Source organism: Fistularia commersonii, chromosome 4 (genome assembly GCF_037954325.1).
Source record: "Fistularia commersonii isolate RoL2024-O1a breed Wild chromosome 4, RoL_Fcom_v1.0, whole genome shotgun sequence".
Lineage (NCBI taxonomy): Eukaryota > Metazoa > Chordata > Actinopteri > Syngnathiformes > Fistulariidae > Fistularia > Fistularia commersonii.
Genome location: NC_141287.1, coordinates 9,121,775 through 9,191,603, shown reverse-complemented (window position 1 = coordinate 9,191,603; position 69,829 = coordinate 9,121,775). Strand labels below are relative to the sequence as shown.

At 38.9% G+C, this 69,829-nt stretch overlaps 6 protein-coding genes and 1 long non-coding RNA gene across 13 annotated transcripts in view; 3 read left to right on the top strand and 4 right to left on the bottom strand.

The window, feature by feature from the left end:
* Positions 1-10,588, top strand: part of LOC147234598 (uncharacterized) — a 12,351-nt gene extending 1,763 nt beyond the window's left edge. Inside the window, exons 1-5 of one of the 3 annotated variants that reach the window (XR_015106029.1) lie at positions 1,767-1,930; positions 5,463-5,638; positions 7,623-7,712; positions 7,853-8,044; positions 8,179-10,588. This is a non-coding gene — a long non-coding RNA (uncharacterized LOC147234598). Of the gene's footprint in view, positions 1-1,766; positions 1,931-5,462; positions 5,639-7,622; positions 7,713-7,852; positions 8,045-8,178 lie in introns of those variants that run through there. The other 2 variants (XR_015106031.1, XR_015106030.1) reach the window with 2 other exon arrangements.
* LOC147234597 (immunoglobulin-like domain-containing receptor 2) lies at positions 3,555-17,469 on the bottom strand. 4 transcript variants are annotated; one of them, XM_086145151.1, is made up of 9 exons: positions 17,249-17,469; positions 14,218-14,547; positions 13,222-13,341; positions 8,818-8,874; positions 7,851-7,997; positions 7,613-7,771; positions 7,281-7,412; positions 6,362-6,557; positions 3,555-5,927 (listed from the first exon to the last, which is right to left on the bottom strand). In XM_086145151.1, exons 1-9 carry the CDS (start codon positions 17,298-17,300, stop codon positions 5,264-5,266), a joined length of 1,857 nt encoding a protein of 618 aa, XP_086001277.1. In that variant the 5' UTR covers positions 17,301-17,469; the 3' UTR covers positions 3,555-5,263. The 4 variants fall into 4 exon arrangements, with proteins under 4 accessions (XP_086001277.1, XP_086001278.1, XP_086001280.1 ...); XM_086145152.1 differs by having other exon boundaries at positions 7,281-7,394; XM_086145154.1 differs by lacking the exon at positions 7,281-7,412.
* A 3,115-nt stretch (positions 17,470-20,584) lies between these two features.
* On the bottom strand, positions 20,585-26,978 carry LOC147234596 (endothelial cell-selective adhesion molecule-like). The gene is made up of 7 exons (XM_086145150.1): positions 26,839-26,978; positions 26,415-26,581; positions 25,907-26,120; positions 25,579-25,743; positions 25,348-25,464; positions 21,475-21,598; positions 20,585-21,364 (listed from the first exon to the last, which is right to left on the bottom strand). Exons 1-7 carry the CDS (start codon positions 26,888-26,890, stop codon positions 20,635-20,637), a joined length of 1,569 nt encoding a protein of 522 aa, XP_086001276.1. The 5' UTR covers positions 26,891-26,978; the 3' UTR covers positions 20,585-20,634.
* A 3,137-nt stretch (positions 26,979-30,115) lies between these two features.
* On the top strand, positions 30,116-53,746 carry LOC147234595 (POU domain, class 2, transcription factor 1-like). Of its 2 annotated transcripts, XM_086145147.1 has the most exons (15): positions 30,116-30,161; positions 37,614-37,679; positions 38,237-38,328; positions 38,938-39,033; positions 40,198-40,377; positions 42,334-42,451; positions 42,573-42,664; positions 42,885-43,058; positions 44,627-44,768; positions 44,937-45,082; positions 45,308-45,496; positions 45,697-45,811; positions 45,943-46,279; positions 46,387-46,475; positions 47,128-53,746. In XM_086145147.1, exons 1-15 carry the CDS (start codon positions 30,116-30,118, stop codon positions 47,397-47,399), a joined length of 2,154 nt encoding a protein of 717 aa, XP_086001273.1. In that variant the 3' UTR covers positions 47,400-53,746. The 2 variants fall into 2 exon arrangements, with proteins under 2 accessions (XP_086001273.1, XP_086001274.1); XM_086145148.1 differs by lacking the exon at positions 38,938-39,033 and having other exon boundaries at positions 42,331-42,451.
* Positions 53,747-53,768: 22 nt separating this feature from the next.
* Positions 53,769-58,813, bottom strand: LOC147234594 (T-cell surface glycoprotein CD3 zeta chain-like). Its single transcript, XM_086145146.1, has 7 exons — positions 58,128-58,813; positions 55,651-55,748; positions 55,239-55,274; positions 55,100-55,123; positions 54,954-55,013; positions 54,831-54,860; positions 53,769-54,235 (listed from the first exon to the last, which is right to left on the bottom strand). The coding sequence occupies exons 1-7, from the start codon at positions 58,186-58,188 to the stop codon at positions 54,182-54,184; spliced, it is 363 nt and encodes a 120-aa protein (XP_086001272.1). The 5' UTR covers positions 58,189-58,813; the 3' UTR covers positions 53,769-54,181.
* A 470-nt stretch (positions 58,814-59,283) lies between these two features.
* lamp1b (lysosomal associated membrane protein 1b) lies at positions 59,284-65,412 on the top strand. Its single transcript, XM_086145145.1, has 6 exons — positions 59,284-59,639; positions 61,821-62,002; positions 62,084-62,212; positions 62,361-62,427; positions 62,902-63,069; positions 63,174-65,412. Exons 1-6 carry the CDS (start codon positions 59,579-59,581, stop codon positions 63,311-63,313), a joined length of 747 nt encoding a protein of 248 aa, XP_086001271.1. The 5' UTR covers positions 59,284-59,578; the 3' UTR covers positions 63,314-65,412.
* A 777-nt stretch (positions 65,413-66,189) lies between these two features.
* LOC147234592 (growth hormone-regulated TBC protein 1-A-like) lies at positions 66,190-69,554 on the bottom strand. Its single transcript, XM_086144504.1, has 6 exons — positions 69,545-69,554; positions 69,382-69,458; positions 68,352-68,448; positions 67,595-67,767; positions 67,335-67,520; positions 66,190-66,285 (listed from the first exon to the last, which is right to left on the bottom strand). Exons 1-6 carry the CDS (start codon positions 69,552-69,554, stop codon positions 66,190-66,192), a joined length of 639 nt encoding a protein of 212 aa, XP_086000630.1.
* Between the last annotated feature and the right edge of the window lie 275 nt (positions 69,555-69,829).

The following is a 69,829-nucleotide window of genomic DNA, read 5'->3' as shown; positions in this document are numbered from 1 at the left end:
CCAAAGTACCAGTAGTCAGAAGTCAGAAGTGACCACTCTACCAAATAGCCATCTCAAAACCATATACATACATACATTCATTTCTTTGTTTTGTTTTTTTTTTGTGGGGGGGGCTAGGTGCAATTAGTGGGGTAGTGCTTGGTGAAGAGTTATGTTTTCGGCTCACGGTGGAATATGGGCAGTGACCCCGCTGTTCTGACCTTTTTCAGGAGTTTGTTCCACCACTTAGGAGCCAAGACCAAGAAGAGCCGAGACCGGTTCGATCGGCAGCCAGGGGCTCTGAGTGATGTGGTGGACAGTTGCCCAGAGGTGGCAGATCGGAGGAGAAGGGTAGGCAAATGTGGCTTGACCATATCCTGATGATAAGATGAGGCTGTCCCATTCACTGCCCGGTAGGCGAGTGCCAGGGTCTTGAACTTGATGCGGGCGGCTACCGGGAGCCACTGAAGGGACATAAGAGGGGGAGTTGTGTGGGAGAATTTGGGACGATTGAACACCAGGCGGGCTGCCACGTTCTGAATAAGCTCCAGAGGTTTGAGGTCACCGCTGGGGCACCGGCGAGGAGAGAGTTGCAGTAGTCCAGACAAGAGATGACTAAAGCCTGGATGAGTATCTGCGCTGTATCCTCTGTGAGGAATCTATGTGGAGCTGGTTGGATTGTGAGAGATAGAGGATCTAAAGAAGTTTGCGAAATCATCAGGAAGAAGAGGTGGAAGGGGGAGGAGGGGGGTTGGAGAAGTGTAGTGAAGGTTTCAAAGAGTTTCTCGGTATTAGATGCAGAGGATTGAATTTTGGAGCGATAGAAGGTGGCTTTCGTCTTTGAGAGAATGGACGAGAAGGTTGATAGGAGCAATTGGAAGGTTTGGAGGTCATCAGGAAGTAGGGACTTGCGTTCAGCCGCTCTGAGGGTCTGACTGTCACTACGCAGTGTCAGATAGCCATGGAGCTGGTGGGGTTGAGTGAACAGGTCTGTAGGTGAGGGGGCAGAGTTGTTCTATTGAGGAGGAGAGGGTGGAAATCAGTATGTCAGTAGCTTTGTCAGCAGGGAGGAGGGAAATTAATTGATTTAGGGGAGAGACACAGTAGTGGATGAGGCAAGATCCATGGGGTTCAGTGAACGGAGGTGTCTGCGTATAGAAACCAAGTGGGTAGTGGGGGGAGTTGAGGGAGATGGGGAGAGGGCTAGGGTGCAGGTGATGAAATGGTGATCTGAGAGTTGTTTCTTATCAACAGCTTGACCAAGATGTTAGTTGGAGGGCAGTTTCTGGTGAAGATTAGGTCAAGCTGACAACCGGCTGCATGGGAGGGAGGGGAGGGAGAGAGGTGAACGTCAGAGGAGGAGAGGAGAGAAACTAGCAGTTCCAGCTTGTCCTTTTCCCCACCAAGATGAGTAAGAGCAGAATCATCAATTGAGAAGTGTGAGAAGGGTATTGGCTCAGTTTTAGTTTAACTGTTAATCTTGGTGCAAGTGAGCCAGAGTTTGGAAACACAGCACCCATTTGAAAAGAAAATCCAAATGAATGAAAAAGGCTTCCTCATTATGCTCCTGATGAAAAGGAAACAGTTTTTGTTAGTTGTTTTTTTTTTAACATAAACGGTAATCGAAATATAAATGATGCGAAACTCCAGCAAAGCTCAAAGTTGACTCATTTGTGAGTCTGAGTCAAACAACGGGAGTTTAAAGTTCACTCTCTGGATGAGTCATGTTGAACAAGTGTCAGAGCTTTTTGTATGGGGATGTTTACATCTCTTACTGAGGGCACAGGCCCAAGAAACATTAAACAAGCCACCAGGGTTAAGTGCTGCTCTCAGTTCATTGGAGTGTGTTTACAGGTCTCTATGAAGAGCTGCATGGATTAAAACAAAACAAAACAAACGACAAAAAAAAAACTGACATGAACACCAAATCTTCACTCTGAACCTTCAGCAGGCAAGTTTGAAAGCTCTTTTACATTACCTGTGCTTCTGGAGGAAAAACATCCTTTTTACTATTTTTATAACTAAACTAATCTCAAGTTTTTCCACTATTTATTGTAATAATCTAGGTTTCCTGTAATAATCATACACACTCAACTCCTTTACTGCACCAAAATATATTATCTGAACATTGCAACTAGAAACTCTGATGGTAAACTCTGCTTGCAATATGTCTTTCATCAAAAAGTGCACATATAACATAAAGATTACAAGAAAAACGCACTTGATTTACAAGAAAACACAGTATCCAAAGTATGCAGTGCTTTCAATAAGTTGTAAAGCTTGAAAGGTATATGCTCCCTTAGCTGACTGTTTAAAGATGAAGATTAAATTGTGTGTTTTTGATTAGCAGTGATAAGAAATAAAGGCGTTGTCAAAATTACACATGTTATCACAAACATTATCTGACTCATTCAAAAGATCAGATTCTGTAGTGTATTTTTTATCGAAAAATATCACATAGGAATGTAAATCTATACAAACAAATACAGCAGACTTCTTTTTGATCAGCAGATTGATGGCTAATGACAATATCAAAAAATTTAATAACTGAAATTCATCAATTTCCACTTCATTTTCTCAATGAAAATGTCATGCCTGCTCCTTCAGATTACCTGCCTTGCCTTGAAGAGTAAATTGGAGATGCAAAACTATCTTAGCTCGATATGGTGGATAAGCTGAAGTCTGTAATTTGCAAGTATAGTCCACATTGTGTCATAGGATCAACCATCACCAGCATCTTCCAGGAACAGGTCTGGGAAGACCTGTTCTGGGAATTTTCAAGAAAATTATCTGATCCCAATCTACTGTTTGACATCAGGTCAGAGATTATTATAATGAACAGATGATGTAGAGGAACAGAAAGAATATTTAAACCTGTAAGACCTACTAAACTAAAGTAATTGCAAAAATGCTGAACTATTGATTATACTGTATCACTACTTTATCTTTTTTAATTCAGTGAGACATGTTTTTGTAGGTTTTTGCAACATTCCTCGACATCCTTGACATTAGACCATATACTGTAACTTTAACCAGTGGATACATCGGTGCTTAACTGATGTAATACAGAGCATAGTCTGTGGCCTGAGCAGTTGAGATGAAGAGGAGACTGGAAGTATAGTGCGGTTTTCCGGGTGTTTTATTTATAAGAAGGTACCAGTGAGTCATTCGACATGAGTGAGGGGATAGCTAATGTGGAAGAGAATACAGGTAAGAATGCTGAGCATCGAATGAGGTTCTGGTGACGATGGCAGCATGATTAATGACATCAAGTTAATGGAGGAGAGTGTTGGAAATAAGTCTGTAAATGACACCATCGTAGCCAAGCAGTGGGATTATTGTTGTTATGACCAGAAGTTGTTTAGTGGAATAAGTGAAAGATTGGTTGTTCAGGTAAAGACATCCGATACGTGATCTGACCTTAAAAATTAGTATATTCATATTTACATGGATATGTAAGGGTTTGCTGTCAAGACAGATTCTGGGGCTTTTTGGCGCTGTCGATGTAATCCATTGGAGAGCCATATGCAGAGAGAATTGTTGAATTGTTTCCTTTATTTGAGCTCAAAATGTTCTCCTGGCATTACAGCCCAAACTACCTGCCATTTTTTCTGTGCACAGAATTTGCAATATCATCATTGGACTGAATAATTGCAGTGCATTGGTGTAATGCATATGCAGGGTTATGGTCACCTGCTAAGGATAAAATAAACTGGACCTAAATTATGGGGGAAATCCCATTATAGATTCCTGTGCTCATAAATGTTTTCTTCTTCATGTCTACATAACTAAAATTTTATGAGTTATATACAAACTGTTGAGTTGTCATATGTTACTTTATTGGAAACAGTGCAAATGAATCTTCAAAAACACTTAAGGAATAGTAATCAATGGCAATAAAACTATCAGGAAAATACAGTACAACATACAATAAGACATGAAAATATAATGTGAACCTGAGTTGCTGTGTACTGAGAGAGAGACATATAAAATAGTAAGACTGGCATCAGTATTAAACACAGATAGTAAGATATTGGCACTGAACGTAAAATTCCATTTACTCAACTCATCGAACCCATAAAAATAGATATACAGTAGGCACCACATACATTTGTAAGCCTTACCTATATTATTACACAGGTAAACATAATGCACATGAATAAAAGTCCACACACAACCACAACAAACTGCCTGGTATGGAGAGGAACAACTGCCTGATTTGAGCATGCATACTCAAACTCAGGATTTCCCAGTCACTGTTGTTTTCTGGTGCAATCATTTTAATAAAATAGGTCAGGCTTTGAAAACAGATCATAGCAGTAAGATGGTTATAATGGCAGTGATGTGAAAGCTGAATCTGAGAAACATTGTCATACAATGAAAGAGTCCCTGCTCAGTGCTCTACTCTGTAAATGAAATACACCATGAGCCATACATTAGTTACGTGGCGGTCATGCAAACACAACAACTGTCCAGTGAGGTGCCTGAGGCATCAGTCACAGTTGACAGTAATCATGCAGCTCAAGCTGTGTAAGTAAAATCCTTTTGATTCAGTAGAAATAAATCAGCCAATGAATAAGTGAGCAGCTCCTACATCTTGATGGTAAGCTTGCATTTATACTAAACGCCTTTAAAATGTTACATCTATTTAAGATATTGAAAAACTAAAAAAGAATGACTGAGTGTAAGAACATAAATGTTGTGCATTTCAAGAAGACATATCAAAGTATTTATAATTGCTCTTTAAACCTTTGCAGATACAAGAGTATGTTGTTCTATGATGCTTATTGTCGATAAATCTCATGATAACTCCAATGTTCCCAACTGAAGGTCTGAAAATATGGTTTCATTTGGGGCCCATGTTTTTCCTTCATTGATTTGAATTCAATAGAATGCTTAAGAAAAAGAGCAAGATGGCAAGGCTAAAAAAAATCTAGTCCCAGCTGAAAAAAAAACAGCGATACTGTCACCTCTTGAGTGCCAGGCAACTGTTGTGCTTTAATAAAGAGTCTGACACTGTTTTTTTTCTCCAAAAGCAACAAATAGCTTTCTGGGACTTTCCTTCAGTTGCAGACTAATACACTTGCTGTTCTGGTCAGTACCCACAGAATAAAAAGTTTTGGCTGAAACAAATTCTTGTTCATAGGTTTGGGTGAGTTGGTTCATGGGATTTATTGACAGGAAGAGGAAATAAAGAACATCACTACCTTTTTACTTGAATCATTGCCAGGATGTACAGGCACATTCCTGATGTGCAGAGAAGAGAGGAGCTCCCTTTTTCCTGCTACAAATAACTCACCAGGTTTTTGCTCCTTTCGCTCCCCTGTCTGCCTCCTTGTAGGGTGTGCGATGTCCCCTGTTGACTGAAAGACTTCATTGTTGTTTCAGTGGTCCTATATCGCTCCGATCTCGTAGGTTCTACAGTGTGGTACCGGTCAATGGATGGGCTAGCCCTGCGATAACGCTCCAATTCATTCTCACAGTATGGAGGCAAAGGATCTTCATCTTCTGGACGGTTGCTGGGTGACCGGCTATAGTAACTGCTGCTGCCCTTGCCTCTGGAGCTGCCTTTAGAGGGAGTGTCACTGTCTTCATCCACCCTGCAGGCACCTCTGTCCTCTCCCTGTCTCCTGGCTTTACTCTCCAGAATACTGTTGAGGTAGGCGTTGTCATAGCCTCTGTGCTGGGGCAGTCGAGGGGGGCGATCACTGTCCCACGTGTCCCTTCTCTTTTGTGGTAAAGGTGAGGGGCTTCGACGACCCCAGCTATCATCCTCACCTCGACAGAAATGGCGAGGAGGGATATGATCTCTGTGAGGGGGGTGGTCTGGAAGCCGACGACCACGAGATCCGTGAGACCGGGCAAACTCCTCCAACTCATCCAGGGACCCTGTGCGCCCTCTTCTGTTCAGTGTCATTTTCTGCATGTACTCTGAATTGTGTTTCCATCTGTAGCCAGACATAAAACAAAAAACAAGACAACACATAATGAACTCATCCTCTATTTTATACTACAACTAAATTATTTCATCTAATAACCATTCGTCAAGCCCTGTCTATTACTGCTGTGCTTGAGAAACTTTAAATTCACACTAAAGTCACAAAACATGACCTTGTTAGCAATGTCTTGACCTGGGGCCCCTTGATTTCAAACAGAAGCAAACACACGCCAGCTTCTAATTTTACATATTGTATTGTTGATTTTACATAACAGATTCTAAATGTGGTAGGAAAAAATGTAAGATGAGACCTTCCTGATTCTATAGTAACCCCATTTGTTTAATTTACCAGATAGTTTTGAGATAAACTGCATCACTACAGATTTTAAAATGTGAAGGCTGACACCAGAAACTCAATTTGAAATCAGTCAGAACAGGTACTACCTTCTGTCAGTTTCATCATCCGAGTGGTTTTCTCTGGCTCGCCTAGGCCTGCGATACTGAGGAGATACTCTCAGCGTTGTCGGCTCTTCGGTGTCTGTAATGGGTGGCAGGGCCTTCATCTGGACGGTCTGATAGGTGTGTCGGAAATCTATGTTCCCTCCATCGTGAAGAGAGCTCAGCTCTGAAAGGCTACTTGCTGTTTGGATACAAACAAGATTAGAGACTGATGCAATTTCTTTAAAAAAGTCAGAAATATATTTCACAGTTTTTAGGTTGGGTTTCTGAATTTACCTTCCAAATTACTATGAAAGTTTCCAGGGGGAAAAACATTACACTACAAAGATAAATTGCATTAAACAAAATACAATGACTGGATTAAAATCACATCAATAACAGTTAACAATAAGCTAACAATCTGCAGTTTCCTCAACTTGTATTGAGTATGACTTGTATGATAGAAAATTATACAAACTCATCAGTCATAACGGATCTTTTTTCATCATTATATAATGCTCTCACACTAAAATTTAAAATATCTTAAGACTCCAGAAAAGAAAATGAACTGCTGTGAAGCTTCTGAATAATGTCCAGCTAAATCTTCTGTTACACTGATAATCCAATCTAAAAGCCGTGATTAAACAGATGACCGTTTTCCACTTTAACTCTAGAACAAGTTCCCTCCACTTCCTCCTGAAAACAAACATTTCCATCATAACCTTCTGTTTGAAAGTGAGAATCACATCAAAATGGTGCCAGTTAGATGTTATGTAATGAATAATGGGGATTAGATGAAAAAGATCGATAACTGATTTCCACAAAGACTTCACATACAGCATGCAAATCAAAAAGGACACAAACACATAGACCCTGAGACACTGCTACACAGATTATAGAGCTGCCCTAATCTGTGCAGGCTTACGTTGGACTGCAGCCATCTTGGTAGAGGGAAACTGAGCCAGCTCCTTCTCCATGTAGTACAGAACTTTCATTGAATCCTGGTCTTGACTAGGTTTCAGTCGATAACCACTGCGCACTGTGGATATGGACACAGCTACTCACAGGGACATGATCATGCAAGGATTGGGCGCATATTGACACAAAGTCATGCAAATTTAACTAATTTTAAGGAAAACAAGCATATTTCCTTCTATGTAGCTTTGTAACAGAACCAGAAGTGAGAGATGACATGAGGGTTAGTGGGGTCAGGAAATATAGCAGACTGCGAATTCTGGCTCTTAAGTGTTCACTCACCTCCTGCCAGGTTATTCTCCAGTGAGGAGATAGAGACAGTCTTTGGGTCCAGTTGGGAAGAAGAGGGAAGAGGCACTGCAGACGGCACCCAAGGGATGTAGTAAGGATACACAGCCTGGGGAGGCTGTCCACTCTTTGCCATCTTCCCTGCTTCATACACTGCACAAAAAAACAACAATTAAACCTTCCCCACAACTGACTGGTAGTTGATACCCACAGGCTGTAACGTTTTACTCACAGTGACGTGGACAGCAGCAGGTATCAGGACAGCAGCAACAGCTGACGTAGCAGCAGCATGAATGTGGACAACACTGGCACCAACAAATCCCCAGCAGTAAAAGGACCAAAATACTGCCCAGGACAACAGAGCCGACAAACGCCCACTCTGCAACACAGACAGACACGAATACAGCTCAAGATTCACATTGACAGGTGAGTGCAGTCTGTCCTGTCTCCTGTTAGACCCTGGGAATGTCAGAATGGTTGCTGTTAGAAATACAACAAATGTGCAAACAATCCCCATGACATCCCAGAAACAAGATTACACTGTTTATTATCATTCTCAGGGCAGTGGGCAGCCACGGCATCAACAGATTACCACTGGTGCAGGCAAGAGAAAAATCCTTGAAATCTTTGAACAGTGAGTTCCCAAAGACAACATCCCGGTTCAACATCAACCCAGCAAAGTTGCTATAGTTATAGCACACTCATATTTTGTGCAGTAAGGCTTTATTACAGACAAATAGGATTTATTTCTAAATAAAGTAGTTTAGTATGCTTGATGTCCTCGTCCCTTCTGAAGATGCATCTGGAAAAAAAACAAACAAACACTAAACAGGCCACTTCGGACAATCTCCAGGGAACCCCTATCCAACATTACATCACTAGAACTTCCAAACCCTAACACCATACTTCCTCAGGATGTACCCAAAAGCAAACCTCATTCAAAGTCCCTAATCACTCACCATACGTGGTATGTAAACTAATCATCTGATTTTTGCAGGAAAAAACACTGATTGTGTCTGTGTTCTTTTTGGTTGGCCTGATTCACTGGCGGACAGCTATTTTTCTTATCCTGTTTTTTGTTAATTTATTAGTCAAGAAGATTTTGATTGGTCAATGAGATTAAAACATTAGGAAGAATTAAGGGAGCGTGCGGTTGCCGGGCAATTAAGTCAAATTTGCGTGAAGGTGAGTTGCCCTACCTGGCATAATCTCCACATCAAACTCAGGTAGGATATCGTCCTGCTGACCTGTTCTGCCTGCAGAGAGACAGAAAGCAAAGATGAAGGCCAGCAGAGGAAGCAGGAAGCAGAAGAAAAAAAGGAAATATTGTCAGCAGGAAGGTTGATTGGCGGTCATGCACTATTTTAGGGACAAAAGTGACAAAACTTGTGTTGCCTCTGAAAGAGACAACATGCCAGCTCTACCAGAGTTGACTAACATGCAATTTAAATCAGTTATCATCTCAATTACAATGTTCCTGTTTCCCTAATCCATCTGATCAAAGTTTAAAGTTTATAGAGAACAGCTTTAAGTTTAATTTGTCACATAGCCTGGAGCCTGTCCATTAAAACAAGTGTGGTGTGAAAAACAAGAGTAGAGAAAGTGAGCGATGTGATATTTAAAGCAAACTATTGTGAGCAAATTCTCAGCTGAAAAACGCTGGCACTTTTTTATCTAATCATAGTTCCCCAAGTTTTTTATACATCATCGACTCTAGCAGACCCACTGTCAATGTCGCTGACTCCAGACCAAAACTGAGGATATGGATTGCGGTCATCCTTTCAACTAGCAATAGCAAAAGGTATAATGACGATTTAAGTCTTTGGGTCAACCCTAAATTCCGCCAGTAGTCTCAGTTTACTACATCATCATTTTACTGTATTAACATATTATTTTCTTACCATTAAAGTTTGCATTGACATTCAACAACTTGTTAAACAAATGTTTGTGTTATTGTGTTTCCTCGTCGAACATTTTTACTTTTTCTATTGATCCATTGGATTTTAGAAATCTCCTTTTTATAAGAACATTTTATACTTCTGACAGTGAAGTGAAGCACTGCTTCAGTGGGGAGCGAGGAGGGTGAACACTTTAACATGCCACATTCAGCAGATCTCCCGGGCAACTGACATTATGTAACCATCACAAGAATCACTGGCATATTTTGAAGCTCCTAATAGAGGTTTATGCTATTTCCCAGTAGTTTATTCAGGAACACTGCCCTATGAACATCAGCAAGAAAGTCTGGGCTCAGAGTTCACGAGCCAAATCAGGTTTCTGTGAATCTATTTTTATCAGCAGGCCAGTCATGTGGCTTTACTGCAAATTCAGATGTGCCCCTCAATCATGATAGATTTATGCACAAGAGAACAAATGCAGATTTCAATCTATATATTCTACAGACACATAAAACATAGACATGTACCAAGATGTCTTTGTGAAAATTGACTCTATAAAATCTTACAGGATGTAGCAGTACACCACCTCAGTGAGTCTCACCTATTATTTTGCTTGATTAGACAGGCATCCAACATGAGATTGGCTTATCTGATATATGTCAGCCCAATGCTCAGAATGTATTCATGGTGTGTATAAGGAATTTTATACATATGGAAATGAAGGAACATTGTCAACTTGTAAGACTGTTGGATGCACTAGACATTTCGACAATAATATTTTGACATGTCAAAATAAAAAAAGTGGTTTTAATAAATAAAGATACTTGAATTGATTTTTTTCCCCAAAATTGAGACAGCAAGGTAAAGATACTTTGTATATTTTTAGTGAATTCTAACCATGCTCGTTGGTGCTCTAGCATTATAACAAGCCTCTGTGTTTATTCTGAGGATTAAGGCGGAAAAAATGTGGGTAACAAACTATTTAGATTACGCTATAGTCACAATACAACCAACTTGCAGGCTGATGAGAATGTTCATCAGGCGCACAACACAGTGTGATGCAGAAGATCCCAATGTGAAAAGACAAAGAGGGGGTTTTGTAAACTGGGGCACATAATTAAGGGACCACAAGTCCCTCTGAGTTGTGTCCCGCTGAAACAATGATGTATTTGTGCAACTAAAAGCTGTCAAGATAGACAAACCCCAATTTAAATACAATCAGTTCTTTACTATATTATAGATATAAATATATTAATAAATACATTAATTATTATGAACTGACAAACAAACGTTTGCGACTTTATATTTAGTTCTGAGGAAGAAAGAGACTGGTGACAATATGGTCCTATCAATGTTCTTGGCCTCCTTGACAACAGATAGACTGTTCACATTCCCTACTGAAAAAAGGTAATAGTTGCTATTTCAATTTTGCACACTCATTTACTGTACATACCGTGAGGCCCTGTTATACTGAGTAACCCGAGAAAGACAAAAAGCTGTGCAATACTCTGAGGGAGAGCCATTGATAGATGAAGGGAGACCATGAAGGGGCGGAAAGTAAGAGACAGGGTAGCACAGGAATTCATAAGCAAAAGATTGAGCAAAGGGAGTGAAAGAAAAATGAACCCCACATGAATTTGTTGAATACATAAGTAGTTCCACATTTTGGCCTACACTCATGCCAATGGAAAGAGAGGGAATAAATAGCAACCTAACACATTGTATTGCTTCACAGGTGGCAAGGTGCAACAGTGATTCTTTTTCCAGAACATTATATGCAAAATATTATTAGACTGAAAAACAAAAAGAGTTGGCCATGGATTTAATATCATGACATTAACACTTGATATGAAGATGACATTCCTTCATTCTCACAAATATCTAAAACCAAAAATCCTTTTCTGGCTCAATGGTTTGCATCCATGTACAATCTGCATTTAATGAGCTTTTGCGTATCCCTCGCATTGTCAGTAAACATAACTTTAGTAAACCTTCACAATTAGCTTCAAAAGATGCTGAAAAAATATTTGAAATATTTCAAATAAAATCTTGTCATTGTGTAAAGAATGATGGACTTTGTTGATACTGGGATGTACTGTATCCTTTCAACAGCTTGTAGTCCCACACTTTTGTGTTGGATTAACACTGCCACTTGGAGATATTAGCAAAATACTATCTGCTCTAATGTAATGAACACATGATCAAAACCACGCATGCAGATCATTTTAATTACAACAAGTTCAAATCAGATTTGACATGTATTTTCTACTATAAAAAAATGAACTACACTGGTAAAACCATGAGCGTGATTTGTGTCGAACACACAGACAAAAGCACTTCACAAACACCACATTACCTGGATTGTTAGCTAGACATCTGATTATGAGAAAGGATTTGAATAAGTTCTTTGGTTCAGATCATTTAAACTCAACCTATTTCGTAAGTCCATATTTACAAATATAAAAAAGCCATAAATTGTATTCATAATAGACTGAAAGGTTTAAGTCGCTTGTTAAAATGAAACCGGTCGATAAACTCTGACGAGCCTCTTATAGCAAACCACAACAGTATCCTTCTCTCTATTCTTGTACTGAATTTGTTTTATTCAGTTTGCATTTTAGCTTCTATATCATTTTGACAATACAGTAGTGTCTAACAATCGGCCTCTGTTGACAATGTAAATATATCATTAATGCAGATAAGTTGGTGGAAGACAGAAGAACTTGTTGGAAGCAAAACCTAGAGTAAAAGAAAATTGTCTAAACGTGAACAGTGTCATAGTTCCACACCCCCTTCATTGTGATGTTAACTTCTAATTTTTGAAACATTATTTGAAACACAACTTAGCATGCAGTGTAAGATTTGATTTACTCTTCTCATTTTGTGCTCAGCAAGGATGTGAAAAACAATACCCTGTTTACAAAATGAGCATGAAATTAATGAATTTCTCAAGTGTTCTCATAAGTGCAACAAGTCCACCTCATGCAAATGTGTAGTTGCAAAGTGGTCATCAAAAGCCTACAACCAAAAACCCAGCCTATCTTATTATTCTCACAAGATTAGGCACCCTCTTCTTCTCCTGTGAGCTGATTATAATCCGATTATGGCTCACAGTGGGAAGCCTGTATGTATCAGCACACTTTAATACTTTATGTTCAAGCAAAGTAGCCTTTGGGCTAAATGACTTTATGTTTAGGATCCAGCAGTTAGTCTGGTTTAAACCCATCTGTGCATCTCTCTTCATGTCAACACTAGCTTCCCTTAACAGGGATTATGTTCATCCGAAAAGTGTGTTGCCATGGCAATGGCTTAAGGAGCAAAAACACTTTGGCAACAAAACTTGCAACCAAGTCTTCCTATGAATCTTCAGTTTCATCAAATTTCACACAGATACAGACACACACACACACACACACATGCAGTTGCAAACTGCTGATGACTGCAAATAAAAACCCATTTACTGTACATTTAGGAGGTACATAAACCTGACATCATAGACTTAGGATGTACCAGGTGGCTATGTCAGCCACCTGAATAGAACAGTTAGTTGAATAAAAGTGCCAGTCTTGGAGGTCAAGAGTCAAAAACAACAGCATAGATGCTGTCACAGAAGACTCTTGCTTGAGCCAAACAAAAATATAAACATAAACAGTGTAGCCAGTAACTGAATTTCATTATTTTGACTTAAATGAAATCTATTCATACCGAGCACCAGTAACTCCACCTGGGCTTCATTCTTCCCCTCCAGATCATCAGAGATGATGACTTTACAAAAATATACTCCGCTGTCGCCCCACTGCAGCTCCCCGATCCGCAGTTCCGCCTCTGTGTGGAGACAAAAAAAGAGGTTATACGGAGACTCTGTTGGAAGCAAAAGCCGACGTAATCTTTAACAGATCAGGGTGGTAAGGGTTTCACTCATGAATTTAGAGCCATAGTAATATGTAAAGGACAACTGTATTCAATCATTTATCATTCCACAGTAAATATAATATTCATGGGTTATCCATTGGGATAATCCGTTCTTTCTCGTAAAATATATTCATCTCTTGTTATTACAGCTCAATTTGATAAATGTAATCAAAGATATTCCAGTTAAAGTTATCAATAAATGTTGCACAAATTGGACATGTATTAACCTGTTTGTAATGAATTTGTGGTGCTTACGAATTTTCACTCATTGAAATGGTTATAAATTACTTATGTAATGTGCAAGGTTTGACACAAAGTAATGCATTAAATTATTTTATGAAGGAAACATTGATTCCTTCACTCATGATGTTATATTTTATGGAAATTTCTGTGGTTTGCATGCTGAAGTGGTAAAACACACTTGCAAGAAGTATCTATTATGTTTTGGGGCAAATCTATTCAACAGATCTCTGCTCTTCATTGCACCCTTCTAAAGTTGTAACTGTATTTAATGAGGAGCCCATTGTTGACTGTGTTGAATTAAGGACAGGTGCTTTCCCTTGATAAGGCTTGGGGTTTACAAGGGGTCCTTTGATAAATAGAAATGAGAGAAGGGGGTTTGACTTGCACGTATTTAACTTTCTGCATAGTAAGACAAAGACAAAAGAGGTGTATTTAAAGAATTGAAAAACAAAGTGCAGCTCTAATTCCTGCTTGGTGATGAATATCAGGAACCACTGCAGAGACTTTCTTTTCGGCTTTTGAAAAAGAAAAAATATGGTGCATTACTGTTTACGATGGAAATGTCTCTGCCTTTGTAGTGCTCAGCAAGCGTCAGGGACGATCCTTGTGCCGAGGCCACAATTCGAACTGTACGACTGCTATCTGAGCAGTCCAGGTGGGATTTAGTGCCGAGCTCAGAAGCCTGGATGCCCAGACTCTCTGGCAGGCTGAAGGAGTCCCGAGTGCGGTCATGACAGTAGGATTTGTACCACCACTGCACCACTGGAGTCTGGATGGATGCCGTCTGGAAGTTACAGGGGAGGACGATGGACTGGAAGAGCATCGCGAACCTCTGCTTCTCCCGCACTGTGACATGCACACTGTCACATGCACAGACTGACAAACACATTCATACAGAAACATGGAGAACATGAGAAGGGATTTTTTTTTTTTGGCAAGTTTCACATTCTTGAAACATAATGTGGTTACGCCTCCTCACGGCAATTAGATCAATATGAGCAAGGCACAATTCAATTAGTCATAACATTATTGATTCCTGTGCACATCCCCTGACCCTCCTAAAGTGGACTCAGAGGACTTAAAGGTGATGAACTGAATGGGGAGGTCTGTTCCCCTGTGGGTGAGTGAGGGTGTCATGATGAGTGAGGGAGATTACACCTGTTTGATCATTTTTCATCAAAACAGAACACAGACAGGAACAGAGATCAGCTCTGTGTGTGTGTGTAAGTGTGTATGCATGCGTGTGAGTGTTTGTGTGTGTTTCGATGAGTTTTGGGGGAGGGGAACCAGGGTCAGCGGGGTTAAATTCCAGTGTGTGTGGGGGTGCTGCTGAGGCCTGTGATGAGGCCGGGGGTTGTCCTCACCAAGGTAGGGTATACTGTAGATAAGTCAGATACTTGTGGATGTTCTCTGTTGTACAGTTTGCGATACTGAGGTGGGGCAGGAATTCCCTCTAAACATTTTTCAGAGGACAGGAAATCCAAACAAAAGAAGGGCTGCCGTGCCTTCAAATAGGTTTAGGAGAGCACATCCTTCATTCATTGGATTTATCTCAATGATGTAGCTGCAGCTCTCTGTAGGGCCAAGGTTCCATCAGCAGGAAATTTCAACAACAATACTGATGATTTATGAGCTGAAACAATATGACTCTATTTTTTTGATTTGTTTTGATATAGCTGTCATCAGATTTCATCTGTCATTGTCACTGTTGCTAATTTCAGAATTATATGATGGAGGTTCAACCTGATGATTCTAACACAGGGGTGGGCAAACTTTTTGGCTCAGGGGCCGCATTGACTTAAAATTTGACAGACGGGCCGGGTCACCATAAGATACGATACATATAAAAAAAACGCATTTGTTAACAGTACATATCAGACTCGTCTGACATTAGCGTTGAAAATAAAACCAGCTTTGTTTCGAAAGCTCTGACGTTTGCTTGTATTTCATGCTCAAACCGTTTTTTCTCTTGTAACTTCATGTCCAGCTCATTCATGTGTGTCAGTATGTCCACAGTGAAAGCTAAATCACAAAGCCAATCTGTGTCATTCGGCTCAGGAAAATTCTCAAGTATTCTCAAGTAGCTCTAAAAATGAAATAATCTCCTGTTTGAGCTCCCACATCCATTGATCCGATCATTCAATCATTCACATCAAGTATGAATAATGTACTAATCTTTAGCGGGCCGGATGTGGCCCGCGGGCCGTAGTTTGTCCACCCCTGTTCTAACAGTTTGAGAACTCAGGAGGAGGGGTGACTGGGTGCATACATTGTTTCCAAAAAAGAAGTGCGGTCGAGTCTTTGTTTCTTTTTTTTCACAGATCAACCCATTGTTGGTGTTGTGCAGCAAATCTCCCCCCTCTGTCCCACTTGAGGGTCTGTTGGAGGGGAGGAGACTTGTCAATCCTGGCCAATAGGCATATCTGTCTTTACCCTGCTGAGTGTGAACAAACCAATGATCTGCTAGCGATTTAAACCAAACAGTCTCACCATGAATACAATCGAGTTGAGCCGAGAGGAGTTTCTAATACATTCATGGAAACCTGTGGTCGCATTTCAAAGTGATGGTTAACTACTGTTTACATCAGGTGTGATTCACCACGGGCTAGTGAACCCATTGGAGGGCCTGTAGACTGCAGACAGCCACCAGCTTAAGGCCTCACAGGAAGACTAGATTTGATTTTAACTAGTACGTGACTACACATGTATTCGAGGTCATAGCTTGCTGTTGGATGCAGCACATTTCCTGAATATGGTCAGTCTTTTCCTCCCTGAAGTCGACACATTTCCTGCAGTTACTGTGTTCTGCATTCCTTCACATTGACTCATTGACTCAAAAAATAACACAGATAAAACTCAATGTCTGATAAGTAAAGATATTGCATCTATTTCATGAAAAAGCCGATAAAAAGAATATTTCTCACATGTTCAAGTTTAAAGCTATGAACACATGCTTTCTACATCTGTATTTTATTACACCTTTATGAATCTCATTAATGAACCAGGCAATATTTATGAGGTGATAATTGATTCCTTTTTTCACATCTCTATATCAAGGTTGAAATAACGATTTCCATCAACCCTTCATTTTAGTTTCATTTCATAACATTAAAATTATAACAAATTGAATTGAGAAGATTTTATGAACAGAAAATTTAAGGAACAAAATGAATCCCTCTGTAATATTCAGCATTTTTCCTTGAAAACTAAGGAATTAATAATGAGACAAGTGAAAACGGATTGTTTACAGCCATAAATTGTGGACAAGTTCGGTCGCACTAAAGGTTTCTTAAATAGGTCGTTTAGACAGTGATGTTGTAGAGGCCATTTACAGCCACACTGTACAGCTTACTAGCTTTCCTGGAGAGTAATATAATTAAATCTGTTTTAATAAACATCTAGGGTAAAAATCACAGCGTAAACTCAAGACACTGGACATTCCGGACGGATTATTGGGTCGCTGCGACCGTAAATCACCCACAGCGTTACTTCAGTGACTCCGGGAAAAATACGGTCAACCTGTTGCGCCTCCACGACAAGACAAGTGTTTCCAGTAAAGACGGTCGCACTTACTTACCTAAAGCCCCTGCTAAAACTGCTAGCCGGTAAACAGTCATCATATAATCCATTTTAAAGTCCTCTGAGATTCGCCCGTTTGTCTTTCATTCTGCTTTGACCGTCGACTAGCGTCTCCGACCTGGATTGAGACACGGCGGGCTAACGGGACTGTACCACTACACTCAGAGGTGAGTCTCCGCTCCGGAGCACCGAGCGATCGCCTGTCCGTCCGTCTGTAAACGCCGCAGTGTGTGTGTGTGTGTGTGTGTGTGTGTGTGTGTGTGTGTGTGTGTGTGTGTGTGTGTGTGTGTGTGTGTGTGTGTGTGTGTGTGTGTGTGTGTGTGTGTGTGTGTGTGTGTGTGTGTGTGTGTGTGCCAGGGCGGTGGAGGGAGGGGGCAAGTTTGTTTTAGATAAAAATCAGGTCAGACTTGGCAGTGAGTTCTTATAAAATTTGCAACACACAAAGGAGAACGTTTAACCAACTTTTCTTTATTAAAACCAAATTTGAAATTTCAAGCACGTACACATCTGATTTGTGTCATCACACATAAAAAGTTAACACTTCTATGCAAAATGTTGCAATGTTGTCATGTTGAAAAAAATGGCAGTACAAAAATATGTAAAGAAATAGCAAATATATCCCGAATTAAGCTAACCTTTAAGACACAAACATAAAAATCAAAAGTAATCTAAAAATCTCACAACAATTATTGAAGTACTTCATTCAGTAAATCACATGATTTTAAAAAAAACATCTATTGTCTTCAATATTATATAGGAGTACCCGCTTTATTTACAAGTAGATAAGTGGAATTTGTTCTTTTTGCTGTTGTTGTTTGATTTTTGTTTTTGTTTTTGTTTAAAGTAAAATACTCATCAGTGATGAACTAATTTAAAATAGTATTGAGAATTTAATTTCATCGTGGAAGTTGAAACATTTTCTATACCGCAATTTAATGGCCTCTCATTCTTAGCATTGGATTAATTATTTTCAAGTCATGACTGAGTTGTAAGTTGAACTTTTTCCTTTGAATATATTTACTTTATTTGATTAAAAGTTTGGTAGAAATTGTAAATAAAGAGTTTGGCAGATTGACATCTGGTGGTCAAGGTGTAAATTGTCACCCCTTTCTTACACAGTATTCTCCTTTACATGGATCTATAGTGACCTGTTGAGCATACCAGCAGGTTTGAAATTAATTCTGCAGGTTACTTTTTTTTCCCTCAAATTAGAAAAGCAGATAAATTACATATGGGCATGATGATGCATAAAGTATCTTCCATATCTACGCTTCCATATTTACAAAAAATAACCATACTCCTGATGTGGGATGCACCTAGACAAGTGCTGCGTCTTTGAATTTCATCAAATTAATTAAATCATTTATCACAAAATGCAAACATTTATAAAAAATTGTACAAAATGCTTAGTTGAAAATCCTACAAAGTTTTCCAATGAATTTGATTAGCAAGACGAATGCCCACAGCATTGCATGTCTCCTGCATTACAAAACTTCTCGCCATCCTAGAAATCATCACAATGAAATTGAATCCGTGTTGAAAATAACCTTAGCTAGGGCTAAGTTTTGCTTTAAGAATGTACGGGCAACAAAACACTAATCCTTTGTCTTCACCACCCCCACATTATCATTAATTCCAGAAGTAAAAGTCTACATCAATTTTTCAGTGGAATTTTGTGCATTACTTTCACTAGGATGGGATAGAAATAAATTGTAAAACAAATAAATTCATGCCTTTCAGCTCAGTCACGCACAACAGAAAACACTTTCTGAAATATTTGTTTTTCACTAGGATCTGGTGCATGACAGGATATTGACCGGAGCAACTTGCAAATATCTGGCTAAAGTGATGCTGTCCATAATGTCCACTGTTCAGTGGCCTCACACTCGCATTGATGATTTTTCTGGACTTAGCTCTCTTCCATTGTTGTCATTGTTTTCTTTTGCATCATCTAGCATTATAACAATCATGTACATTACTGGGATCGCTTCAGTAATAGGCTGATTGTGGGTGTGTACAGTAAAAAAAAAAAAAAAAAAAGTGGAATTTCTTTGTAAATTAATATGCACACTCTACTGGCTTCTACATAAAGGTTGCAGTTTAATATGAGCAGCTATTGTTAAAATTTAAGTTTGACAAAAGAATTAAGGAAATGAGAAGAGTGACACTAAAGCATGAAGTGCTGGCTGTCCAAACCAGGCTGTGGAGGAAGCAAGGGAGGAGCCTGCTCAGGTGTGAACACTAACATGTCATTTAGGTATATAGGTATGAGGAAATGCAATGACAATAACTTCAGTTTTAGATGGCTATACACTACTGTTTAGATATAAATTCTATATTCCACATATGCCCAATAATCCCTTTCCAACCTACAGACTTCAATGCATTATGTCCTCTCATGTAGATAAAAAATAAGCAATGAAATGCTGGCTCTCTTTTCTAGTTATGAGAGCGTTTATTTCACAGTAGCCACTTAAGTCGTTTAATATTGAACAATTAAAGGTATAGTTTGTAGTTTGTGTGGCCTGGGTAGTGCTTTTCTTCCTCTAAGAAAGGAGTTTTGTCACATCCCTCCTTTTTTTATTACTGATGATGATGATAGTAATTACTTAAGGGACATCAATGAAACAAGTAAATGAAATTTACAGTGGGTGGTATGGGCCAGGGTTTTATCATTCATTCATTCATTCATTCATTCATTCATTCATGCATTCATTCACTATCTATTCCAGTTAATCTGTGCACAGTCTTGTGTGGCTGAGGCCTATATCCAGCTTACATTGGGTCAGAGACGGTGTTTAACCTTGACTTGTCTCCAGTTTATCACAGGGCCTCAAAGAGAACCATCCAAGCAGTCACTTTCTTATTCACACCAACAGACAATCTGGAGTCTTCAATAAGCACTGCATCTTTTGGCAATATAAGAAGAAGCTGAAGAACCTGCAGATAATCCGTTATGGTACTAGGAGGAGACGAATATTTTACAGACAAGCTCAATTAAGGTCTGGCTTTGAGGTGACACCACCAGCATGCAGCCTTTTGTGCCACAGTGAGGTATTATTGCCTATGAAGAAACATGGTAGCATTATGAGGGAAAACAAACTTGTGCTAAATTCTGGTCTTTTGCAGATCCATTAATAACTGATGAAGGATTTTATTGACGCATCAAAGCCACGATCTTTGTCTCAACCCCATTACCAGCCATAAATAAAGCATCCAAGATGAAAATTATTAGATAGTGAGAAAATATTCAGTAACTCTATATTAATTCACTAATATCATGATCATCATTTTTCACTGGCAGCTTGTTTCAAACCGGTATTCCAGGGTTTGGTCATAATAATCAGGAAGCTCACCAAGTCTATCACAACAGCCGCCATAATATTAACGCTGATTATCAAGCCTGTCACGACTACCTCCATAACGGTCACGATGATTGTCGAGTCTGTCGCGACTGCCTCCGTAACGGTCACGTTGATCATCCAGTCTGTCACGACTACCCCCATAACGGTCACGGTGATCGTCGAGTCTGTCACGACTGCCTCCATAACGGTCACGATGATCGTCAAGTCTGTCACGACTGCCTCCATAACGGTCACGATGATCATCGAGTCTGTCACGACTGCCTCCATAACGGTCACGATGATCGTCGAGTCTGTCACGACTGCCTCCATAGCGGTCACGAGGATCATCGAGTCTGTCACGACTGCCTCCATAACGGTCATGATTGTTATCGAGTCTGTCACCACTACCTCCGTAACGATCACGACGATTGTTGATTCTGTCATGACTGTCACCATACTGATCATGCTTCTCCTCTGGCCTGTCACGACTTCCTTTATAATCGCTCCGTTCTTCAGGATGACCACTGCTTTCGCTATAGTAATCCTGTGGGTTGACCCAGTTACTGTCAGTATCTCTACCCTCATCATCATGCCATTCCTTATCACTGCCATGCTGACGATCCTCAAATGTTTGTCCTGCAACTCCTTGACTCTTACTGTTCTGTGGAACATTATCGTCTTTACTCCTGCCCTTTGTTTTACTGTTGATTGTGTCGTCCCAGTAAACATCTTCAGGTTCATGGTTGTCTTTGTCATAAAACTGCATTTCTCTGGGGGAATTGAGAGACGAACATGTACAAAACTATTTGTTTGGATGATCATCGTCTGACAGACAAAATTCCTTGGTGGCAGAAATATCCCCAGGGCAAAGAATACATACCTTGGGACGGGCTTGTCTTTTTTGCTCTTTTTTCTGCAGCAACAGAAGATGAGAATTCCCAGAACCACCAAACCTGCAATGACTCCTCCAATTATACCTGCAGTGGCGCCAATATTCATACTACCTGTGGGAAAATGTAGAGAGGTGTTATTTTTTCCTCTCATTTTTACATTTGCAAGACTGACATTCATATTTTTATCATTCTGAACATGAATGACTCCTAATAATCATTCTTCTGTGTGATTATATCAACTAGTATAGCATGTCTTGGTGAGGATGATTCATAACCCTCCCCTCCATATCAGAGTTCTGTTTCTGCTATTTGCAGACCTTTAAATTCGGCTTTGTTGATATTATATGACTGAACACCTTGCAACTATTTATAATTTTAATATTGATAATTATAAACTCCTTTTACAAGCTGTTCACTTGATGCTTTGCAGAGAAGCCAAGAATAACACTGGAAGGCTGAAATAATCATCACCATATTATGATTTCATGAATAGGATTTTTAAAGTGCAATTCAATGACAGCTAAGTTGGAAGCCATTGCCACTAAGACTCAGTTCCTCGAGATGGTTGTAGAATCAGTGGGTTGTCTGCACCCTCAGAAAATGATAGGACCCTTAGCCCTTAGCATTGTAATTTTAGCAAGTTCCTTAGTTATCCCAAGACTTTCTACAGCTATATTCAGTGATTTTTCATCTACGAGTGGACACAAATTACTATAATGTAAGTCTGAATATCATCCATGTTTTAGAACTGAGTCGAATTGTAGATTTTACAGTATATGAATTACACTGCAAACTGGAAAGTGTCTGTACCCTCTGACTGTAGATTACCAACATGCTGACTCTAAAATCTGCAATCGATGCATCTTTTTAATCATGAAGGGCAAAATATACATACTTTCTGACTCTGCCCACCATTACTATGACTAAACCATTGTTGACCAACTATGTGCAATTTACTATTAGAAATCCAGTGGGCCTCACTTATGCCTTAATCTGCAATAAAAAACACACCCATATGACCCTAAAGTATTAGTATTAGTCTTAGTGTTAGTATTAGTATTAGTATTAGTATTAGTATTAGTATTAGAAAATAACAATAAAGAAGAGAAAAATATTGGGTTTTAAAATTAAAATTAAAAATGACCATAGCCCCACCAACATAATAGTTGATTTAGGTTAAAAATACATTTTACAAATTAAGTATTTCATATGTTTTTAAATTATGTATTTTACAATTAATGTTGAATTTGATTAAATCTTATTCTAGTTAATTTCACAGAACAGTATGACAATTTTTCAATTTTATAGTATGTGAACCAGTCAGCCACTTACTCACTATCCCTACTATTGCTTGTTGACTGCTAGTATCCCCCTGTATTCTAACAGGGGAGTCAAGCATTTGCTGTCACTGTCAGGATAAAGGTAGGTGGGGTTTATGTATTATCTGAACCCTAAAGCATACAAATGAGTTATTTGTTCTGTAGTGACAGTAAAGATAAATGCCAATTCTGTCCACATACTGCAGTAGCTTGTGAGGATAACTGACTGATGTCATCTCATGTGGTATACTTCCAAGAACCAGTTCTATAAGAGGACACTTTTTCCCATGTTACCATTTCAAATGTGAAAATCCCACAGGGACTTGTGTCATGTTGTTACTGTTTTGACAAACATTCATGCATCATAGCAACCCCCAGCATACCATACACATTGTGAATGACACACCATACCCTGGTTAATCTGTCATATTATATCTTAATTTTTGCCTGCCTCTCCATTTGTAAAATAGAAATCTTGGAGTTGGCAGTGATGTCTGGCTTCAAAATTATTTGTAAGGAATGGATAAAGACAGTCCATACAGAGACCGTGCCCCATTCCTTCTCATTCCCTGCTGAGGTAGACAGTGGAAACCAACAAGCTTCCAACATGAAAAACACTGAAAACTTGGATTTTCAGTGTTGTATGTGACATCACATATTTAAAAAGTATATCTTCACCAAGTATTACATATGTCTATGGATGTGAAAAGGGTTTTATGTGGTTTGTACACCAACAAGATGAGGTTCCTTTAAGCAAGCTGCTCCACCTTTCAATTTCCCAAAAGCTTGAAACACTTCAGGTTAAACAGTAGAATACTTTCAAATGACAAAAGAAAGTATTAAGCATGCGGAATTTATGATTCTGTCTGCTTTCTGTCCAAGACCATAATTTAGAGCCAAAGTAATGACTAAAGTAGGCAACCCAGGGTCATGTGGAGCCTGAGCAGTGCTCTTTGTTAGTGGTCTCTAAATCTTAGAAAAAATAGATTCAACCTCAGTGGTTCATGAGGTCCTTAATTCTGTAGTTTCCTTGTATGTTGTATGGGATACTTGAACAAATGTGGATCACTCAGGAATTATTTTGCTCTACCACGATACAATGCACAGGGAAATTTGCAGGCAGGATTTGTGTCATTGCTGTAGATGTATTGAACCATGCAACTGCCTTGTGAATTCCTTGTTTTGATGTGATGTGGGCCAAGAAATCCACTTTTCCATGTTCAGTTCAAGTTTCAAGTTGTTTGGGATTTGTATTAGATGTGGTAGATTTGCATGATTCTGCAGGCAAGCACCACTGAATATTATGTCAGCCTGTGAGTCTGGCAGAGCAGCCTGTATTGTTGTCTTCATTTTTTGAAATGGATCTGAGTGAAGACCAAACAGAATTCTGCATAGAGTAGTATGTTGAGATGTGTAAATGCAGTTATAATATTCCCGTGTTCTAATAGGCAAAGTCAAAGTTGATGGTCTATGTGTGGTATGGGATGAGAGTTGGCGGCAATCTATTTGTTTGCCACCTGTGTGTATTGTTAATTACAACTATGGGAGAAACCTAAATGGGGGTTTATGAATGTGCACAGTTCCTGAAGGTTTTAGATTTCTTCAGTCACTGCCTGCTTACAGGAAATGGAAGCCTTGATTTCTTTGACCAGTTTAGTCTGTAGTTGGTTCATACATCCTTTCTTATCCCTTATCTCCCATACCAGGGTGCAGTTTGCGGAACTACAGTGTTCCGCAAACTGCCATTAGGCCAGTAGGAGGGTCCTTTGGTATTTTAACAGTGATGACTATGTCACCCCAAAAAACACATATGCAATGGAAAAACAAGGTCAATCCCTAGTGTGGCATGCACGCTAGCATATATACTGTGAGTAGAATTCATGTTGATTCAGCAAGGTCACTTATAAGAAAGATGGCCAAGAATAATAGAAACTGATTACCTGCATCTACTACTTGCTCAGCATTGTGATAGGGTTCTTTTTGGAAGACTTTTTCATGCATGGCACCAGCATCAATGAAATAAAGTGCACTCATTTCATTTATCATTGTCTGGTATATCTCCGTTTGACCGCATGACAAACTAGTGTATCTTATGATACATTTTGCAGTATCACTCTAGCTGTTAAATACCCACCCAAGTTTTGTATGTTTTTTGTGCTGCTTCCTGTAATTTGAATTGTTCAATGAAATAACTTTTAGCCTTTTTATTCCACTGATGACTGACATGTAGACAGTACCTACATTCAAAGGGGTATAAAACACATTTTGCCCATCATACCAAATAAATCAAGCCAGATAGCATCATTAGCTTGATAACTAATTTGTAGTTAGAAAAAAAAATCAAGTATGGGGAAGTTCTTAGTTTGCTCTGTCAAGGAATGAATAATAAAAGTTAAGGACTCAAAGTTTCTAACCTCTATATCAAAATATTTTTCAAATACCCAGATGAGGTGGATCATGTAATAGATGAAGCGATGAAGCTCGGTAATTCTCTATGGGCTCATGAACAGGTAAACAGGTAATTCACATGGTAGCACTCACCAGGCATCACAGCCAAGGTTAAGTTGCAGCTTTCAGCACCAACTCGATTTGTTGATGTGCAAATGTAGAACCCAGATGTCTCTCTTGAAATGTTAAATAGAGATAGAAGTCCATTCTCTGTAACATAATTACATGACTTAATAAAAACATAAGGTCATCATAAACCTTCAGGTATGATTGTAAAACAAAAAAAAACACATTTTGTGCTACAGGAGTGGTTGAAATCCGTACTTTCTGTTGCCTTTGGTGGAAGGTTTCTGGGTATGTTTTCAACACTGTAGGTGCTCCATTCATAAACTGGCTTTGGGGAACCTTCTTCAGATTCACAGGTAAGGGTGATGTTATGCCAATATTCTGCTGTACCCTGGATACTGCAGAGAGGCTTAGAGGGAGGAACTGGAAAATGATAAAACCATTTGATATAGAAAATTAGAATTTGTATATAACAGCAATACTATCCCAAAAAATATAATTTAACCTTAATTTTACTTATTCATGAATACATCAATATATATTACACACAACTGCTACAATACAACACAATAATTTCAGTTCTCACCCAGGACCAAAAGAGAAGTTGAGGCGGTTGTTGTTCCCTCGTCGTCATTAGGGATTATAACATTGCATTGGAAGCTACGGCTATCCTTTGCAGTCAATTGTGTTAAGCGTAGTGTGCTAACTTGTTTAGCGATGTCAACCTCCAAAAAGGCTCTGCCTTCATAGGCAGGTGAAATGTCAACTGGGTTGTTTAGTACGAAGGAGCCCACAGTTTTCTGAAAAAATACACACCCAATTTCATAGGTAATCACTTAATAAAGATATAATATTTGAGTAATGATTTGACTAATAAAGGATCAAATCCTGGATCGGTACTGTATTGATGGGAGTTTTATAAACTTCGGTGAAATCGTCAATATTCATCCTCTTTAAATACACATATACTACGGTTCTATGTGTCCAAAATGTAAGAGGTTTATTAATCTTACAGTCATTTTAGAAATGTCAAGATTTGCAGGTCAATACTGATTTTTGCTGAGACAATGTTCTGTGGCTTCTTTTCTTCTCACCGTTGGTTCATTAGGATTTTCAGGATCAACCGCCCAGGTGAGAATAAGAATACTGATGTCTGCGTTTGCAGGGATGAAGGAACAAGTGAGGGTAATTTCACCTCCACTTGAAGCCGTATATTCTTTCTGTGGAATAGAGACCTGCAAACTCCTGCAGCTGGGAAGCACTACAATTAAAGGGATTACATGAAATGAAGTACATTACGTACAAGTGATCATTTTCAAATTCATTGTACTGTCAAACTGTTAAACCAAAAAAAGCTTCTTTTTTTTGACAAATGTAACAAGTGTATTTAACCGCCAATATCTAGAGAACAATGTAATCTGTTTCCATATTACAGTGGAACTGCAGTTTTAATGATTAACACTAGTGACATGGGTGTGGTAGAGAATCTAAGAGAGAGCACATGAATAATAAACTTACCTGTGAGTATAAGAAAGAGTTGTTTCCATTCAAACAATGTTTTTGTCGCCATTGCTGATTAAAATCAAATACAAATCTGAATCAAATTGAAGGAACTGATTAAAATCTGATGCTTTCGGTTAAGGAACACTAGCCCGCCTAACCTTCACAGTAAGCTCCTAGGTGTGAAGCAGGTCACTCTTCCAGGTAATAAGTCAACTGATACAGGTCACATGTCAGCAAAGGGCCTATTGCTGCTTTACTTGCCAGAACAGAAACAATAAGGAAGACATTTTCATCCAGCAGGATTTAGATGACATAGACAGATTTATAAACACTTTTATTTTTCTCTATAACTATCTTCTTTAAAATACTATATATTTGATGATTGTATGCTAAATACCCTCAAAGAAATTAATTTAGTGTACAGAAAGGGGTCCAGAGACGGTGCTGTGCTCTCTTTGGCCTGCAGGCTGTAGTATTGAACTGCATGCTATGTCGCATTCATTCTCCACGGAGGGCTGTCTACTGGAGTCTTCTTATTTCACATAAAAAGATCATAAATGCAAGGGAGTTTGTTTGAGGTTCCCCTTGTTGCCGCTTTTTTCTGTTGCGACCTCTCTCACTTCGGTGGGAAACAGACATTATGAAATGAAACCCGTTTAGACTATGAAAAATGACAGTATTTGAAAACATGTAACCTCGGCAACAAGGCAATAGCGTGGTCACTGAGCAACTTTGAGATGGTGAAGACAATAAACTACGTCTACCTTTACAAAATAAAAATGACACTGTCAGTTCAGGTTCATAGATGGTTCACTGAACTCATTTTAAACTTCGTGATGGGCAATTTAAAATCTTGTTGAAGTTGATAAGAGGACAGCTTTCTGAATAACCTCACAGTGATCCTATACTGAACTACATTGCAAATGAAATTAAAGGGATACATCATCAGTCAAAACACTGAAAGCACTGACAAAATGAGTCATTTGTACAATAAATCAGTCTCCTTGAAACCCTCCCCTCCTTTTTTTGCAGTTATTAAATATAGCGGATAGAGAGGTGAAGACTTATTTGAATCTCAGAGGCTGTGATTTGTTATAACAATTGACTTTATTGTACCATGAAATAATTCAATGAATCGTATCACAAAAAGAGATGTTCCAAATATTTCGACAAAATAGAAAATACCGGGACTTAGAAAATTGGAAACGCTGTAAGGCTCACAGGGATATGATTTGGTGTAATGCCTCTATATAAAACTGCGCGGCCCAAGGTGTCTTTTTATAAGAGCACTTGTATTAAAAAGACAAATACAGAGACATTGGCAAAAATCCATTAAATTGTTATTAGCATGACAGTTTGAATCTTTCACTTTAAATATGTGGGAGGAAGTGAAAACTCACAGTGGATTTCATGTGATTTAGAAATGATACACAAACTGGAGCAAAAACAATAGATCCTCATCACATACCAGTGCAAAATAGTTTCGCAGGATGAAAGATTAATTAGTCTTCATCTGTTTGGATGCTACTGGTGTAAATAAATGACATCCCTGTTTCCTATTCATAGGTCTTTGCTGTAATATTTTACAACATATTTTCTATTTATAATGAGGCCCCGAATTTATCAAGAGATTGTAAGGACGGGAATAACATCCTGAAGACTTTTGAGTCTCTTTTCTGGAAATTACACATAACCAGTATGGAATTCAACTCAGATTTAGCTGGGGGGATGTTTTTAAGTAACTAGTTTGTTTTGGAACAGAACTGTGTTGGGGTTTTCACTTCCATTTTTTTCAGCCATGTTGATCATTCCAAGAGAAACACACCTCATTGTATTCCAGGGAGGACAGACTTTTCACAGACATAAACATCCCAAATTTGGATACCATAAATAGACCCATATCGATAGATAGCGTCATGACCAGTAGAAATAATATTTTTCTACAAATAATGGTTTTCCTTATAGTGCAACGGTTTACAGTGTCTTGTGCAGAGGCAGACTAACTGTTGTTTGGCCTTCATGGCCAATCACCTCGGCATCATCAACACTCACCTTTGTATTTTCAAATGGCTGCTTTCAAGTTCCCCTCAATTTCGGCAGAATACACAATCACACCCAGCAACACACACCCAACAAAACAATAAACCCTTCCTCTTGATTCAAACATACTAAATCAATCAAGTAAAATTGTTGATTGCTTTTATCTTGATAAATAGCTCTTTACTGTGCAAGCCTGAAAGAAAAATACAGATTTAAACAATAATCAGTTAATGTAAATGACTTCAGCAAAACAAACAATTATCGATTGAAAATTTCATAAAGAGCATTCATGATGAGATTTAGGTCATCTTGTTGGATAAAAATGAAAAGGAACTGAGAGAAGCATTTGGGACTGCAGGATCCATTTTAGCTGACATTGAGATAATAACTTTCTCAATGAAATAACTGATCAATCAATATGAAGAAGAGACTTTTGGATTTTTATCAACTGTGGAATTTTAAGTTCCCGGACTTTCAGACTGACTGACCACTTTATCACGACGAAAGTAAATATGCGATGAATATATGTTTACTGTGTAAACTCCACAATGGTGGTAACATGCTTTAGACTTAATGACCGGTGTTATACATTTCATTAACTCTTCTTGTAGAGACAGTTGAAAACGGCAAACACTCTGTAAGATGGGATGCACTTGAAAAATCCAACTGATCTTTAATTTTAGTTGATCAGCTATTGTAATCCAATTCATTTACGACTTATTTGCAAAAAGACCAACAAAGTCACTGAGTCATTGAGGAATTGAATATAAGGGGAGGGTTATGATCAAAGTAAGCACGTGGCCACTTCTGAAAAATAGTTTTATTTTTAAATCGAGGAGAAGGGATCTACTTTCTCCTCTGTCAAGAAGAAGTCAGAATTATCTGTTAATTCAGTTAAAAAGACTATTTCCTCAGGATTAACGTGGAAGGTGAAAGATTGGTTTTAACCATATCTCTGTTAGTTACCCTTGCCTTCCCGGTCCAAATTCATATTATTATTTAAGTATGTAAATAAGATACAGCCCCCCCAACACAGACACAGACACAGACACACACACACACACACACACACACACACACACACACACACACACACACACACACACGCACACACACACTTCAATCTCAACAGTTTTGATTCATGCGCGCTCTCGTGTATTGGTGTGTACGCGCGTGTGCGTGCGTGTGCGCGTGTTTCTGTCTGTGTAACACAGGCAGGCTCAGGGATGGGATTTCGGGTTAAATATTCAAAATGGCGGACGGAGGAGCAGCGAGTCAAGATGAGAGTTCAGGACCAGGTAATGATTACAGCATTTTACATATTCATACTCATATTCAAACCGTGGTACAATTTATCATAAACGAAATACAGATGAAGCGCAGATTGACTAACAGAATAGAATTGGTAACCGGCCCTGTTTTAGTTATTCATTGCTAGTCAACTGTAATTTGACATAGCAGGAAACGAGCTATTGCAGTACGACGACAAATTACATGGAAACATGCCTCCCCCCTTTGTGTGATTAGACGGCTGAACGCCGCTACATATTCATACGTCTGCCGACAAATACAATTTAGCATATTTTGTTAATAATCACCGACGTTACCCTGATTCATCTATGACATATTTAGATATTTGACACAAGACAGTTTGATTGAAATGAAAATGCTAGCAAGCTAGCGTTAGCTTCGCTGCTAGCGCTGGGCTTTGTGTTGATGCACAGTGGTGCGAAGCTTTTGAAAGAGGTTTGCATATTCATTTTAGTGAGTCGAGCTGAGGCTGCGCTAGCATCTATTTTAAGTGATTTTACCCTGGGGAAAATATAGTAAAACGTCGCAAAGTGGTATTTTGTGCACTATCGTGTTGGCTCGGCTTGCCTCTGCTCGATGTGATAATATAGCGGAGCTTTTTTTCCCTTCAGCCTTTTGTGCTCGGCGCAGTGGAGCTACAGTAGCCTGTTGTGTTATTCATGCGGGCCTGAACCAGAGTGCGGAGTTCAGCATATTCCATAAACCGACGAGGAGCTGAGGTTCATCTGGCACAGTCAGTGCTTGTAAACACAACACTGTGTGAGCGAAGGACGCGCGGAAAACCGAGCATCGTCGTTCGAACTTTAGTCTGGTCCATCAGACTCAAACTGGCTTCATTTCTCGAAACTTGGTCCAGTCGTGTGGAGGCCAACTTCACACTGGCATTTAGTTAACGGTGGCTCAAGCGAAGGTGTGGTTTCTCTCCCACCGGCTAACTTTATGCCGTGAAATGTTTGTTTGAGGTGGGGCCCGGCACTTATTGACTTGGAAGAAGTGGGTGCAGTCTACTGTGGTGCTGATCCTCGGAACTAAAACCGCTCTTCCACCTCATTATAATATCAAATGTATTTGTGTAATGTTTTGTTGCACTTGTCACCGCGGGGTTTAATCTTTCTCACCATCAGCTGCTACAGTAGTGATCACCTCGGCTGTAAACTTAGGTACAAAGACGGTATACAAAGATCATACCTGTGTTCCCCCTACGGGGGTGTGAGTGGGAGGGGTGGTGAGGCCCACTTCCGGAAGGCACATTAATAACAGGCATTCTTACTTTCTTACGATTCTCTCTGCAGGTTTCATGACTGGGCAAGACACAGCTTGATAGGACCGTTTCAGTCTTCTCTATTTGGTTCAGTTTACCATATAGTCAAATTTAAGGAAATTGTGTGATCTGTTGCTGTGCCATATAGGCTTTGCTTTGCTGAACAGTTTGGTAAAGTTTGACCTTGCAGTAAACTGGTTCTTGCACAGAAACAGAGAATCCATGCATGGTTACTATATATTAAAAATAGACGTCTGCAACTGGCTCAGACCATGATGAGTTAAGGTGCAGTGGCAAGAAAGACATCTCTCCTTGAAGAAGACTTTGAAACTTGTGGTTGACTTGTTTTGATTAAATTTATCAACATGTGTATTAGGAATCCTAAATTTAGTTTCAGCTTACACAATGCTAGTCAAAAATACCAAAAAGTTAATCAACAATTGTATACACTTTTGTTTTATTGCAAGTTAAAAGAAAAAAGTCTTACATTTCTAAAGGTAAAAAAAATGATTTTATATAATTCAGTGTTAAATCAATGTTCCTACATTGTCTCTTTTTTTTGTCCTACTGCATTGCTCTATTTTCACTTTCAATAAAGTCTCACATAAAAATGTACTTAAGTTAAGTATTTAACTTAAAGAACAGATGAGAAATAAATTTGCATCCTCACACACTTCTTTTTCACATTTAATCAGTTTTACAGTTCCACCCTCATTCTAGCCTTGTAGTTCCATCATGAATATTCATTGATGTAAACACAGTTGTTATGAATAATGCATTATTGGCAGTAATAAATTCAGGACATGCCATCTCGGAGTACTGACGGGGCCTGCATGAAGGCTTCAGTAAGACAAGCTTTTCTATAGTGGATGAGAAAAAAAAATCATAACTAATTATAGATGTATGTTGTGTGCCAAACAGATAACCACTTGTCTCTGCTGATCTGTGGCAGATTGAGTCATTTGTGACCCAACCATGCAAACCCTTAAGCGCTCACACCAAAATATAGTAGATAGTTGGATAAAAGACAAGAAGGAACTGATTAATTCTTTCGGAAATACTTACTTTCCACACATTCACAATTTATACTTTGGGGAAACATTGATAGATACAACTAGAGATTTAAGATTTCGATATCATGGAGGATTTGGAATTTAGAGGTACAAAATTTAGAGAGGCAAAATACAGCATTTATTAATGTGCAAGATGTTTTTGTTCACAGAGACCTGTTTAAGTCAGGGGCTCAGTCAGTGTTCTACTTTCTAACTACTGTGTCACACACTGTAAATTGTTGGAGTTCATTGTTGGAGCTACCAAATGCAATTTTGTTAGGAGATAGATCGTCAGTAGAGATGAGTGACTGTTTTAATAACTGACGTGGTGTCTTTCACATGTCTATCACTATCAATAACAAATGTAAACATGCAGTTGTTTTTTGTTTTTGTTTTTTTTAACCACACCACTGTTTACAGTGGGTAGCCTGAAAAGTGACACGCTTTGAATCAAATATTCACATTAAAAATGTCCAAGTCATTGCTGTGCGGCTGCATTAATGTGCTAATATTTTAAGACGAGAAAAAAAATCCCTTTATCCCATTTCAGCACATCAGCAAAATTTGTCCTCTGCATTATGGCTGAACCATGAACAGTGGGCTGCCACTAAGCAGTGCCTAGGGAGTAGTTAGGGGATCAGTGTTTGCTCAGCGACAGCTCAACTACACTAACAGGTTAAAAGTAGCTCAGGAATCAAACCGGCCATTTTCGCTTCCAAGTAGACTGCTATAAGCACCTGAGCCACTCCACCCCATGACTGCATAAAAGGGGCATTAAAAACAAAGCTCGATATTGATTTGAGTGAATTTGGTTGTCTGCACCACTGTTGTGTGGTTAGACTCATGTCTGACCTGCTTTGGCTGATTGAATGGAATGGAATTCCTCCTACCTCTGGAAACTTCACTCAAGTTAAATATTTTCACCTACCTGTTAGGCAGTTGTTAATGACTGCCCCAGAGATTCTACAGTCGCTTACATTAGTGCTGTCTCCTGCGTCCTGTATTTAGCTGCTGACCTGATTTAATTTAATGACTACAGCATAATTTTGGGTGAAATGGGGGAAAAACTATCACCATATTCAAAAGTCAGTTTAATTGAAGAGCAGGATATGCCATGTTATACTGTCAGGCATTCATTGTGGACAGCAAAGAAAGACTTTAATTGTACACGGTAGCATGTTTCCTTACTGCGCATAAGGCAATAAAAACTTTAAGTCCTTGAATCATCTGAGATGTAAATTAAAAAGTCCTTCCATAAAAATGATTTAAATTCCATGTTTATTCACATTTTTCTGATAGGCTGAAACTATATTGCCTTTGACAAAAATGTAGCAATATGATGTAGCAACCTTGCTCTGACTGTCCCAATAACTAAGATATTGTAAAACAAAGTTGGTTTTCTTCAATTCTGAAGCTTTCTGTCATTTTGGTAATTTTACTATTCTGTCTCTTGATTTCTTTTTTGTTGTTGTTGTCATTTTCAGGCTGATGTGGGATAATTTTGTGTGTTTTCTTGGCAACTTGCAATTTTTTTAATGTAATTTTCTTTTAACTTTTTGACATTTGTTTGTATGTTACCTGTTAGTTTATTTCATCATTGTGTCTTCATAGAAGCTCAAGTATTTATTTATAGAAATTACATTTTCAATATTTCCAGGGTGGATAGAAACAGATTTTTGTGTATTGTACATCATGGAATTAACCAATAATTCACAATATATCAAAAATGTATTGAAAAAAAATCACCTGTATGATTTTCATGTCTTAGACTCCAAAAAAATCAGAATACATTCATCACTTTTTTTTTATTTCAAAGTGATTGGTTAACTTATCAAGAAAAGGCACACTGGATTTAACTTTTGAAATATAAAGCATCTCCTTGCAGCTTGTAGATGTTATTGACAATAGAACCGTTACCTCATATTAGTGTCTCAGCCCAGACAGGTTGAAATATGTCATCGTGGACTTAAATGTACCTCTGCAGTAAAAATCAGAGTATAAACTCAACTGTCCATAAAGCCCAGATGTCTTTACCTGACCTCAAATGGACTATGAGCCAATGCACAGTCGAGTACCACATAGCTATTACTGTACTTTAACCCACTACATTATTATACATGTTTAGTTTGTTCCACATGAAATGGTGACTATTATTATTCTATAAATTAGTCTTGTGTAAATTTGATTTTATCAGTGTTTCTGTTAGACCGCTGACAGGCTGGTGCTGCATGTGCAATTCTAGCACCCTCCATCCCAGAATAAGATGCACATCTTAACTGATATATAGGATATTTGTCATATGTTTTTCCAAAAATTTTTTTGTGTTTGTATACGTATATCTGTATTTCTCAAGATTATTTTAGCTGCAAATGCAAATTTTTTATCAAGAAAGGTTTAATGTACTTTTAAAAGTACAGTACATCATGTGCGCTATTCCAAAGTGTTTTGATATTTTTAATGTGCTTGCAATGGGCAAGGACATTTCATAGTGCTTTGTTGTTCATTTCCTAAACTTTCAAGGTTATCTAGTGTGATCACACATCCTGCGTATTCTGAGTCGGCTCAGTGATTGGACTTGCTTGGGCTGGTCCAGAGCAAGACAAGTTGTCTTGATGTATTCTGTGTGTATCACAGAGAGTCTAGGTAGTTGAGAATGTGGATGTGCTAATTAAGTTTTCCTCTGTCTCATGTTGAATCTCCTTACTCACATTAACTGCTCTCCAGTATTCAGCCAGCCATCCCATATAACACTGCTAATGAGATACCTATTTAAAATTCTCCATGCATGATAAGTGTCTAATGCATTGTTCCACTGCTGGGTTTTCAAACCATTCAACCAAGTAACTCTAGATGTTTGAGGTGCACTATTGATGACTACTGCTGCATTCATGTCTTCTTTGTTTTCCTGCTTGGCTATATGATGTGATTACTGAAGAGATCAGAGCCAGCTAATTTTTTGAACCCTAGTTCAAGCTGATTTGAATGTTCTTTTTTTTTTTTTACACACAAGTGTGTATGCTCTGCAGATGTCATTTAAACAAAAGGCCGTTGTCCAGCTTAACCTTGTGCAGTTTGCAAAACAGCAAGGGGTGGAATTAAATGTAATGCCCGTTACTGTTGTCTTTGGCAGTAACTAAAGGTCACTGGAGTTTTTTTTAGAACAGGTAGATGATCAAGATCATTGAAGTTTAAAGGGCCTGTTAAACTCACCAGATAACATTTTGGAAAGGGAGATGAATGACTGGTTTAGGCTCACTTTCTGACCGATTGCGACTAACATTGGTTGCTGACTGAAGATGCGTGTCCTGTTTTGACAGAATGCTGTGTCTGATGGGGGTCTGTGTTTTTTCAGCATATCCTGATAATGCTTCCATGTCTGCTTGATATTGTTTAATTTTGGTCAAATGCCATGCAAATGCTATTTGGCAGACAGAGATTTAATTGAAGATGTTGATTAGAGAAAGGCATGAGAAGTTGTAGTGGTATTAGTAGCTAAGCCCCATCCCCTGTGGACCACAATGGAGACATGCATTCCATTCGGATTCACTGGACACATGTGCTGCACTATAGTCAGGCTCTTTCCCCACTGTGTAAACTCTCAGAAACTTTGTGAAAGAGAATTTTAAAAGGGCTTGAAAATGAAATACTAATGGAATGTAAAGCTAATCTAAATATGCTAATCCCCAAATACTTCATAAACACAGACAGCAACCTGCTCGCCACCCACTCGCTGTAGTTTCTCACTTTGGAATGCTTTAGCCACAGGGGGTCTCGCTGTAATGACAGGCTTGTGATGGATTAATGTGGAGTTATTTATTTCCGATTGAGCGAGTCCCCCTCCCACTCACACCCCACCATCCTGCACTTTTAGGAGCTAGTCCTTGTCCCTGTGACGTCTGGAGATGCTGCGAATGAGCAATCATGGCCTTTTTTTTTATTAATGCAGTATGCCCCACTAATATGACTAAAGCATTGCCTACAGGCCTCACACTGCATTCTGGGATAGCTTTAGCCCTTTACCTGCTCTTAGCTAATTAATTTTTAGCAATGCGCTTGCACAATAATTGGTCGTGTGCTGCGGCCTCCCCTCCCACTGCTGCTCTGAGTGATGGTTTGAGCGCTTTCTCCGTCGTTCTTATTCCCCTGTTTTTTATCGTCTTCCAAAAGCCATCCAATTAATATGCTAATGAGCTGATAAATATTTATAGGGGTTTAAATTATGCAGAAAGCTTTCATTTCATCCCGGTGTGAAATGCGTCGCTCGCAGGACTTCAAAGGCTTGCATTGCTAACAAGGAAGAGGAGGATTTGCATACGGCTTTAATCAGCTGAATACTGATTATGCTTCATTATAGAGTTGGAGGGGGAGCAGAGTTGGAGGAGGCTGCCAGCTGCACTTGTCGTTTGTTTCATTCCAGTAAGAGAGGGAGAGACCGAACTTTTTCAGAAGTAGTGACAATCTTGGCACACAAGAGAGAGAGAGGGAGAGGACAAGGGAGAGCAATTGCACCATAGCAGAGAGGGGGGCAGAGCTATAAGAAAAGAAATGAGAAAGAGTGCAGAGTTAGAGAGCTGTTTGCCTAAACCCTGTTGGCTATCCCAGTGTGCTTATCCCAGTCTTATTCAGTGAACCGTGTGGTGGACAGTACTACTGTGTTCGTGCTCCTCTGGTCGTGTTGAACTCTGAACACTGACCAGTGGAGAGTGAAGACGGGGAAGAGTGGGAGGAGGAACAAAGTGCTGGACACCCTGTCAGTGGGTTTGCCCTGCAGAAGCAATTTTATTGATAGGCTCTGAAACCATGCTAGAAAACACAGGTGGAGCAAAAGCGGGTGAGTTTTTGATGAGGTTGGAATGGAGCTTAGCTGGGACCTATTTTTGCTTTGTTACCCCTTTTGAAGTATGTTTTTGTGCTTGTGTGACGTCAGTTTTGCCAGTGTGATGTTTATGCTGGTGATCAAGTCTGTTGTTTATAATGTTGTACATGCAATGGGTTTTGATGTATAATTGTGGAGTTAACAGTGTTTCTGGATATGTTTTTAGGCATTAGAGAGAAGAGTGCTCGAATGTAGCTTCAACTGGTTGTCAATGTGAGGATGTCATTCTGTCTCTTTCTGCCTCTTCCAGATGCAAAAGTGAATAATCAGACTGAACCTACTAAATGTGCAATGGAGACTGGTGACAGAAACACCGGTGAGTGGCTTTCAGCTTATTTTATATCTACTTTGACGAGTTGTGCTTAGTCAATCAACAGGTTTCAAATTTAAAACCATTTAATTTACACCTCAGATCTCCCAACCATCCATCATTGTATCACTCCTGTTGACATATAAAAAACAAGCTTTCAAAAGTCAGCAGATTTCCTTTAGGGGATGAACATTTTTTAGTCTATCTTGAAGTGTTTCCCTCATGTACTGAGTGCTTCATGCATTTGCAATGTCTGAGTGCCCCAGTGATTCTGTGATGCAAATGGTTATCAACTAAAAATAAACCTTCAAACATTCACATGAGGATATTGTCATTCTGTTATGAAATCAATATTGGTGATACTCTGCTTCCAACTTAACAATAAAACTGTAGTTTTCATTTTAGTTCTGTGTCACAAGGCTTGATAGAAACTAATCTATGCAGCTTAGATGAATTACTATTGTCATTGCAGATATTTGTTGTGGTGCAAGTTTGGGTGCTTAACCTGTTACATCTTGTAAAAAATCTCTGTACAACTCTAACAAAAAAATGTTTGAGTGCAGGAATCCAAACCAATGGATTGGACTTTCCAAGGCAGACGGTGCCTACCACAAGTGCAATCACCAATGCACATGCACAAGCCCTCCTCCAACAGGTAACATGTTAAGTGCACATAACAACCTAACATGATAACTGACTAATAAAATCATTTTCTATATAAACTATTGTATATAATTGTATTGTGGTAGAACGAATTGGATTTAAATAGAGGTTTGCTCATCTGTACTCACATGCACATGCAGAAAGAGTTCATTTAAATGAGCCTGGCTCTCTTGGTGTCGCCTGGCAACAAGGCAGATTAATCAACCCTGTATGCTAATTAACTGCTCTGCGGTTGCCCGGAAACAGATGGCCAAGAATATGCAAATCTGTGCAGAATTTACATGCACTGCATAACAGTTATTTTAATTAGCATCTCAAATCTCCCCTCCCTTCCTTCACTTTCATTGTCTCTGAAGGCTGCAGCACATTTTAAGTACCCGCTGTCTCACTTCTTTTTAATTAAAGTCTCCGCCCTGGCCAAAGACTAAAGGCTCATTCTGGGGATTGTAGCGAATAGCAGAGATTCTATGAAATTTGACCTGCAAGGCTTTTATGTGAATTTAAAATTGTTTCACAAATTTACAAAAAAAAAAAAATCCAATTCATCACATGAAGAGAGAAGGTTTCCTCTAAGCCATACTCTTTGCTTTACCTTCACTAGTCTAATTTGGAAGACTCGAATGCTCTTCCAACCTCCGTCCAGCAGAGTGTATTGCCTCAAACCCAGCTCATGTTGGCAGGGGGACAGATTGCTGGAGTAAGTGGCCTGAATGATTTGAGTTAAAACCTTGTTTGGAGAGATGTGCCTGTGGTGACACCTGGAGCCATTAACCATAGCTGACAATGTGGGAGAAGAAGTGATACAAAGCTTGCCATGATGCTGTATCACAGACTTATGTCTCTTCTGCCTGTCTGCCTGTTCATCTTTGTGGTTGTGCAGTTAACTTCCAAATCCTCCACGTTTGGATGGTCTTGGTGTTCCTGTACCCTCATGATTAGGCCAACCATATGTCATATTGGGAACATTTCACATCCAACTTCTGCCATTTACTGCTGAGGCTACCCTGTAGTTGCAATCATAATTTGGGTTGAATGTGCCTGCTTTTATTGTATGTGGTTATAAATGTTTGCCATGCATGTGGATTTGAGTTTGAATGTTATCAACTTGCTCATTTGCACTTGTGCCTGGCTCAACTGCATGAGTCTTTCTCATTTGCCTCTCTGGACTTATTGTTGTCCTGATAGCTGAAGTTTAATTTGGTACTTCAATTAAAAGTTAAATTAAATTGACTATTTTTATATACATTTATATTTGTTTATATATTTATAATAGCCAGCACTATGGCCTGCATCAGCAGCAAGGAAGACCCTCTACACAGTCATCCATATGCCTGTGGTTTTCAGTCATCCAGGTCATGGTTTATTCTTGTCAAAATCTTCTTGTGGCAACTGGAGAAAATCAAGTCCTTTTGCCACAAGAAGTCATCCATTTAAAGATGTACAATCAAAGTGGCTGACAAAATAGAAAAAACAGAAAACAATCCAAAGGAAATCTGTGCTCGAGAGCTTAATGGTAAACTTAAAGAGCAGTAGTTTCAATAACTAAAAATGCATTGAAACATTTTCAATGTGCCTCAAGCAGACAAGACTATTATGAATAATAGAATTTCAACATGTATTCTTTTCGCTGTAGCTTTGCATGCTTGTTCTCAATATTTTATGTTCCACACCTAGCAAAGCCAAACCTGATGTATCATTAAGGCAAAATTAAGTCAACAACTTGCATTTGAAAATTATTTTGTAAATGCTATTTCTAATATCTGACACCCCCTCTGAAATTCATTCCTTTCTATCTGTTCCTCTGTCTGTCTTTATCTTTTGCCCCCTCTCTCTGTAACCTCTGTCACTTAATTTTCTGCAGTTGACCCTGACTCCAGCGCAGCAGCAACTGTTGATCCATCAAGCCCAAGCTCAGCTCCTGGCTGCAGCCGTGCAGCACTCAGCTAGCCAGCAAAACAGCACCACTGGGGCCAGTATCTCAGCCTCTGCAGCCACGCCCATTACCCAGTTACCCTTGTCACAGCCCATTCAGATCTCTCCTGTAAGACCCTGTAATATGCAGTGTTACTTTTTTTTCTAAATAAGATCAATATATATATTTTTAATTCCTATGAATGTTATCTCTCCCACAAACCCATCGACAGAGAGTGCTCACATGGGATTGTGTGTTTCAAAGGGGAAAAATACACTTTGCTCATTAGGTATGTTTGCCTTGATGAATATGCAGTATGGTGTATTTGTACCCTGGTGTGCAAGATACTAGGAAGAAAAAATGCAAATGGGTTCATTTAGCATACGCATTGTGATTTACTTAGCCCGAAAGTAATTAGGATGATTGTGATCCACTAAAAAGGAGTTGAAAGAATTTGTAGAAGTACCCCCCCCCCAAAACCACTCTGTAAATATTTTTGCTGATGTTCAATAAGTCAATGTTTCAGTTGTTCTCCACTATATACCTTGCCATCTCTTTCTTTATTTCTTCAGGTTATTCTTGTTCAACCAGTGTTTTTTTTTTTTTTTTTTTTTAATTAAATCTCTATAGATGTTTGTTTTTTGTAGTAACATTCTTTTTTTCCCTATTGCATGCTTATTTATCTGTACCACCATCTATCATGCAGTTGTGGGCTCAAACTACTCTCCGCACAGCCCATCAATTCTCTTCATGGCTAAAAACATCAGAACACATAAAACTCTAATTTAAATATTACTGCCTCCATGATTTTTTGTATTTGGTGTCACTCAATCATTATTAGTTGATCAGGACCTCATGTACCTGATTTATTGAGATGACAAATAAGAAGACTAGATTGCAGATTCACTTTGATAGAATGATTGAATGATGGGTTATTTTTCCTGGCTAACAACTCAGAATAACTGCAAAAATGACACCCTATAAAATCATTATGACAGGAATGTTTGAGTAAGCCTTTCAAATATTCTAATTATTTCAGCTATAGAGAGTTGTGAGAGCTTGTACGTGGAGTCCATGCCAGTGGAGGTGTATATGGAAAAAAGTTTTTTACCTACGTCAAAGAAAGCTGAGTAGTACACAAAGGAAATACCATATGAAGTAGTCCATGTCACTAGTAAAACAAAACCAGCAGATACAATTTTTGGAAAATTATAAGACAAAGATCTTAACATAAAATATTACTTAATAAAGAAATGCTTCACAATTGAGAATACATGCTATTTAATCTAGTCTTACATTGTAAAGTGTCTTCCCCACAATACACTTCCAGTGGGTGAAATAATATGTTCGCTTCAGACATTTTACAGACTCAGTTGTAATTACTGTAATTAACATCTGAGGAAATCTCAATGGTTATGACAAATGAACCTATTTGCATTTTATTAGTATCTTGCACACCAGGGTCATATGACCTGCATTGTGTGTTCATAGTCAAAATACTTCATGATCAAAGTGTTGTGATTTTTTTTGTTTGTACTTTTTGGGGAGTGCTGTTTTGTCACTGTTAATTGATCAGCTTGGAAATTGGTTGGCACATTATCCTAAGTTAAAGTGTTAAATAATCAATGTTATTTTCACAATAAAAAAAGAAAAGCAGAACTATGGGTTGAATATTGAAGTTCATGAATTGGTACCCAAAAAATGATCACTAAAAATAGGGGATGTTATTTACAGAACCCAAAAAATGATCACTAAAAATAGGGGATGTTATTTACAGAAAACCAAATACCAAGGTGGTATTCTCCATGTTTCTGATGTCACATACACCAATAAGAGACCATCAGAATACTTTATTGATACCCCAGGGGGAAATTGCTTCTCACTGAAAGCAGCTCCTGGTACAGAGTCAAGTGGGAGAGAATCAAAATAGAAATGTATATAAAAATAAAGAAGTAAAGATCGAAATAAATATAGAGTTAATATATATATATATTCCTTAACATAACCTAGCCAGCAGTGTTATTCAGGTGATATTATATTTTGTATCAACATGGTTCTATTGTTAATATCTGTCTCTTTCAGCAGCTTCAGCAGCAGAATCTAAGTCTGCCCCAGTTTGTCCTGGTGCAGCCTGGCCACCCAATTGCGACACCACTGCAACCTGCCCAGTTCATCATCTCACAGACACCGCAAGCCCAGCAGAGTAAGCACCGAAATGGGTGCAGTGTTTGATCAGCTTGTAGAATTAGGAACCGGGTTGTATATCAAATCGTGATTCTAACGGTTTTCCTTTATCTTCCCTCATTTAATTATTTGTTTTATAGGCATATTGCAAGCCCAGAGTCTTCTAACTCAACTACCTCAAAGCCAAGCTAACCTCCTGCCAACACAACCAAGCATCACCCTCGCAACTCAGGTTGATAATGTTGTAAAGACCTCTTTCATGATAAGAAATACATTTTTAGAAGTTCCAGCCTTGCTTACAGTCTCATTCTGCTCGCTGTCTGGTCTGCGAATACTTTTTGAATTGACCTAATTCATTATTTTGATTATATTTCATTCCTGAACGTTTCTGTTGCCTGTATTTTGTTACCTTTTTGAGTCTTTCTAAAAGATCTTAATCGTGCATCCTTCAGCCTGCAACTCCAACTCGCACAACAGCTGCCACCCCTGTTCAGTCCCTACCCCTCAGTCAAACACCCCCCAAACGGTTAGATACCCCGACTCTGGAGGAGCCTAGTGATCTGGAGGAGCTGGAGCAGTTTGCCAAGACCTTCAAACAACGGCGAATTAAACTGGGCTTCACACAGGTGTGTGTAAAATAAATATAAATACTTGACAGTTGATAAATAAATCTTAAACTTAAGCCATATATCCCTTGGAGAGTCAAAGTGGAGTTAATTCTAATACTAGTATTTATAACAGAAAACTTTCATCAACATGAACTCCTGACTGTGTTGTCTTTCACATTGCACTTGCAAAGGATACTAGACACATTTTTATATTTAGATATCACACTGTAAGAAACTTGGTATAGGTCAACAATTAAGGCTGAGACTTATTGACCAATAATTGAGGTTTGTCTTCTAAAAGCATGAAGGTATGGTGAACTCACAATTTTGTTTGCGCTGTGCAGCTTGAAATGCCTTGTTCTCAGCTTCTGACAGAGGTCCCGTCAGCTCTAGTGATAGGCTCATGTCACTATAGATGGAAGAAGTTTATTTGTTGTAGCATCTTTCCCAATGCAGATAGTGGGCTTGTGGCAGCTGTAAAGAATCCAACATGTATGTGAATAAAATCCCATCAGACATCTAGACTCCTGGGGCTGCATTGTTGTAAATAAGTCCTCAGATTGCCTGGCATGGGAAGCTAAGCTAACTGTACTGTTCATAGCTTACGTACAACTTTATGTTTTACAGACTTAAATCTGAAGACAAAGCATCTTATTTGTGCCTTGGCATCCCTCACAAAACAGTTTGCTCTCAAAATCCCACCCTTTTTTTGCATTTCTGTATTTCAGCATTATAATTGAATCATAGTATGTTATCTCAACTACTTATTTGATTGCCGAGGATCCTCAAACCATGACCGGAAATCCTTTGTTGTGTACTCAAATGTTTTATTGGAATGGTGAGAATGGTGGTTCTATGTGCCTTTATTATATCAATGGTGGCATACAGAATCTGTATTTACTCTGTGACATCACCAGTTACAACATCAAACGTACCGACAAAACCTACAGTAACACCCCACAGAAGAATAAATGAGAAAAAAACAAAACCTGAAGTTTGACATTTACTGGAACTGTGTGGGGAAGTTTGATCACAACCCCAGCAACAGAAGAAGACAAAATTACCTCTAAAGTTAGATACGACTGTATGTTTCATTTCAGTGGCATCCGCAGTATTACGTGTTACCACCATTCAATAAGTAGATTATTTTGTTTTTTCATTTTTCAGTACTTTTTGTAGCCTAGAAATCAGTGAGGTGGTGCCAACGTATTTGTTGTTGGGGCCTTCCCAGTTCTTTTTGCTTCTGTCTTAAAGCTTTAGTTTTTTGCTGTTTGAAAAGTAGCCTTAAACAAGGCGAGTAGGTTTTCCTTGGATATTCATCATACGCTAGTGGCCTTTGGCCAACATGTGTGGCTTCCTTTATATGTGCTAAGACAATTCATGAAGGAGCTAGGTGTCAGCTCAAGAAGGCCTTACTGTTTACCTGTCAGTTATTCCACAGATATGATCAGAAACTCAGTTCACTCACACCACCCAACAAATTATGTGCAAATTCATTATTACAAAAACATAATTAAGTATTTAAGCAACACAGGCTATTGCTCTCTTTTATTTATCTTAAAATTTGGTGTACTGTGTCTCACCAGGGAGATGTTGGTCTGGCAATGGGGAAGCTGTATGGAAATGACTTCAGCCAAACAACGATCTCTCGCTTTGAGGCCTTGAATCTGAGCTTTAAGAACATGTGCAAACTCAAGCCATTGCTGGAAAAGTGGCTAAACGATGCAGGTTTGTCCCTGAGCCTACCTTATGCTTGTGTTTATAAACGAAATTGTGATGGTTGCTATCTGTAGATCCTTTATTCTCTGCACATTTGTACAGACACAAGCTGTACATCTTTACAATACCTTGTCTTTACCTCCTTTCCTTTCCTTTGTGTCACTGCTGTTTGTGCAGAGAACCTGACATCTGACCAGGCCCTGTCCAGCCCCAGTGCCCTGGGCTCTCCAGGCATGGGAATTGAGGGAATTAATCGCAGAAGGAAGAAGAGGACCAGTATCGAGACCAACATCAGAGTGGCCTTAGAAAAGAGCTTTCTGGAGGTGAGAAATGGGTTCAGATATAAACATTCGTTGAGAGAAGATAGCATCTTCTCATTAAGTCAACATTTATAATCATTACATTTGTTAAGTGATCATGGTATTCTTTTTTGTTGCTTAATCGTAACCTTTTCGATCAAAAATGTGGAAGAAAAAAAATATTTTTAGCTAATGAGTTAGTCTCGTCATTGCTGACAAGGAATTCTTGGCGTCTTTGCCCTCTTCAAGCAGAACCAAAAACCTACCTCTGAGGAGATCACCATGATTGCTGACCAGCTCAACATGGAGAAGGAGGTGATCCGGGTCTGGTTCTGCAATCGCCGACAAAAAGAGAAAAGGATTAACCCCCCCAGCACTGGCAACAGCGGAGGAGGCAGCACTCCCATCAAAACCATCTTTTCACCCAGTAGCCCCTTGGTGAGGAAGGATAAAGTCTGCAATACATACTTGAGAAGTTTTTTTATTTGTTTTTTACTGCCTTGTCCTCGATGTAGCTCTGAGTGATTATCTCATGTCCCACAGCTGCAATTGTCAGTTATTAATCTTGCACGTCTTTGTGTGTTTGTGTGCATTTGCTTAATGTCTAGCAGTACTTAATTGATAGTTTTTCTGTCTAGGTGGCCAGCACAGCGAGTCTGGTGAGCAGCCCAACTATTAATACACCCACCACACTAACGGTAAATCCGGTGGTGCCTCTCACCAGTACCAGCGTCTCCAGTTTGTCTTTCACAGGTAAATGTGTGTGCTTGACTGTGTACTTGTTACTTATTATGAAATGAACTTTCATCACCCTAAAAAATTAAATTTAGATTACATTTTGTTTTCCTAAATATATTCAAATGACCCACCCTCCCTCTTGAAAGGCACAACAGTTGGAGCGACAAATACAGCCTCCGTCATTTCCACTGCACCTCTAATCACTACAGCAACCAGCTTGCCATCTTTAAGCTCGTCACCAACAAGTATCCAGTCCACAACCACAGATAATAAAGCTGGCAATCAAGCGCAATCTATCGTAACCCAAGCTCCAACATCTATAGCAACCACTCTTGGGACAGGTCAGGTAGTGATGGCAGCTCCAAGTCTGCCTGCGGCATTGCAGAGTGCTGCTCAGTTGCCAACTAGCGCCAGCTTTGCTGCCATGGCTGCTGCGGCAGGCCTTAACCCAGGACTGATGGCCTCATCTCAGTTCACACCAGGGTTGGTATTGTCTACACTCACTCAAATCCTCTGATGGTCAGAAGTGTGGATATCACTTACTCATGGCCTCTTTTGGTTATTTTAACCTGTTTCACGTCTGTATTTAGGGGAGCCCTCCTCAGTCTGACCCCTGGTGGACTTGGCAGTGCGTTGAGTCCTGCTCTGATGAGTAACAGCACCTTGGCCACCATTCAAGGTGTGTATCATTTACCCGCAAGTGTCACACTCTGCACACTGAAGCTGCGACTCCACTGTTAAGGAGAAATATGTTTATAACTTTTAGAGCGTTTTTTTTTTAAAGAGACACTGATAATAATGACAAATACACAACTTAAACTGAATTTATTCCTAGCTTGATGAGATTTACTATAATACCACATTTTCCATCAGCACTTAAGAAGAATTAAATAAAGAACCTTAACCTAACCAATAAGCCTAATTTATTGACTCTTGAATATATAGTTTCAGTAATCTGGTACTAAGAAATGTTTCATAGTTACTCCTGTTGAGCTATTGTTTTTTCAGGAATCTTTTTCACATTTATTATCTTATTTTGTGTCAAAATTGTGAGAATTGAAAACAAACAATGAACATTTTTTAGACAGTGAACTCTATTCAGTGATAGTGAATTAGATTATGAATCTAAACTTTTCTGTATTGAAAGAAAGCAACAATTCTGTGTTGCCAAGCATTAGCGTTGCAATGTGTGTTGCAACCACAATGTAAGAGCCACGGTGATACAGTGGATGCTAACTGATTAGTTTTTTGTATTTATTATGAACTAATGATGTGACAGTGCCCCTCCACTGACTTAGATGGACTAACATCATCTCATTCCACGTCCTCAGCTCTGGCATCAAGCGGCACCATCCCCATAACTTCTCTTGATGGCAGCAACCTGCTTTTTGCCAACACCTCTGCTGGTAACACACCCAACCTGGTGACTACGCCGCTCTTCCTGAACCCCCAGAACTTGTCGCTACTCACCAGTAACCCTGTCAGTCTGGTGTCGGCTGGGGCAGGGGGGCTGCAGGTCACCGCTGAAGGTCCTCATCAAGCCACCACGACTGCAGTGCCTGTGCAAGCCTCGACCATTACCACTGCCTCCAAGGCCCAGTGAAGCCAGTCAGGCTGCATCCTAATTTCAAGCCCTATCTCATCAGGTGTACACTCTTCTTCTGACACCATGTAGGGAATAGGATTGTTGGATAAAGACTCTGCGCTCCACTAACCATCCACCATTCTTTCTATTGTATCTATTATTATTTAATCCTTTTGCTTTTACCAAAAAGATAACCTCAAATGGGTTTTTTTGTTTGTTTTGTTTTCTTGTTTTTCTTGGGTATTTCCCCCCCCCACAAACAGTAGCCAGATGGACACTGTTGTTGGCCTGCCGCTCCTCATTAACCTTATCACAGTTCTGGGAGGATGATATCCCTATTACCATCACGCTGTTAAAATTTTGTATATATATGTACTTCTCTTTCACTGAGAACTTTTCTGAAATACTTCTAACCAAAAACTTTAGCATTTTCCTCTTAACATTCAAACTGAACTTATTTACTACTAATATCACAATTTTCATCAGTAATGGAGATGTGTGTATCACCCCATCCTTGGTTTTGTTTTCGAGTTGTTTTGGACAGGCCTTTCTGTAAATCATATCAAAAGTTATATTTTAGAGTTTTTTCCTTTATCTTTACTGTCTGTATTTTTTGATATTTTCAAAACTTTGTAAGTCTATTAAGTTAAGATTTAACTATCAATTTTTAATCGTGGTTATAAGGCTTTAAAAACAAGTAATAAGTGGCCGATATAAAGGTTATCAATTGCTTTAAGGAATGGAGGGATCTGATGAGTCTCTTCGAGTTTCACTTTCTGGACACACTGAATTTTACATTTTGCCTTGGTGGTGAAGTAACTGCCAGGCATCTGTAAAATGGTGCCGATTTTAGACACTGATAGAAAATTACTGAAAATATTACATTAAGAGCTTTAAAGAGCTGCAGACCTGCAGTCAAGAGTAGGAGTGAAGGTTTTTGGATGATAAAAAAAATGTACACCATGTTTGGCTCAAGACGTAGGAAGTAGAGGTCTGCATGTGTCGTCTACAGCTCAAGCAGGTGCTGAGAACTGAGTAACTGCATGATCCATGAGGCCGTGTGGTCTGTTGTAGGTGGTCATCATACTAAACGTATGGTGACACTGGCTAAATGGGGTTTTGTATCGTTGTTGTTGTTGTTGTTTTCTTCCTCTTCTGCTTTTTCTTTTTAATAGTAGTACAGTTGTATCTACTTGTGCACAGTATCTGTACCAAAAACTGGATTGATGAGCTGCAGTCTGCCTGGTTTGGGAGGAATGACATTTGTTTCTTCTTTTTTGTCCTTTTTTTTTTGTCTGCAGTCATTTGACTGGCTTATGTACTTTAAGATATACCAAAAATATTTGTTAAAATAATTGCTGTGCGTAGTCAGTGTAGCTTAGTCTAGTTTGATATATTTATGAGTACAAAATCTTCATTCTCAACAGAATATAGAAATGCAATATTTTGATGATCATTTTCCAAAGATGACCTTGTTTCTTAATTTGACCATGTGTCTCATAGCTGAACTTTTATTTGGCAGCACAACTGACCAAAAACCGAGGAATTGGCTTGGTTGGAGGATGAGAAAGTAGTTTCCTTTCATCGTCTTTGGTCTCCTTCTTTGGGGCCTTGGCCTGACACCTGATCCTTTTTCATGAGCCATTTGATGGTTCGTTTCATTTTTAATTGGTTCTGGCCATTTTAGTCGCAGTTTCGGACATTTTTGAAAAATAACAAAGAAGTTCTATTTTAGTTTGTTTTTGGTTTTCAAAGAATATTCAGCCATAAAACAACAGCTTGAACCAAAGTGGTTTTGCTCAGTCGTTGCTGTGCCTGTCCGAGCACACAAGTTGCCATCCAAATGATCTCTATTCACCACACTGCTGGCAAATTATTTTACTTGTCTCCCACTTTGGTCCATACCCAATGTTTTTAATGTGGTGCTGCTGGATCATAGAATCTTAGCTTTAACAACTTGCTGCTGAAGGTCCTGGTGGAGTTGAGCTGTTGGGAGGTATGCCTGCTTCTCTTAGGGTTAATGACAGCGTGCATTCAGGTTTTGTGGTTTTACCCTGCTGTACGCAAGACAAAACAATGTAAATGTATTGATCTTGTCATTAGATAATGGACCTCACCTCCTCTCATGCCCACCATTTTGAACCAGCATTTTATTAAACGAATACCTGCTCTCAAAAATCAGTCCAAGGTCCAGTTTGGAAAACATGCCAGATAACCCTCCCCAGTACTGATTTTGGCTGTGTCCTGATCCACATTTTGCTTAACCCAACGCAAAAGAGTCATTATTACACTGCTTCCAAATTACTAAATAGTTTGTTAAATCACAAGAAATGTAAGCAGTGAAATTGGTAAATGTTATTCTCTGGCATAACTTTTTCTGTTGTTGAATTATTTTGAATGAATATACCTCAGCAGCACTAAAACATAAGGTTCACCTTGAGACACCTCTGTGCATAGAACAGTGTGGAATGTATAAGTACTGTCTGGCTTGCCATTCAAAGTTTATACTGATGAACCATACTTGGGAACCATACATAAAATGACAACCTACTACTGCTATTTTCTAGTACTACTATTTATGGGGTATTTCCAGGTTTAAATTTTATTTTGAGATCCTTCTTGCCAAAGTAAAAGCCTTTCTCTTTGTAGCTCGGCGGGTGTCTGGCTGCTCATGTTGCTGGTTCCCCTGTCTTTGAGGACTCAGTCCTGTTCCAGTGCTGTTTGTAGTTACTTAAGAGTTGAACGTGTGCTAGCAAGATGAACCTTTTGCCATTGGCACAATAGGATGTTACTGAAATATTTATCTTAAGGAAAGACTTAAGAATTAGAGAAACAAACTTTCTTAATTCTATACATATAAATATATATATAAACACTTGTAAGATATTCATATTTTATATTTGAACCAGTACGTTATCAAGACTGAATGTAGTGTTTATCATACTTAAATTCTCCCCCAAATCTTCCTTTTTTGATTATTGCAAAGTATCTTTTTTCCCCCTTTTTTATGTCAAGACCAAAAAGTAAGAAAAGAAACCATAGTTAACACAATGGGGGTGCCTGAGTAGTGGACACCTGCGTCTGTCATTTTTTGGTGAGGTCTTTTCAGCAGGAGAGGGCACTCCTGATGGACAGGTCCTGTTAGTGGTTGGTGAAAGGAGACTCTGAAGTATCTTAATCTCTAATAGATTTGATTTTTTTTTCTTTTTTTTTGCTGTTATTTTGGTTGAGTCTTTGTGGACTTGATTTGCTGTGTTGTCTTTAACAATCATTTGATTTTTTTTTTGTAATACTTTATGCCTTTGTTTTGTATAGTGTGAGAGGGCAAGATCACTGGCTTTCTTAGTTTGACGAAGATAAACATTATCATTTATGCCTTATTGTTGCGTAGAAGACATGAGCATTGTAGCATAGGTGTGTGTGTGTGTGTGTGTGTGTGTGTGTGTGTGTGTGTGTGTGTGTGTGTGTGTGTGTGTGTTGTCTGTGTGTGAGTGAGTGAGTGTGCGTGTGTGCTTGCGTACGTACGTGCGTGCGTGCATGTGTGCATGTGTGCGTGTTAGAGAGAAACAAGCAAGCAAGAGCGCACTGTAGAGGCAAACTTCACCTCTTGCTCAGAGTTGAGCTCACCCAGTCCACTGTTAGAGAAGAAGTCAGCGTACTTTTGGGCATTTTGGAGTGTGGGATGATTATGCGTTGCTACCTATGTTTTTAGGTCTGACTTGGACAGGTTGATGATACCTGTGAGAAAAGCTTTACTAATAATTCCAGCAGGTGCGTGTGTATCTGGTTACGTATGTATGTATGTATGCATGTATGTATGTATGTATGTATGTATGTATGTATGTATGTATGTATGTCTGTGCAGTATCCTAAAAAGAAAGAATAGAGACAGCAGTCTGCAAACCATTATGGTGCATTTTTCCATCTTCCAGCAAATGTTTATCAGTGATGATTTTAAAGGAATGGATTATTTGTTTCTTGTCCAGAGGAAGGTTCTCTACTGGTGAACTAAGCTACGAAGCAAGTCTTTGTCAAGCCAGCTTTTGGATAATGACAAAACAGCAGCGTTACATTTTGATCTGGATAATTATGTCTTACGAGCTGCCTGATTATTTGGCACTGGCTTTGCTTAATGCTTTAGCTTCACAATGTGATCCTGAGATTTCTTGTGAAACCGCTACAAAGGTTTGCTGGTTGATTACACCGATGAATAAAGTGCAGGTGCACCAGGCACAGCAAAAGGAGCTGTTGTATACCTCATTTCTAACTCAACACTGAGTGAAACCTGCTTTAATCTACTTAATAAATATGAAAAAATAAAAAATTAAAAAAAAAATCACAAAAAAGACAAAAATACACAAAGGTGTCACTGGAGAAGCCCACCAATGCCTGCACCACCCAAAGGGTTGTGGAAAAGGCCTCCAAATGGGCAGACAGAATACATACCAGTCAGGAATGTTTAGATTTCTTTTTCGCGATTTGTGTCTTTACGATGCACACGGATGTATTTTAGCATTGTATAGAATGACTTTTCACTTGAGAATGTTCTTTTTTTTGTGTATGTATGTATGAATTTTAAATAACATTCATAGATTTTCCTTCTCAAACGTTAAAAAAACCAACAACTTGACTTTATATAAGCAGAGTATGTTTTCATTTTGACAATCTTGTGTGTTTGCTTTTTGTCACAATTTTTTTAGCCAGGTACTGGTATGTTTTTGTCTTCCCACATGGCGGTGTACGATCACAGCCAGCACTCGCTTTCCCACGGTAACAACATTAACCAAAGACTTCTAACTGATTGTATACAAATGAGGCCATCTCGCCCATCCCTGCCTCACTGCTCAGCATCTAATCCTGGCTGCACGCTCTGCTCCCCCCTGAGTGGTCAGTCCATGTGTAGAGTTTGCATGTGAATGTGTATCACCCAGTGGAACCACTCAGCCTGGTCAGTGCAGCGGTTTCAGTGCCTGTGAGTGGGGATCGGAGTGGGTTGATCGGGCCTGAGAGGGCTTCTCCAACACACATGTAAAGGAACCAATCTGGTGATCGCTGGGGGATGTTTGTTAATACACACTGAGGGTTAATCCTGTGCACACTGTAAATGCTCAGGACTGTCTGTCTATCTGTCCGTCTGTATGTCTGTTTTTGAGCACTGTTGCAAGGATCCACTTGTTTCCCCATATGCTCTTTCTCTCAAGGATTTTAGGTGAAAATGCTGTTGCCTCTCACAGTGTCTGTAATTTCCTCATCTGTACACTGGAGTCCCAGGACTTAACCCTGTTGTCTCCAGGAATACACATCCTGCGATTACTAGATCTCACTGCTGTGTCCCTCCTCCTTCCTTTCCTGCTCCCCCCTTTGCCATTGTCTCTTCACCTCAGACTCTGATCAGCTGTGACACTATGCATCATGGTCCGTCACTCTGCATGGACTGTGTCCCCCCAGCTCAGACCTCTGGCCGGCGGGCTTCGGTGACACTTTGTTAAATGCTTTACTCCAAGTGAGGTTGTAGGACCTCACAAGCGCTATCCCAAAGCAAAAATCCAAATATTTAACTTTTGACAAATGCAGATACCAAAGATATCACTCTGTCCTGTGTCTCTGTCCTTTTCTTCCTTCCACCCTGCAGCATGTGTATTAAGAGACAAACCCAGCACTGGCTTTAGTCCTAGACTCAGTAATTCCAAAGCTTAGATGTATATTTTGGTATATTTCTGAGAAAAACTTGCGTGGAAAAAAATGTCTGTTTCTCGTTTGTTTGTTGTAATCTTTTTTTTTTTCTGTCGCAGCATGGAACTAATTGCAGAACTGTCTTACTCTTAGTAGGTTAAGATATAGTATTTTTGTATGTTTTTGGGTGTGTCATGTGTGTGATATCAGTTCACAGCCCAAGTGACCATGGCTTTCAACAAGATAGAAAAATAGGAAAAAAAAATGCCAACCATGTACATATTATGTCTGTGTAACTCAAGAAATGCATTATGTAAAACTAGCCTACTCACAGTGGAAGCTTGGGTTCATCTAAAGGAATGTGTCCCCGATATTCCCCCCTTTTTCTTATTCTGCAGTCTAATCATGATTTTCCAGCACTCTAATGTAGAGTTCTGGTTTCAACATGGACTAAAACACTGAGGGACACTGCTCTGATTTAACTACAAAAACGCCGCCTCCAGTCATGGTGGCATAGAACTGAAAGATTGTGTAGGAGTTTTAAGTATGTGAATCAGGATACATAGTAGATTTTGATGCATTTGTCTGCTGTATTTTTGTTTTTCTACACATATAAAGAATAATCTTTTACTGTAAATGTACAGTTCTCTTTTGTTGTAAACATCATTAAACCATTTTCAAGTGTTTTGACATGTGCTTTGTCTTTATTGGATTTCATTTTCCTTAATGTTGGAATCATTTGCAAGATGATTAACAACCAGGAAGACACGTACGCCCCAAAGCAATAATCTAAAACAACAGAAAACCAAAACCTTCTTTGCTCTTTGAATTAGACATATTAAACACCGGCTAAACAAGAGTTGGGATAAAAGTGAGGGAATAAGCTTTTTGCAACATTACGAACACACCTAACATGATTCCAGCAAGATGTATTTTAATTACCTCGAACCAAGCCTATCTCTTTTCCTACTACTTTCCTCACGCTAATCTAAGTTAATTTTTTCCTGCCCAATAGCAATAAATCTATACAGCACAGATACAGAGAAGCCCGAACAGTCTTGACAAAATGTGAATGGGGGACTCAGAAGGTCCAATTCCTCTTTGTATAACAGTGACTTGAGGATGAATCAGGCATTGGGGACCATAGATAGCTGGAAATCCTGCTCCTGTGCGCGTCTGGGCTGTAGAAAAAGAGAGAATCTTTGACCAGTTTTTCTTGTCTGATATAGATCAGCCAAGGACATCGTTCAGGTCAGCTAGTGAACACAAATTCCTGACTCATCTCATTATAGAATCTTTGATGTACCCACCACCTAAATGTATGAATTCTACATTGTGCCACCCCTTAAGGATGTTCTATAATAATCATATGATTGTTGGACAAACAATCCTCTTGTGTCCTTGTTTTTTTTTTTTTCTTATGTGTTTTTTTTGTTTACTAAAGGCAATTTAAACTGTCAGTTGACCTCTTAACAGAGATTTTGACTGGACAATAGCATCCAAATGTGTAGCATTTTACTCCTTGTATTCAGTGAAAAGTCACTACTGTTGTAGGTGCTCCAATATTTAGTCTCTTAGAAGAAGTGTCAAGAGCTTTGACTTTGACATTCATATGTTTTTGTATGAATTTCAGAAGTATGAAAAATTATTTTCTATATTGCTGGAATGACTTTTATGCAGGTGTGTTTATACTGAAGTGCTTGTCTTATTTAAGTTGCAGGTGTCCTCTTTGTTTAGGATTATTCTAGGCTTTACGGTAAGAGTTAATGAACTTACCTGAGATTTCTTTTTCCTGGCAGTTCTTACCTTAAATCATGAAATTTAAACTGGTTTATAACACATCTACAAAACAAGGCAACAACTTTTCAAAAAAGACTTTGCCGATTGAAGGTGACTTACCCTCTCTCTTGAAGGATCAAGAACCTGGTTGGGATCAGCATCAGTTGGCCTTTCAAGTTCCTATGGAGACCCCGAAGACACTAATGAATATCCAGCCAGTAAAGGTGCACTTGGTTAGAATTAGGATCTCTTCAAACCAACCTTACCTCGTAAATTCTGTTATTCCCTGCCTGTTAATTCAATGAAAAATACACAAAATTAACTGAAGTAAACTTCAAATGCAAACGCATGCAAATTTACTGAACAGAGAAGATGATGTGAGTCTGAAACACATAAGACACTTACAGCCACTGCAGCATCCTCTGCAGGAACGACAAAAAACTAAGCAGAACAAAATAGATTATCAACTAATAGGCTTTGTTAAGGACAGGATATGTTTTTGTTTTAGACCATTTTCAACTGCGTAGTCGTTTGAGGACAAAGTAGGTAAAACACAAACATTGTGTAGTTCGTCAGGAGTAAGGATTAATGGATTTGTTCTCTTTTATGTGCTCTTTCGTGTAATAGAATTACTGTGCCTCATCCAGCCTAAGACATAGTGATCACAGGTGATCTGTCAGTGTTGTACTGCTGAAAGTCAGTAAAGCTTCACAAAGGATGTATGGTGTGTATAGGTGTACATACAAAGACACAGACACATACCTATATATGGAAACATTATATATGTTTGTTCACAGTTACATGAACTAAAACAAACCTTTTCTTTAAAGTACAGTCCAGTAGTCACCAGGCAGTAAATAATCAGGAAACCATCCAGCAGGTAGCAGACGACAGGTTCAGCCAGAAAACTATTCACTATGCAGACAACGGGCAAAAAAATAATCATCAGAAGGCTATACTCACTCAGGCATTCATATTACAAAGATATACTGGCTAAACACACCGTCTATCATAATGGAAATACCACTATTTATTTCAATTTGTTGATTCATAGAGATTCATAGAGCATGTTGACAAAATGTGATGTTTTTGTCTTCATGCTGTTAACGAGATGAGTGGAGATGAGGAGCATGGGCACATTTTATAAAACATTCATTCTGAAGTTTCCACTCACAAAGTTGCAGCAAGTGTACGTATGAAGGAACAGTTTGTACTGATCAGACCTACTAGTATCATATTGGTCATCTTAAATCATCAGTATTAATGGTTTTGGGAGGACAGCATCAGTCACAATTTTTTATTTGTTTTTCTTTTTCACCAGGGGCATTTTGCCTGTGTGTGTGTGTGTGTGTGTGTTTGTTTGTGTGTGTGTGTGTGTGTGTGTGTGTGTGTGTGTGTAAAGGAAGATTGTCTACTGTTGTTTTCATTATTGTTCTCTTTGAGTTCGTCAGTTCTTCACAATTTTTACTTTCCACATGCGAGTAACAGACAGATTTTGTAGTATAATAAAGTCCCCCGCCTCTCTCGTGAAAGTCAGTCAGGTTGTCATTACATATTAAACTATCTTTTACTTGCAATCTAAAAAGTTAGATTGCTACAATTACAAAGTGCCTTTGTAATTTTTTTCTGTGATGAGTTTGACAAGAGGCTAAACATCTGATTAAGCTAAATACACTGTCCTCCTCTGGTTTTAATGCAATATGAAGTAAACCCAAGAATGTGTGGGGACTGGTGGTTGTGCATGTATGAAAGTATGTATCTATGCGTGTGCGCACACGCATCAGAATTTGTTAGATAATATTCATTTAGCCCCATGGAATGGAAAATAGCAAGGAACAGAGAGGCTTTTTGAGATAATAAAACAAGTCCTCTGACAGGAAGAAATGTGTGGTAGAGAAGGTCAGTATGTAAACTGTCTACCAGTCAATGTGAGAGCTCGCTGTGTGGTTTGGGTGACGCGCAGTTATCTGATTGTGTGGTTGGAACAGAACTTGCTTCTTGAAAATGTGACCAATGGCAGTGACTATTTCAGGCTATTGCTTGCTTATCCAATCTAAGTGAACACAAATTTTGTCAATTATTTCAGTCTCCCATCACTTAAACTTCTCAAAGAGGCAGATACTGCTGTAGTTTAGGTGACTTGGGGTGAAAATCCTAAGGAACCACTTGTGCCGGTATTTCCAAATGTGGCTGTTGTGGCAACATTTGAGCTTTCTGTGAAATATCATCAATTTGTAAATATGTTCATTATATGAATATGTTAGAGATTTTTTACATTTGCATCAATGTTTTCACACACTGCATTGTATTATGTTTATGAATTTCTTTGTTTGGCAAATGTAAAACAACCACAGTTGAGAAAGATTTCAACGCAGTGACAGAACATGGGAAATCACTGAACATAAAGATGAAAGATGTTTGGAATGAGAATTACTAAACAAATAGATGGGATTTTGACCAAAAGCTGGGGTTGGTGCTCTATCCTTTACAAGTTTCAAATCTAATCAAAAGAGGGGAGTTTTACATGGCAACTCAAATGACTGATGTGTGTTCAATTCCTACATAAAAAGGTAAGGAAAATTTCCGAACAACCACCAAAGGCACTAACTCCTTTTATTTTTTCTGGATTATTGGATATGCATGAGCAGCTGGTTAGTCAGTCTCAGCGCTCTAGATGGGCTTGAATGATTTACCGGCTCTGCGTACCAGCCCCTTAACTTTCCTGTCATCTTGGGTCCAATTTGACCCCTTTCTTTGCTTATTATTTCTCAAATATTGAATAGATTTCATAGCAATGGGTCTGTTGGGCATGAATTCTGAAAGTAATGAGTTCAAACAAGGATGTCTAAATAGGCGGAAACATGGAATTAGCTGATGATTTATATCCTTCATGCTTTAAAGGCAGTAAGAGCAGACGGGACCACTTTGTCCGCAGAGGAAATATCCCTCACGGTCAATGGGGAGATGATATGACCACAATCAATGAAATATAAAAGGTTTTTAGAACATTTGAGACTTGACAATCATAAGTTCTTTGCTACTTTTTCAAAACAAAATCAATAGGATCCTTTACTCCATTTATGAGTTCATTCTTCATCCAAGTATTGGATGAAAAGCTGATTTGTATGCCTGAATGCAGGACATTCTGCTTAATGTCACTCAGAGAAGAAACTGGATGAACCCAAAATTGGATCAACATGTATCCGTGTTGATTAACTGTGTGCACAATCGTCGGGCCGTTTTCTCAAAGTCACAATACACAATAAGAAAGTAAATAAAATATTCACCACTTACTTGCACATGCTACAGGCATCAGAAGAACAAACACCAACACACCGGTCCTCAGGGGGTTCATGGTTCAAATAAAATTGAAATATTGCTCTTCCTCTTCTGGTTGCTACTAGCTGCCTTACACTATGTTTCCATTCACTCTGGTCAGAGGAAGTGGGTGAACTGAGTGACTACCTGCCTGTTGACTCTGATGTCCTGACTTCAATACTGCAACCATAAGCTCTCAGGGACTGCATCACGCACACCATTTGTCCCCAAAGCCATTCTAACGCCGTTATCAGTGGTGCAGTATGATGACTGAATGGACCTACAACTCAAAAACCTTATCAGTTTCATTCAAATGTACTTAAAAGCTCATTAGATATAGACGGTAAAAGTCTGTCTGTCCATTGTTTGCTGAGGTTACATTTAGAGGACCTGGCAGGCAGATAGCTGCTCTGAATAAGTTGCATGGAGACTTCATTTTGACAAAAGTGTGTGAAATGTCCAAGGATTTCTTACTGAAGCTCGAACACATGGGACCTTTAATTAGATACCCACATGTTCCTGACCCCCTTGGTTTGAGTATGATGTCCTTTGAGTCACATGTGGTTTTATTTGGGGGTTGTTTCCGAGCATCTCAACACAACACAGATCTGTTGTCAACTAGTTATATAAGGGTTTCTAGAAATAACATTATACTTTTGTAGAGTAATAGCAAAAGTCTAATGACAACAAAGTTAGAGACTCAGGAGGACAATGTCCATCAGAAGCAAAAAACAAGATTAGGGTAGCGAGCAGGTATGTGATACAAGAGCAACAAGAGCACAAAAGACAAAATCAAAAAAGTTAATCTCAATCTCTAAAAAAAGCAGTTTTGAAGCTGATAATATGAACAATGTTGCACAAGAAAAGTGAAAACGATCAAAAAAATGAGCAATAACTCCTGATACCTTTTCAAGAACTTTTGATCGGTTTCCTAAAAAAATTTAGTTGATAGTAGTGATTCTTCTTTTTGTTAAACTCTGTACAGTTTATTTAATAATAGACTATATATTCCAGTGACTCTAAAGCAATGTTTTGTTTGTTGTGTGTGTGTGTGTGTGTGTGTGTGTGTGTGTGTGTGTGTGTGTGCGCGTCGCTTCCTACCACGTGACTTTCTCGGTGTTTCTTAAAGCCCCGGTCACATGACGCTGAAGTCAGCCTTTGCCTTGATTCCGACGATAAAGTATCCCCGTCGAGCGAAACAAACCTCTTAGATTATTTAAACAAGAATAGCAGTCGCGCATCGACTTCAACAGCAAGATTAGCTTTTGGTTGCCATTTTGGTTTTGTTTCTGCTTTTAAATATATTTTTCCCCGCGTCGTTGTTATTGCAGTCACGTTAGCATAGCACAACATAACTGAGCTAACCTTAGCCTCTATTGACAGTGGTTTTGGTGCGATTTAGAGCCAACCGAAATTCGCTAGGAAACATGAAGCAGATCGGCGTTGTCCAACACTGGCCCCTGGCAGTAGCATTGCAGTTGGTTTTAGGTATGTATGGCTTTGGTAAACCTAGTGTGTGTCAACTGACAACTGTTTACCATTTAACAAAACAGTTGAACATTGCCAACTCGAACGTCGAAGCTAACCTAGCAAGAAGGACTCGGGAATGGTCACCATGTTGCTAACTTGGGGTTACGTTGTCAGTCAAAGCCGGGATACGCATTTGAATGGGTCGAAACGCACTATTTTATATTTTTGCATTTCACGGTGCTAAGGTTTTAACATCTGGTTTAGAGGTCTAGCGCCAACAGCGGTATGGCGGTGTGACCTGCTCGCCTTACCTTTCCCTGAGGCCTATGGTGGCCTGCAGCAGGGTCGGTCCAGTTTTGCTAGCCTTGCTTTCGAGGGTTAGACCTGAAATTGAAATCTGTCAGTCTGGGCCCATGGCACTCATCATAGTTATACATGTATGATTATCTTTCTGTGAGAAAGCTCCCCTCTTTAATTTTAAGTGTTATATGCATTTCAACAATGTCTAAATAACTACATCTTCATGGCCATATGTAAAGGAAAGAAGGATTACATTGGAGGTGTTTCTGTTTTTGTTTTTATCAAGAGTACAGGCCAAATGTGTGGGCAATTCGTCAGAATCAGGGAAAAAAATCTCCTAAATCCACAATTATGCAAGAAGTTTTAGGATTAGATTACTGTAAAATAATGAAAATGTTAAGCACCTTTCGAGTGTTACATGCTTGTCCAAGTTTAAGTCACCAAATTTTAACTTCTCTCTTTCTTCAGTTTGATTGCCATTGATAAACAACAGCAATTGAAAAGGAACTGAGTGCCAAATGTCAACACTGTACTGAGGTTGAATGACAAAAGCACAATGTTAGATAACCCAGATTGAATTACCTGGCTTCTGGTTTTCAATCATTGAAACAGTTCAGCCTCTGCTGAGTGTGAGAAATTGTTTCTACGTGGAGAATTTCAATGAATGAATCCCCGGCCCATGCATGTCTGAAGGAAACACTTCAGTTTCTCTGTGATATATGAGTTTTGTTAGAAACTCACAAAGAACCACACATGTATGGGATTGATAGCCTTTTGATAACATATCCGCAGATGATACTTTTCCTCAGCAATCCACAATATTTATTTTCAGAATTGAACAAAAACAATGACCATTGCAAGAAACATTACAACTGATCACACTTCACACTATATTTTCTTTTCAGAAATGTAAGGACTTAGCATTTGATTTTTCATTATAATGGTACTGAGGCATCAATGGATTGAACGGACATAACGGCATTGTGTGAAGTAGCATGCAGAGACAAATTAGCTAAAGTGACTGCTGCTTTCACTGCCATCAGATATGTACTTTGCACTGTACACCATTTAGTGATGAAAGTGTAAAGCCTGTTTTTTTGTTTTTAAATGAATTCATCAGATATTTTTAGTTTGCTCTACTGTTAATCTATTCCAAGGGTATGCTGATGGAGGTATTCAAGTGATATCAGCTGCAATTTCTTAACAGGGTTTTATTTGTAAGCGGCCCTTCCAGTTAATTTGAGGACAAAAGATTTACAAACCATAAATGTATAAACAGCACTGAGGCATTTATGGTTAAACGTCATTAAAAAAATGCTGTGTGAGAAAAAGGAGTCGCGTTGAGTGTCACTGTCGTACATTTTATACCACATGGTGTTCAGCATCCATTGGGTTCTACGTGCATCTTTTCTACAAACTGTATTTGTTCCTGTTACATCCAAATGAGATAAGTATTGATGGTGTTTCTATCTTGTGAATTAGGCTAGCTGACAGTATATATTACTGGTAATACTGTGAAATTTTGTCAACCACACTTTACCTTACAGTTACATTTACAAGTTCCGTAGTTTTTGGAGGGAGAATTGTATAATCCATACAAAAGTTAATGATTTAACGCTTGTTGCCTCATAACAAACAATGCCCTCTGCTGGCAGAATACATGCTAGCCTAGAGCTACACGTATTGAGTTACTATGTTATAATGTCTCGGACAATGCAAGTGATACCAGTTAAACACGATACATTCACACTTGATGTTTTAATAATGCAGTTTGTGACAATATTTGAATGCGTTTTGTATCAATATCACGCCTATAAATGTTTTACTGATAGGATTATTCACTTCCTGATTTTCCCTTAGTTTACATGGTAACACTCATATTCAGTAACTCCCTTGCAGCAGTCACCCTGCACCAGAGTTTTGCCACTGTAGTCCCGACAACAAGTGCCCCACCTCACAAGGATCCTGGCAGACCTGAAATGGGGCGCTACAATGTTACAAACAGTAGTGGAAGTGTTTGTTTAATGGCAAACATGGGCCTCCAACTCAACATCACTCTCTTTTCTCTTGGCACAAATAAGGTACTTTGAATCTAGACTCAAAATTGTCGAATGTTTAAAGAGAGAATGTCTGAAGTTATAAATTCTCAATCGTATGTGCAGACAGTACAAGAAATTCTGAACCTTCAGCCCAACCACACACACAGCTCTGGATCATGTCATGCGGAAAGGGCCTCTCTTCAGCTTATAATGGATGTAGACCAAACAAACCTCACCTTCTTATTCACTTTGGTAAGGTATTCTTTACTGTTTGTCCACTTTATCAACTCACTGGTTTTGTTAACTGCCTTATCTTTTAGTGACAGTGACAGTTTTTTAGAGCCTCTCTCCATTTGCTTTACTGCAATGCTAATGGCTGTTTTTTTGTTTTTTTCTCCAGAATTCTACATCCAAAAAGTACAATTTGGGTGAAGTGTTTCTGTCAGTAGTCCTGCCGGACATAGCAGGTGAGTACACGTTACATCTACTGTGTAGTAGGAAAGCTAGGTCCCTTCTATCAGATGGACACATGAGTCTGACATTTGTTGAAACTGAATTTTCAGTTCATTTTTTCCAGGTTTAAATGTTATGTTAAATGTTCGGATAAAATGTTGTCACAATTATTAAATTCTTTATTGATCAATTCAAAAACACATTACTTTGGCGTAAATTTGAGTTATAGTTCAACACCAAAAGAATAGCGTGTGTCTTTGATGAAACAAATTGAAGTTGATGTAATTAGAATAGCTTACTTTTTATGACAATAGTGCTGTTTCTTTTTCTTTCATGGTTATGAAATCTTTCATTTAACTTTGTAAATCTGGATTTTTTTCTTTCAATAAAATGTGTCTTTTTCTCATCGCTGTACTCTGAATTTGTCCGCTATACCTTTTAAATTTTTCTCCTTAACACAGGAAACCTTCCTCTCTTTCTATTTCCAGAGCCCTTTTTGGCCCACAGTGCAAATCTGAGCTATCTGCGTGGCACCCTAGGCTTCTCCTATATGTGCAGGGAGAAGCAATCTCTGCAGATTACTCCAAATTTGACAATCAACACCTTTCAGTTGCAGGTGCAGCCCTTTGGTCTGACTGAAAGTCAGTTTGGTGCAGGTAAACATTTGACATTTATGAAAAGATTTTACTTCCAGCTTGAATATGTTGCAGGTCTGCCCTAATGCAGTGTCTCACTATCTCTTGGGTCTTTTCTCTCTCAGCGGAAGAATGCCTGTTGGATGAAGATGACATGTTGATCCCCATCATTGTTGGAGCAGCTCTAGCTGCTCTTGTCCTTATTGTGCTCTTGGCCTACCTGATCGGCAGGAAGAGGAGTCATGCTGGTTATCAAACTATCTGAGAATGGCCCACTCACCTTTGCTCTGAGGCCAGAATGCATTACCCCACCTTGCCTCCTCTATCCTCCATAATTCCACCCCCTTCCTCTCTGTGATCACCCTGATACGCACTTTCCGAATTGACTTGCTCTTTCAAAAAAAAAAAAAAAAGGGACATGGTTGGGCAATTTCGATGGAATGAGGATGGATGTTGATGAAAGGGTCAATGACAGTACTCAGCTGTAGTCTACTATTTATTTCCGTTAAAGGGACTTGAGGGAATTTCTTACCTGTTTTGGGGGACCATTTTAGTGGTCTTGACATAAAAGCATTTCTTTCTTTAAAGGGAAAATTACTGGATTTTGAACTTCTCTAGTTACAGCAAATATTTTTTATTAAGTTGCCTCACAACATTCAGGGCAATAGGTAGACTCTTGGGAAACTGCTCCATAGTCCCAAGTCTTGAATTCTGGTGTCAGTTAGTCTGTCCCGCTCCTAAACTGAGATAATATCTGAGAAAAGCCCAGAGGGAATTTTAAATCAATCTTGAGTCAACAATTACTCTACTTGGTGGTCAAAGGTCTCCAACCTCACAAAACACTTTTGGGCTATAATTGAAGAATCGTCATTTGATATGCTCTTCATTGTCAAATGTCCAAAAGAATAACTGTCTGAATTTCATCTCCAAAAAGTTAACTTTCTTTGACATCTTGATGTAGGGAAAGGACCTGGCCTTTATCAACCCAGTTATGGATCATAAAGTGAAAAATTCAAAGCTAAGTAAACTCCTTCAAACTCCTCAGGGGAGGCATTCATCACTGAAAGACCAGTTTGTTTTCTTCTGATTAAGACCTGCTTTTCTTTTGGAGGCACATAACACTATAAACAATAGTTACAGTTTGTTGATGTTTTTTTTTTTTTACTTACAGCAATATTGTTACATTGTAGGAAACAGGCTGTTTGCCTACCAGGTCTCTTCATAACAATGCAACCCTCATGTATATAATATAATTGAAATGAGAACAGAATTTCTGAATGGAATTTAATTGTATCAGAGGTGATGTGAGCAGATGATACTGCAGCTTTGAAGAGCTTACTTGGTCACAGTGATCTTGTAGTTAAATGGTTGATATACATTCAGCTACTGCAACATATGGCTTTAAACAGTATAAGGAGCATTAAGCTTAGCTGTTAGGAAAAAAACTCCACTCCCAACTCAAGTTTAAAGGTCTGTTCTAAATACTTTGAAAGAGAGCAAGAGCAAACCGAAGTCCCAAAAATAGATCAGTATGGCTGCAGATGCACTCTGTTTGTGACACCCTACAATAAATCAATGTATAGGGAAATTTTGGAGCTAATAAATCTTGAGCAGCAATAACAGAAAAAAAGGTAGCAGAAAAGATGTCAGCTGTTGAAAGGGGTTTACTAGGTTATGAGGAAGATCAAGCATAGTTCCTGTTATTAATGGGAGTATTGTGAAGGGGTGGCCATCAGGCTGCAGGATAGAATAGCAGCTACACAACACCAGGCTGAACACGGCAGCCTAAATTGCTCTTGCCGAAAAAGCTGCCATATCGTGGTCCTCTATGTCGTGACTACTTGTTGCTGAGAGCTCATGTTCACCGTGTCACCTTTTTGTCAAAGCCCTGCTAGCCGTTTAGTCTTTAATAACCAAATGTTACTCTGCTCCTTCGAGTGATTGTAACTATTGTTTTGTTACTTGCTGTTAAGAGTACACGCACCAGAAGCCCACTTTTAGTAAAACGTGTTCCCTTCAGTACACTCTGTACAGCCCCATTTAACTATTGAAACAGCCCAGTATTGAGGTCAGGGTTTATTAGTGCCTTCTCACCTGGAAAATCATTTAATGAAACTACAGAGGTCCTTGTTGATTCACTCACACTTCATGCTGCCATTTGTGGGACATTCACTGTGTTTCACATAGCTCTCACGCACAGTGTTGTATTACCATAAACATCAAATGTTTCATTTAATAGGAGAAAATACTTTTTTTTTTTATGTTTTCCCCATAAAAATAGCAGTGATTTAGTCTGGTTTTAATGGATAATTTGAAATGTTTTCTAATTGTGTCAAAGGTCAATAAAAGTAAAACAAAGTGGCAGATTTGTCTAATTTTTATTCACTTTGTCTAATTAACCTGTTGGATTTTTGGCTTAGCCCCTTTTCACCTCACATTTGGACATGTCACAGAAAGCTAAGCACAAGTGCAGAATTAAGTGTTTAGTTTGTGCTTTATGGGGTTGAGAGAGTGTGAAACTAAGCCAAGTCATTGTCTAATATTTGTACTTAGTTCTAAGTGACAAAGAAGGTGCTATAATTAGTAAATGTTGATTTGGTCATTCTTTTCGTTTCAAAATCAAGTTTTTCAATGTGCAGAGAGCTATGATGGTTCACTGTTTTGAGCTGCAAAGGTGAAAGTTGCTTAAAATTTGTTACACACAAATCTTAAAATCCATTATGTTAAAGAGATTGCCTTTAACTGGTGTGATATTATAAAGCCACAAGCTAATTTCTTGGATGTATCACAAATGAAGAAATGTCCTTAAGATCATCTGACACTTTAACAGTAGCAACTCCTGTCATTAATTTAGGATGACAAGTGCAAGAGCTTTAAATAAAATTCAGAAAGCAACTTATGTGATAATGAAGTATTTACAGCAACAAAATGGACCCTGATAAAAGGTACGGCTGAAACACAATCAGTAGTGCAGTTTCAGCTTCCGGATTTACGGACCGGAGCGTACATTGTGATTCTCAGAATTTAACAAAAAGCCACCGTATTGTCTGCTCTGTGATACTGAGTCGGTACTTTGTGACATGAGACTTAATAAATGCAGTTCCAAGGCCAAACGAGGGAAAACCCATAAATCTACAAACTTCATGGCAATTCCTCTTCCTGGATTTGTTGTCTGAATTTGTCTCTCAGTTTGTCAATAGTTGCCATGGAGAGACGCCCAGGCTCGCCAAAGATTTTCTGCAGAAAGAATTTTATTTCAGTGAGGCATTTCAGAGTAAGACTTAAATGAAATCTCCCCCGTAAAGTCCAGAACAAACTGTCAAATTCCTACTTCTCTACTTTTTACCTTTTTCTTTCTACATATTTATCCATTTATTCTTCTTGTTATTTATATTTTTTATTGATGTTTATTTTTAAGATATTTTTGGTCTTGTATTTTTTTTTGCCTTATATCTCTAACCCAGGGATGCTGCTATCATTGTATTGTTGTTCTGTGTCCTGCTTTTTTAGGTTGTTTTTGTCTGTTTTTGATTCCACTGAACCTGAGAGCTGCCATCTCTAAATTTCCTTGTATCCTCAAATTACTTTTTTACTGCATCTTACAGTAGATACATCTATGCTGTGTAGGCCCGGTTTGGGGCGATGATGTGGACAGATTTGGTTTTAGAAAAATCAAATCCAGTTATATAATATAGCCTGAGTGATTCATGGGTCAGCTGACACAGGTTTTCACAAACGAATTACCCTCAGAACTTGTTAGCCATCATCAAATCTTCCAAATGATGTCAATTTAATATTTTCATGTATTTTTGTTTAATTGGTGAAAGTTTTTTTTATTTTCTGACCCAAGTGAATTTCTATCTAACATCTTCCTGGTATTTAAGTAATGTCACATGATGCTTTCATTCATTCATTTATTATCTGTGCAAAAGGCCACGTAAGGAAGGAGCCAATCTAAGTTGACATTAAGCGAGAGGCAGGTTTAACCTGGACCAGTCACCTGCCAATCACGTGGTCACCTTTGGAGGCATCCAACCATTCACTATTTTATTTACACCTAAGGACAATTCAGTCTTTAATTGTCCTTTTGGAATTTTTTTTCATTTTCTCTTGGACTTTGGGAGCAAGAAGGTGACCACGGAGAATCCACAAAAAAAGAAACCTGTCAGTCACGTCCAGCCCTGGCTCTGCTCTTTTATGTGCTGCTCATATAAAGTGGGAGGTGATGTGGTCGTTTTAATTTCATGTCACTGGGTGAAAACCGGCGTGTTTTTCATGTTTCTCACCTGCATGAAGGTGTGACAGTCGAGAGTGAAACCTCCACCTGTTATCTGCTTGAAACACTCGCACAGGTCTGACAGAGAGCGAGCTCTCAAGATCTGCGACTGGTGGTGAAGGATGAGAGTCAGAGCAACACGGAAAAGCACCTTGGAGCCTTCATAGAAGAGACAATCCCAGATCCTCAGAACTGTCTGCAAATCAGGAAATAGTCATCTGCCACATCGTCTCCGTCCCATCCTTCTGCATCTCCACTGCTCTGTCTCACCTCCACTGGCAGGATGTCGATGTAGAGGCAGATGAACCAGCGTGACACCAACAAGGTCCAGATGCCAGGGTAATGGGCCATGAGCTGGCCAACCGCCGGAGCTTTAGTTCTCACCAGCTCCCCGAGAACCTCCTGGTCAGTCTTAAGTCCCAACATGGCCGGGCTGTAGTAATCTATACATTGACATTGACAGGGGCTATAATACTTCTTCATGTCATCATTATTCTTCTACGCTGCTTGTTTTCATATCAGATGAATGGGTGACTTTTCTGTCCACCATGGATTTTATGCGTAAAACCTTGGGGGATGGCAGTTCGAACAACAACAATAATAATAATAATATTAATAATAATGATAAGACACCAGAGGGAAGTGAAAAAGGCATATTACAGAACATCACAATAAACATGAGTATTTTTACAGACAGGCTATTTCGTTTGCATAAAAAAAAAATAGATGACTCAAGCAATTTCTCATCCTCTTCTGGATTGCTACACACGCATACACACACTGATACAGTATATATACCTTTACGTATATATTTATATGTATATATGTATGTATCTATGAATAGATTGCATATAGTAGATCAGATCTTTTGTTTATTTGTTTGCTTCCCGTAGCTGAGATGATTCATTGATAAACATGCTTCATCTCAAACTTAATCCATGAACGTGCTCTTTGAAACAATTTCTTTGGCAATGGAAGAGTTGGTTGTTTAGTGAATGTGTGTGTGCTGCGTGAAGGAAGGGTCTACCTGGGAGTATTCTGCCCAACAATGTGTCCATGAGCCAGAACGATTTCTCTTCTTCTCTTGTGATGATGATGATGTAGCCAGCGATAAAATTCATGCCCTGAAAAAAAAACAAAAACAAAGGAAGGGGTGCATTTTGGAGGTTTAAGAGAAAATAAAAACATGCCTGCATGTGGGAGATGTCCTCTACAACATTATTCCTGATTCAAACACTGTTACCTGCTGGTCATATATCAGGTACTGTGTGATTGATCTATAGCCAGCTGATAGTACAAGACATTTTCTCCTCAGTCAGAGACATTGATATACTGTACAGTATATCTCCAGAAAATCATTTCAGCTACAAATACTTTCCAAATAAAAAAAAAGTAATCGCAAAAAATGTTCAAATATTGATGAGCTACATGCTTCTATTTAAAACAAGCAATTCCCATGATTTTGAAACAAACAGGACAATTTGCAGATAAAGGAGAATGACAATGGTGAGGATGACAATAACATCTATGTTTCATCTTTAGTCATGCTTATGTCCATGGCTTATGTTTACAGTGCTACTTGCTGTGCCTTTTGCTTGCCCTATAGGTTTAATAAAGTTATTTCGATTCAATTCAATTGAGTTCAATCTGAAACCTACAAGAAATAAATAGATTAAAAACAAAGCATATAAATGAGCAATAAAATAGATTGTTTTTTTGCATTGAAGTCAAACTGTATATAGTTATGGTAGTCGTTTTAATTCTTTTATACAACAAAAGCCCATTATGCCACATCAAGCAAGTTAAAATTGTACATTTATTCCTACAAAGCTAGGTTTTACAATTAACATGTGGTGAACACTCCTAATTCTAAACCTGTCAGGGTGAAGACATCTATATGAAATGTACTGCAGTAAAAGGCAGACGTCCGGGATTCAGGTTGTACAAAAAGTTAGAAAACTGCTGCGTTGGATTGTGATCCAACACACGCATGAATAATATGGAACTAGTTAGTCCTGTTAGAACGTAAACAGATGGTCAATCTTCTTGTTCCTCACCTGACAGTATCCTATCGCCTTATTGTGGTGTCCATAGGCCAGCAGCACATTGTACAGGGCCTCCTGCAGGCCGGGCCCTGCTCGATCGTGGAAGAAGATGTTATCTGGAAAGGTCCTGTTTATGTCTGCAAGAAAGTTAGATACATTGGACTACAGTGCGGACATGCTGGCATGTGAGCAAGCTGTGTGCCGCAGTCACACCTAGGCGGATGGTTTCCTTCAGCTTCGAGTCGTGCTCCGCGGCAAGCAAAGACTGGTAATATCCTGGGTTGCTCTCCAAACACTCCTGGGCGCCACTGGCTGCCATCCACACTCTGCTGCGGTGTTCATTTGGCACACCTTTTCGAACGTACCTCTTGACTTTCAAAACAGATTTTACAGTGAGATTTTATGCACGGATTGAAGCAAAACTATGTTTGCTACCTGTTAAGTTCTTCATCACTTGGGG

Excerpts from the sequence above, each read along its gene's own strand:
- LOC147234594 (XM_086145146.1), bottom strand. The coding sequence starts at position 58,188 with ATGAACCCCCTGAGGACCGGTGTGTTGGTGTTTGTTCTTCTGATGCCT. Across the intron at positions 55,749-58,127 it reads GATGCCTGTAGCATGTGCAA|TGAATAGTTTTCTGGCTGAA; the intron begins GTAAGTGGTGAA and ends TTGTCTGCATAG. Across the intron at positions 55,275-55,650 it reads GACTGTACTTTAAAGAAAAG|TTTTTTGTCGTTCCTGCAGA; the intron begins GTTTGTTTTAGT and ends TGTTCTGCTTAG.
- LOC147234596 (XM_086145150.1), bottom strand. The coding sequence starts at position 26,890 with ATGGCGACAAAAACATTGTTTGAATGGAAACAACTCTTTCTTATACTC. Across the intron at positions 26,121-26,414 it reads AAAATCCTAATGAACCAACG|AAAACTGTGGGCTCCTTCGT; the intron begins GTGAGAAGAAAA and ends GTATTTTTTCAG. Across the intron at positions 21,599-25,347 it reads AACCTTGGCTGTGATGCCTG|GTAGTATGAATATTGGCGCC; the intron begins GTGAGTGCTACC and ends ATTTTCCCACAG.
- lamp1b (XM_086145145.1), top strand. The coding sequence starts at position 59,579 with ATGAAGCAGATCGGCGTTGTCCAACACTGGCCCCTGGCAGTAGCATTG. Across the intron at positions 59,640-61,820 it reads AGCATTGCAGTTGGTTTTAG|CAGTCACCCTGCACCAGAGT; the intron begins GTATGTATGGCT and ends ACTCCCTTGCAG. Across the intron at positions 63,070-63,173 it reads TGAAAGTCAGTTTGGTGCAG|CGGAAGAATGCCTGTTGGAT; the intron begins GTAAACATTTGA and ends TTTCTCTCTCAG.
- LOC147234595 (XM_086145147.1), top strand. The coding sequence starts at position 30,116 with ATGGCGGACGGAGGAGCAGCGAGTCAAGATGAGAGTTCAGGACCAG. Across the intron at positions 44,769-44,936 it reads AAAGTGGCTAAACGATGCAG|AGAACCTGACATCTGACCAG; the intron begins GTTTGTCCCTGA and ends CTGTTTGTGCAG. Across the intron at positions 45,812-45,942 it reads CTCCAGTTTGTCTTTCACAG|GCACAACAGTTGGAGCGACA; the intron begins GTAAATGTGTGT and ends CCCTCTTGAAAG.
- LOC147234592 (XM_086144504.1), bottom strand. Across the intron at positions 68,449-69,381 it reads AGGCGATAGGATACTGTCAG|GGCATGAATTTTATCGCTGG; the intron begins GTGAGGAACAAG and ends TTTTTTTTTCAG. Across the intron at positions 67,521-67,594 it reads TCGACATCCTGCCAGTGGAG|ACAGTTCTGAGGATCTGGGA; the intron begins GTGAGACAGAGC and ends CCTGATTTGCAG.
- LOC147234597 (XM_086145151.1), bottom strand. The coding sequence starts at position 17,300 with ATGGATTATATGATGACTGTTTACCGGCTAGCAGTTTTAGCAGGGGCT. Across the intron at positions 7,998-8,817 it reads TGATGTGGAGATTATGCCAG|AGTGGGCGTTTGTCGGCTCT; the intron begins GTAGGGCAACTC and ends TCTGTGTTGCAG. Across the intron at positions 6,558-7,280 it reads CAAGATGGCTGCAGTCCAAC|CAAGTAGCCTTTCAGAGCTG; the intron begins GTAAGCCTGCAC and ends GTATCCAAACAG.